Below are 67,586 nucleotides of genomic sequence, written 5' to 3'. Positions count from 1 at the left end.
ATTTACACTCAGATCTACATGTAACAAGAGCTAATTCCATGGAATTATTGAGCGATATTGCAAAGTAGGGAGCCATTTTGCTACATCTTGCATGGTATAGGTGCGGTGGGCCGAAGGGCCTATTTCGTTGAAGCGTTGTAATTCTAGGACTTTATTGATGTGGACAAGGCGTTAGAGGCGTTATCCAATTAGATCCCCCTCCCCTCCACAATTTTCTCCCTCCCATTATCTCCCCTCCGCCCCTTCCCCTCCTCCCCTTTCCCCCTCCCCCCCTTTCCGCCTCCTCACCAACGACTCTTCTCTTCCCCCTCCCCTTTCCCATCCCTTCCTCCCCTTCCCTTCGCCTCCCCCTCTCTCTCCCCTCTTTCCCGAAATCCTCCCACTATTCTTCCAATAGGTGCACTCCAGATTACAACAGCAACATATTTAGTGACTGTGTCTTGTCTTGTTGATTTCCCCAAATCATTTAAATGACAAATCCGGTGACCCGGGTTCGATCCTGACAACGGGTTCTGTCCATGTTGAGTATGCGGGTTCTCCCAGTGTGACCGAGTGGGTTTCCCGCGGATGCTCAGCATCCCCCCCACCCACTCACCCCTTCCCACATCCACATTGTATATGCCCCCCAGTGTATACGGAAGAGGTAGAATCTAGTGGCATTGTTGGCAGTGTGAAGAAAAATAACATTGAATGAATGGAGAAACTCAGCGGGTGAGGCAGCATCTATGGAGCGAAGTAAATAGGTGACGTTTCGGGTCGAGACCCTTCTTCAGACTGATGTGGGGGAGGGGCGGGAAGAAGAAAGGAAGAGGCGGAGACAGTGGGCTGTGGGAGAGCTGGGAAGGGAAGGGGAAAGAGGGTGAAAGCAGGGACTACCTGAAATTGGAGAAGTCAATGTTCATACCGCTGGGGTGTAAACTACCCAACGTGCTGTTCCTCCTATGTAGGAATGTCGCATAGGTTCGTGTATTTGTACTTATTGGTAGGCGCTGCTGACTCAATGGGCCGAAAGGGTTGCTTTCCTGTTTGACTTTTATAGTAAAAGACACAGCTTTTCCCCTTTATACGACCACGATTGGCCTACTTCGTGCATTTCAAAAACACGTTGAAAATCATGAACAATTATATATCTGAATATTGTCACATTAACATGGTATCGTGTAAAGTGACCGCGGAGGAGTTTTCTACGTTATTCCTTCCTTAGTCGTCTCCAAATATTAATTCATCACCTCGCAGAGATTGCAACCTGATTAACGTGTGATAACATCGGGTATAAGCCAGTACCGGCGGGTGGTAGAGATTATGGGCACCAGTATGTGTGGGAGGGAACTGCAGATGCTGCCTTAATCCGACGATAGACACAAAATGCTGGAGTAACTCAGCGGGACAGGTCGCATCTTTGCAGAGAAGGAATGGGTTTAGAAGGGTCTCGGCCCGAAACGTCACCCATTCCTTCTCTCCAAAGATGCTGCCTGTCCCGCTGAGTTACTCTAGCATTTTGTGTCTAATGTACAATAACATCGGATAAGACAGTACCGCCACGTGGAACAGACTATGGGGATCAGTGGTTATTCGCCCTGTGTTTACTTGAATAAAATAATATCGTCGATACTCTGCACTCTATAACTCGTTTTCATCTGGCTAACAGCTAACAATGGCCTGTTTCCTTTATCATCGTTACTTTTTTGCATATCTTTCATTCATTCGTTCTATGTCTCTCCACTTCACGGTCTATATCTCTCGGTTCCCTCTCCCCTGACTCTCAGTTTGAAGAAGGGTCTCAACCCGAAACGTCAACTATTCCCTTTCTCCAGCGATGCTGCCTGTCCCGCTGAGTGACTCCAGGTTTTTGTGCCTATCTTTAGTCTATAATAGATGTTCTCTTAGATCTTTGTAAATAATCTCCTCTTACTAATATAGTTTTCATTCTCCTTTCCCTAATAATCTACTGAAGAAAAATGTACACGGGATAAAATTATTCGGAGCAAGTTTTAATGTTTTTTTTAAAGTAAACGGAGAATAATCACGTTAGATGGACACAAAATAAATCTGGAGTAACAGCGGGTCGGGCAGCATCTATGGAGAAAGTGAATCGGTGACATTTCGGGTCGAGACCCTTCTTCAGACTGGACTTGACCCGAAACATCACCTATTCATTTTCTCCACAGATGCTGCCTAAACAGCTGAGTTACTCCAGCATTTTGTGTCTGCTTTCGGCGTAAACCAGCATCTGCAGTTCCTTCCTAATGAGCAAAACGCAACGCGCTGGTGTGACCCAGCGGGCCAAGCAGCGTTTGTGGCGGGAATGGACAGATGACCTTTCAGGTCGAGACCCTTCGACATAATATTATTTCCCGTCCCCAAAGATACCCGCGTAGGAGAACGAGGGTAGATGCAACAGTTCTCGTTGGGATAGTGTTAAGGGGGGGGGGGGGGGGGGGGGGGGGGGGGGGGGGGGGGGGGGGCATAATTGATAGGTCAATTAGGCCAATCAGCCCATCAAGTCTACTCCGCCATTCAATTATGGCTGATATCTTTCTCCTTCCTAACCCCATTCTCATGCCTTCTCCCCATAACCTATGCATCCAATCAAAGCAACAAGGTCCAGAAATGTATGATAACGTACAGTGTATGTGTAGCGAGGAATTCCAGATGCTGGTTTAACCCGAAGATAGACACACAAAGCTGGAGTAACTCAGCGGGGCAGGCAGCATCTCTGGAGAGAAGGAATAGGTGACGTTTCGGGTCGAGACCCTTCTTCAGACAGAGAGTCAGGGGAAAGGGAAACGAGCGATACAGATGGCGATATAGAAGGATATATAACAAACGAATGAAAGACGACGCTCAAGGAAAGGTGGAGCCCACATTAGTCCATTGTTGGCTGTGGGTTGGGTGTTAACGAGTTACTCAGACGGTAACTAGTACGACGACTAGGGTGGGGGAAGGGAGGGTGAGAGAGGGGATGCAAGTGTTACTTGAAGCTAAAGAGAAATCAAGATTAATACCGCTGGGTTGGTTGTAACGCGGCCAAGCGAAATATGAGGTGCTGTTCCCTCCAGTTTAGAAGTGCCTGGAGACCATGCTCGAGGAAAGGATGTTTAGATGGGATGTGAATTCATTTGAAAGGGATAAAAATACATGTTTAGATTTAGTTCCAAATATAAATCAGTCTTAATTGTGAAAACTTCCAAAAAATAATCTAGTCTATCTAGCCGCCTCACATAAAGTCTGGTACCCTTTCGCTTCGCACTGTCACATTCATAAAATCACTAGTTGAAACCGTTTGAATACCTTTTCAATACATCAGTGTGTACTGGAGCACTAAGTGGATCATTGTATTTTTAAGGTCGGTCCTAAACATTCGTGGGTGGTTTGCGTATTCTGCTCTTTGTAAATTATCCCTGTAGTGTAATAAAATGAAATGACCAGAGATTACAAGTTGAGGCAAAATGAGGATGGGGTTGTTAATGGGAGGCGACTCCACTGTTTACAAAATCTCAGGTGAGGTCGCTGGAAGGTCAACAGCAGACTTGTTATGTCCCATTTCACTTGGATAAAAGCGCAGAAACGCCGCACCAACATATTATACCCGGGAATAGTAGTAAATGTCGGTTCTGCCGCTCCTAACCCCGCTGTCATACTCACCGAAATCACATTGTCTGAGACACTCTGTCTGAAGGGTGTCGACCAGTAACGTCACCTATTCCATCTATATCTGAACTACATAGACTGTCATTGTTATTATTGCACTATTATTGTGTGTGTTTGTATGTTGTGTGTACGTATGTGTGCGCATATAATCTGTATATGTGTGTATGTGTGAGTATGTGTATATATACACACAATGAACTTTTTTCCCGTTTATTATATTGTTTACAGTGTACAAAGTTTACATATTGTGTTGTGCTGCAGCAAGTAAGAATTTCATTGTTCTATCTGGGACACATGACAATAAAACGCTCTTGACTCTTGACTCTTGACTCCTGACTCTTATCCAGAGATGCTGCCTGGCCTGCTGAGTTTCTCCAGTATTTTGTGTGCATCTACGTTATTATTAGGTTCTCTTTGGTTAAAGATGGACATGTGGAGCACGGCATGCAGCAGACAACTAATACACGCACACATATAACTCATTGAGTGTACTCACATATATCTTGGCAAAGCATGTGTGTTTCATTTATTTATATGTGAACACACCGGGAATTCAATCAAACAATACGAACGAACACAGACGAACTCAAAATAAAACATCCGCTCAAACACGCAAGCAAAGTGTACATCCATAATGTACACAACACAAGCACAGTCAGAGTACACAAGCGCGCACATGGTACACGAAATAAAGCACACGCAAACTGCCTCAAATACAGGGGGGTTGCACGGTTGTACACAATTAACACGAATTTCACTGCAGGAGACGAACACATTCCCACACGTAGCACAAAAGTGATGCAACTATTTGCATGAAATGGCGCAAATATACCAGCACAAAGGTGTACACGCAAAGCGGAAGCGTCGCAAAGATCACTCATGCTGAAAGCAGATACTATCACACACTGTATATGGAAGCCCGCGCGTTAGTAACCATAGCGCTATACAACAAGGAAGCAAGTCCTTCGGCCCAACACGTCCATACCGACCAGTGTTCCTAACCGATCTAGTCCCACTGGCTTGTCCTGGGCCATATTAGAGGGAGGATAATCGCATGCATGTAGCCATGCACACATATTCGGGCACAATATGCACCCGCACACGCCGATCTGTGCACACACCCGCACCCAGATCATACATTAGCGCTAATCTGTGTCCGATGATACTATTTGCATCGTGCAGTTTTTTTTAGTGTGCAACAGCGGAACTGAATCGCAGCCAAGTTTTGCACATCAGTAAAAATATCAGAAATATCAAAAAAGAGACTCACATGCCAAATGCACCACCTGTTCGTTTCTGAGGCTCTAGTCCCTAGCTCAGTGTATCAAAAACCGGGGCTTTACATTTAGTAACATGCAAATTTAATTATTTTTATGAAGCTCGGATAAACCACATCCAAAACGTGACCGACCCGTTAAACAGGAACAATGAAATATGAGCCATTCTCAATCGATTGTACAACGTTCGATGGCACACGCGTACAAGGGAGAAGGGACCACGAAATAAATGTGTTGAAACGGTTCAACATTGAGACGAGAACCCGAGAAAGTGGGATCGCTGATGAAAATGAACGAATTAAGGACGAATTATTTCGGTTTAAGGATGGAACGGGTCGGATATGCTATTCTTTTGAAGAAAATAAATTATTTGTTCTAGTGTATTTTGTAAATTCTTAACGCACCTAGGAGAATATCCCCCCCCCCCCCCCCCCCCCCCCTCCCTGAAATCTCTTGCCGACCCAATAGGATATAACTGATCGAGAACAGAGCGCAGCAGCAAAATATTGACTGAAGCCGATTTCTCCATTGATTCCTTGCAGAAGCGACATCGCCTCACTGCGCCATTACAACCACAACAGATCAAAAGCCAATAAGTCAGCAATTTAAATAAAAGATCAATAATATGGTCTCGAAATAACCCCTCTAATCCCTCACAGCAAGGGGATACGAGCACTTTCTGCTATCCCTTTGTCTATGAGAAAAAAGAGGGACCCTCGGTGTATTTTGGTGCGTTTCCTTGCAAGATCGATGATGCTCACCAAAAAAAAAAAACTCGTGTGATATTTATTTCGAATGACTCGATCATCTTTCAAAACAAGGGAAGATGTAATGTTACGAATACGCTGCAATGGTGTATCACAAATACCAACTCGTAAACGTTTTATTTGGAGAGGGTATACCGGCTCTTCCAAACCTAGAACATGCACGCTATAAATTTCAACCATCCAGAGATGCTGCCTGTCCCGCTGAGCTACTCCAGCATTTTGTGTCTACCTTCACTATAAATTACAGTCGCCTTTTGCATACCTGGAGCCGTATAAGACTGGGCAGCAACTGTTCCTATTTCCACTGCTGATTTCCTATTTCGCGCTATCAATTGAAAGCCCTAAATTAAAAGGGATAAGCTATACAAATTAGCCTTGTGACATGCTCCGCCGTAATATCATCAGTTTTTAATTATTACATGGAAAATACTATCTAGAGTTTGTGTGAAGGGCAATGCAAAATCATGCGGTCGTTTTCACTGTAATTTTCCTTTTAAAACAATATATCTTGAACCACTTTGATTTGTAAATGTACCACGTACATTTCGCCGTCCTTTTGTAAACGTGCAATCATTAGAACTATATATCGTCTCGACTAACCCGGGCAACTAACTCACTTTTATTTTCATATTAATTGTCAACGCTATACATTGTGCGTTACTTAAGCTAAATCTATCAAAGCATTGGGACTTAACGCTAAGGATATTCCTGGGATTTCTTCAAATACGGATTGATGATGCAAAGATACTTCGGGGCAATGGATAGAATTAGAGCGAGATGGTTCAGTATAATTCACACGGCATGTCCGTAGCGATGTTAGATTCAGTTTGTGATTAAGATCTCCGAAAATTACGGTACAAAATGCGACCCAACATATTCATGAGCAGGCAGACGCCTTTGTGACGTTCTAACCTTTAGATTATGATACTAACGCGCTATCTAGTCGCCGCTCAAACGAAATTTAACATTGCGACTTTATCGCCAATGTTTAAAGAATTTCCATTTACACCCGACATTTTTCCTATCCGCCACTTATTCGCTGCCTAGAACTGTGCTATCTGAAATAACAAGATATAGTTCAATTATTATTATTTTTTTAATTTGAAACACTCTAACCCTCTCTCATCCCTCTCGTCTTTGTTATACGGTTCCTTTTAAACTAATCGGGACGTTAATAGTTCTTTTTATCGTTCTGGGCAAAAAATGCGCTTTAATTACCTTATTACCAAAAGGTCAAGTATAGAGAAGGGGCTGGCTGCGCTAGTCCATACGCCAGCGTGTTGGTAGCCGATTGTTCGATATGGTTAAAACAAGGCCTTTAAATCTATTCTAGTTTGAACGAGATGCCCGCAGCCCTAATTAGAGAAAATGTAGTATGAAGGGCAATTCGTAATGTTATCAATGGGCAGCTTTATTGAATAAAACACAAAATCGCCATTAAATAAAAACATCAATAGGAAGGAAATCAAATTATTTTCCTATTCATCTTTAACGTGTGATCTTTCTGCAAATTATAATACAAAAAAAAAGTCATTAATAATTGGTTTTAAACGATGCATAATTTTGACCAGGCTGAAAGGAAGTGGTGGGTTGATCATTGTGTTTCTGTGTGGCTTGTGGAGTGTGTAAAGCGGTGAGAATGCCTATAAAATGTTGGATGCCCCGTTTCCTCCCCGGGGTTTTAATGTACTCTGTGCTACCGACTGCTCCCCGCCGCTTAGATAGAAGGATTAGCAATATTTCAAAAGAAGAGGCAGTTAATGCGGGATAGTGTGAACCCTGCAATAGGCTAAAGCGGAATTACAGCTTGTATGACTGGTCTCCCCTCAGTCTCCCGGGAGACTGCGCGACTTGGGTGTTCCAGGGCACACGGGTAACCAGTTAAACACGGAGGGAGAGCGCATCTCTCTCCCCCACTTTACACACTTCTCTGATCACTTCCAAGACTCGGAGACAACAGGGACAGGGATGCGTTATTGACGGGTTTTCTTATTGTTCTGAAAATGAAGTTAGTTACAAAAAATGCAAAGAAGAGAAGAGCTGCCCCAAACAAAATATCGGGCCTTTTTTTCCTTTTCCGTTCACTTTAAGCAACTGATTTTAAGTGGCAGTTTAGAGAAGAAAATGCAGTGAAATATTGTTAACCCGTCTGACACCAATTCTAATGAACTTCTCCAAAAGGGTGATTTAAAAATGAGAATAGACTAAGTTCCAGTGCTCTGGTGTGTGTGTGTGTGTGTGTGTGTGTGTGTGTGTGTGTGTGTGTGTGTGTGTGTGTGTGTGTGTGTGTGTGTGTGTGTGTGTGTGTGTGTGTGTGTGTGTGTGTGTGTGTGTGTGTGTGTGTGTGTGTGTGTGTGTGTGAGTGTGTGTGTGTGAGTGTGTGTGTGTGTGTGTGTGTGTGTGTGTGTGTGTGTGTGTGTGTGTGTGTGTGTGTGTGTGTGTGTGTGTGTGTGTGTGTGTGTGTGTGTGTGTGTGGTGTGTGTGTGTGTGTGTGTGTGTGTGTGTGGTGTGTGGAAAATGTGTGTGTGTTCGTGAGTTCATATATAGTAATGAATTTCCAAAAAGGGTGATTTAAAAATAATGATAAATTAAGTTTCAGTGTTCTGGTGTGTGCGTTTGTTTGCGTGTGAGAGTAAGTGTTGTGTGTGTGAGCTTGTGTGAGTGCGTGTGTTTTGTACATCAGATGAGAGGCGGCGTAATTGCGATGCGGGGTCTCACAGATTGAGTCTCCCCTCAGTCTTGGTCTCTTGCTGAAGTAGCCATCCCTGATTTTCTGCCACTGCTAACGCAAGCGAGAGAGCAAAAAAAAAGTGCTGTCACATTTGCTAATTATATGCAGATAAAGTAACAAGTGCGAAATGTAATTATATTGCCCTGCAGAAGTAAACGGGGCAGACAGAGTCTTATTATAGGCGGTAGTTGTGTCGTGTTAACACGACACACGTCTAAGTGTACAGTCTATAATGTACCAGGTCTGAAACGAAGGCATTTTTGGAGCCGCTTCTGACATTTCAAATCTTTTTGGGAGAATCCCTGTGTAGATTTGGTGTTGTGAGTCGGATAGACATTCACAATGAGGTTTTTTTCCCCCTCTTTCAGCTTGTTTCGCTCTGCGATACAAAAACGCCGCCACTTTATAACCTAATTAAACTCCTCCACCCCCTTTTCCAGGTTCTCGAAATAAAAAAGACAGCCGCTCTTCGCTGAGTCCGTTTTCTGTCCCACTTGGCACCATGGTTAGCAAGTTATGTCTGTACAGAAATTCTCTTTTTACTCCATTGAAGGGTTAAAATAAAAGAAGAAGAAATGACTCTGCTTTTGAAGATACACTCTGTTCTCTTCGTTGGCCGGAGACCTTTCTGTTTTCTCCTTTCGGTTGCTAATTAATGCAATCCCCATCAAAAGGTATTAAGAAGTTCTTAGGTCCTGGGCCGACGAGATCAGGCCGATAAATTCGTGATAACACAATCATACAACACATCAAACCCAATTTACCGTTAAATGTTGCAGTATAAAATCAAGTTTCGCCGCGGCATTTTTACACCATTCGACATATTTCTCCTTCAGAAGGTCGGCGTTTAATTCTATAGTGAATTTAATGCCGAAAATCGATTGACCTTTTGTTCATTATCCGAGATCATCTTACAGTCAAATCCTTACAGAATATTACTATTAAACCCGTGGCGGCGACGAGAAGGGGTTTATTTAATGTGGGGAGGGAAGGGCTGCTTTGAACTTAGATATCAAAAGGCCAGTTGTGCTTAATTCAGCGCTGGAGTGAGTTGACAAAAGGTTATTCGCCGTCAAAGGACGTGAAATGAAGTGCGTGGACATACACTCATTTAATGACAAGTAATTGACAAATCCGAAGACTCGCATTACTAGAGGAATGGAACTTTATTAATTATTTAACAACGATTACCCTTTCCGCGTGTCCTGCACAGAACCGGTCATGTATTGGAAATATGACAAGTTAAATCACACATGGGGTGGCGGGGAGAGCGAGTGGGAAAACGCGGCAGAATGTCTACCCACGGGTCGATAACATCCGCAGATTCTGAAACAAATGATTTTTTTGTGTGACGCAAATCCGCTCTCGTTGGATGGTTATAAATTAAATAGGCAAAAGACGATATATATATATATATATATATATATATATATATATATATATAGAGAGAGAGAGAGAGAGATGGATAGAGAGAGAGAGAGAGAGAGAGAGAGAGAGAGAGATCAGAACTGAGTCTGAAGAAGGGTCTCGACCCGAAACGTCACCCATTCCTTTACTCCAGAGATGCTGCCTGTCCCGATTGAGTTACTCCAGCATTTTGAGTCTATCTTCGATTTAAATCAGCATCTGCAGTTCACATAGAAACATAGAAAATGGGTGCAAGCTGAGACCATTCGGCCCTTCGAGCCAGCACCGCCATTCATTGTGATCATGGGTGATCGTCCCCTATCAATAACCCGTGCCTGCCTTCTCCCCATATCCCTTGATTCCACTAGCCCCTAGAACTCTATCTAACTCTCTCTTAAATCCATCCAGTGACTTGGCCTCCACTGCCCTCTGTGGCAGGGAATTCCATAAATTCACAACTCTCTGGGTGAAAAAGTTTTTTCTCACCTCAGTCTTAAATGACCTCCCCTTTATTCTAAAAAGACTGTGGCCCCTGGTTCTGGACTCGCCCAACATTGGGAACATTTTTCCTACATCTAGCTTGACCAGTCCTTTTATAATTTTATATGTTTCTATAAGATCACCCCTCATCCTTCTAAACTCCAATGGAATGCAAGCCTAGTCTTTTCAATCTTTCCTCATATGACAGTCCCGCCATCCCAGGGATCAATCTCGTGAACCTACGCTGCACTGCCTCAATCACAAGGATATCCTTCCTCAAATTAGGAGACCAAAACTGTACACAATACTCTAGATGTGGTCTCACCACAGTTCTTTCCTACACATAGATAGCTGCCTGACCACTGTTACTCCAGCACTTTACATCTCTCTCTGATATAAAGTAGCAGCTGCAGATCCCTGTTTCTATAGAAAGAGCGAAAGATAGGCAGACTGATAGGAAGCCACCCTCGCAGGGTCCTCGACACGGAGGATGACTTCAATTATCTGGTGCTGAGTTGTGGGGTGAGGTCAACGTGTAACCCACTGATTCTGGGAATGAGGTGACTGAAGGGTCGTGCGGGTAAATATCGCGCTCTTTCCAATGTTTAATCTATATGCTACCGACGAATACGCTCGAATTTCCCAATGCATCCTGAATGTCCCTCCTCCATTCTGACCGGGTTTAAGGATCTGGAATCCCGGGAGTCTTTGAGGGGGATGTTGAGCCTCTCAAGGAGGCTTTAAGAACATCATTGACTTGTTCCCAAAGCCCACTTGGTAATCTAATGCCACGACGGAGCCGTAGAACAGAGTGGTGGCCTTCCAGTGGATCTGCAGAAATGGATATATAGATGACCTGGATGGAGTGGGTATGGCGAGGATGTTTGAACTGGTGGGAGGGTCCAGGAGCAGAGGTCCAAGCCTCAGAATTAAAGGACCGAGGAAGTTATTTTAGGAAGGAGATGTGGTGGAATGTATTCAGCCAGAGGGTGGTGAATCTGTGGAATTCGTTGTCACAGAGGCTGCGTAGTCAATTATATATAGAAACATAGAAACATAGAAATTAGGTGCAGGAGTAGGCCATTCGGCCCTTCGAGCCTGCACCGCCATTCAATATGATCATGGCTGATCATCCAACTCAGTATCCCGTACCTGCCTTCTCTCCATACCCCCTGATCCCCTTAGCCACAAGGGCCACATCTAACTCCCTCTTAAATATAGCCAATGAAGTGGCCTCAACTACCCTCTGTGGCAGAGAGTTCCAGAGATTCACCACTCTCTGCGTGAAAAAAGTTCTTCTCATCTCGGTTTTAAAGGATTTCCCCTTTATCCTTAAGCTGTGACCCCTTGTCCTGGACTTCCCTAACATCGGGAACAATCTTCCTGCATCTAGCCTGTCCAACCCCTTAAGAATTTTGTAAGAATATTTATGGCAAAGATAGATAGATTCTTGATTCGGTGTTATTGGAAAAGGCAGGAGAATGGGGTTAAGAGGGAAAGATAGATCAGCCATGATTGAAAGGCGGAGCTGACTTCATCGGCCGAATGGCCTAATTCTGCTCCTATATTTTATGAAAATGAACTTGTGAGATAACGTGTGTAGATAATGTTGGTGGTACATCTCCAATGTCGCCCTAATCCATTTTCAAGAGAGCAAGGATCACTACTGCCCGGTAGATGATGAGTACCAGGATTGAATTGAAAATAAAACGGCAATATAATTCCAAGAGTAGACCATCCATCTCCTCAGCCTGTTCCATCATATAATGGACCAATGTTTAACCATATCCTAAAGCCATCCGTCCACCTCGGCTCCTAGCCCCTTTATACCTTTGTCTAAGCAATCGCAACCAATCCCCATATGTAACGCAATTAATTGGGCAAGCAAGGACTATGATATTATATTATGTGGTAAAGTTAACCCCACCCCCGTGTCCACTATACTAACCCATTTGATCTGGTCGTGTCGCCTACTCGGAAATCCCCGAAATATTACAATACAACTTGATCCTAAATTTTAGGATTCTTGGCACAACTAATGGTGTGTAACCTTTATCGGGCCTCACACAGGTCATGCGGCGCCACATTACCGACCCGAAACGTCACCTATTTCTTCTCTCCGGAGATGCTGCCTGTCCCGCTAAGTTACTCAAGCATTTGTGTACGTCGTCACGTTGAACTAAATAACCTGTTTCTCTTTTTGCGGAAACAGGCCAATACGTTAGTCAAAGGCAGATTTGCCCGTGTATCGGTTATTTTAGAACCCACTCGCTTTATGATTTTTTCGAGATGTTTATAATGCAGGCATATTTATCATTTATATTCTCCCGGCCCATAAAACATAATTTTATAAAAATGTAAAGTTGACATAGAATCATTTTGTTTTAGGAAAGTGAGGATCTATGGTGTTAATTGCTCTCGTGTTGTTGGCTTGGTTTGATTAAAACTGCCAGAGCTATCGTGTAGGAATCCATCTCCACGCTATCTCTCTCTGGTTTCATCTTTCTCTTTCTTCGCTTAATCCCACTGTGACAATGCGACCCTTCGCACCCGCTGCTCGTTTCGTCGTTTAAGACCCTGCCGACTTGTTGTTTAAATCACTTTAAAATATATACGAATCTAATTGGCATCGGTCAACATGAAATCACTGTTCAAACATCCGGGAGGCTAAATTAGAATAACTTCTCGGATTTTTATGGAAACCAAAAGACTAACAATAATGGGTCATCACAAAATAAATGCGGAGCATCTTAGTGTTTGAGTTATAACAGCGATGGCCGAGTCGTTATCCCAATATGGTGAATTGAAGCATAATGCATAGTAACAGCAGGTTGATTAGGCAACTATGCTGATAAAACACTGTAATAAAACTGTTGTAATTAACCGCAGAGCTGGAAAAGTTAATTTCCTTCCTTGATTTCTTTAAACCATATTTAACCCTGAATAAATAACGGGGATGCAATGGGGATTGGAAACATCCAGGTATTTCAGATTGTCATTTATTATTCTTTCCGCTACGGCTTGATCCTGTAATTTTTCAAAGGGAAGCCGGAAAATATCATACGTCGAAGGGCCACGTTTTTTAAATGTTGGGGGGAAAAGCAGGTGCAGCTGGGTTTTTTTCTGAAGATCACATTGGGGGACAAGTGCGATTTGTTTGTTACGTGGTCTTCTCTTCCTATCGCTCACACATCGACAAACAGGAGCCCTCTTCCCAATCCTTAGTGTACTGTTCTTCCTGAGGTTGCTTTCTGTTTCGCCATTATCTAACTCCGCTTGCCTTATCTGTTTAAAAAAAACGATGCCCGGGCCATTGTTCACAGAGATAAAAAAAAAAACAATCTCAAATTCCCTGAGCGCCACTTATTTAAAACAATGCATTTCGTATAATTAGCCGATGCATCAAAACGTGAATGTCTTGAAAAATCTGTTAGCTGCAATTATCTATACATCCATCCCACTCCTCTTGTTTCTAATAGTTGTGCCCATATATCTCGTTCTAATTGTCTGCAAGTTATATGTGCTTATCTGACCTCCATTAACAGCTACTTGTCTGTCGGACATATTACGCTTTTATTTCTGAATCAATCCGGCCACAATAAGTCTCAGCAGTGACCATCACTCAGTCGAGTAAATCCAATTAAAAGAGGCATCTTTTCGTTATTAAGTTCGTCTCTTCATAGATGTCAATATAAGTATTGTATGTTCTTTTTTTTTTAACTTAAAAGTAACCTGGAACTCGAGTGGCTTCTTGAAGAGAAATGACTCTCCTTTCGAAAATAAGTAGCCTACTTGAGTTACGAGGCTCCAACCCGAATTTAATACTTAGCTACCGTGAAATTGAAAGATTCTCGTTTTAAGCTAAGATGCGAACAGGTTTAGTGAGCGCGCGTTGATTGCTTCGTTCCGTCTGATTTCAATTTGATCGCAATCCCCTCTAATGCAAACCAAAAATACAAAAAAATCTCCTAGGTTAAAGTAGCGAATGTTATTTCCAGTTACAATCTTAATTTAACAAACTAGGCCGATTCTCCCCCTTTCTTTATCGCATCCTACATATAATACTTAACAAAAGCTGTTGGTACAGGTGAGACGCCGGCCATAGCGGGAAAGGTTTAGGATCAGTTTATCTGATATTAAACGGAATATATTTTTTTTATACATTTCCTTTTCAACCTTAAACCCACTGGCGTTTTGCAGATAAACGTACCTGATGCTCATAGATCCAACCGCGCCGGTAGTCCTAACTCATGAGGCTCCGTTCTGACTGTAAAGAAGTCGATGCAATGCAGGATTATTTGAGCACCACACAGCCAGTGTTGACTTTAGCACAAAGCAAAGATTTCACTGCCCGGCGAGGTCCAAAATGATTATTTTACCAAGATATTGATCGGTGTCATAAAATTCCTTTAAACACATCGCACGAAAAATTAGGAAGAATAACGGATACCTGTGGAAACTGATTGCAGTGTGACGTGCAAGAGCAGATAGATTTTTCGTGTTTACTTTTCCCTATTTATTCACCGATCACATGCAATATCTTATTAATAAAGTCAGCATATAGTTTGGAGTATGGACTGAGCGCGGATGAAACAGGTACCAAAACATAGCAAATCTTTAATATCGGGACCCGTGGTGTAAAAAATGGTCTCGCGCTGATCTGGTGAACTAGTGTGTGTGTGTGTGTGTGTGTGTGTGTGTGTGTGTGTGTGTGTGTGTGTGTGTGTGTGTGTGTGTGTGTGTGTGTGTGTGTGTGTGTGTGTGTGTGTGTGTGTGTGTGTGTGTGTGTGTGTGTGCCTGACTGTTTTTGTGCCTGCCTGTTTGTGTGCATCTGTGCGTGTGTATGTGTCTGGCTGGTGAAAATATATATGTATGCGAGTGTGTGCGTTTGTTTTAGCTGGTGACAAACGTGTGCGTGGGTGTGTGTTTTAGCTGGTGAAAATGTGTGTGCGTGAGTTCATATATTGTATGCCGGGGCGCGTTTTATAAACGCATTTGTATTTTAAACGGAACTGCACATACACAGAAGTGTTAACACACACACATATATACATATATGGTTTAAATATATATAACATCTATTCTATGTGTGAATGTGTACGTGTGTGTGTACGTGCAAACATATAAACACATACAAATATATAATTAGTTAACTCTATCGTTAACTATATATATACTCTCTTCTCTCTCTCTCTATATATATATATATATATATATATATATATATATATATATCCATATATATCTACATATATATACAGAGAGAGAGAGAGCGAGAGAGAGATAGTATATTTAGTTTATTAAATTCGCCCACTGTGTAATTATTTTATACACTGTCAGGATTGGATGTAATGCAGCAATTTATCTCGCTGGATCACTGAAGTGAGAGACATTTTTAAGTAGTTTAAAAGCGACCCCCTGACAATGGTCCTGTAATATGGAACATGCAGGTTACAGCATCGCATTCACATGTCTTTGTCGCCGGTCCTGGCTCATTCCTAGCTCCATTCTGTCTCTCCCCGGGAGGCCTTTATGTGATAATGAAACACATTTCATGGTTGGTTCGCGACGTGTGTGTCCTTAGAGCGAGATAGAAGTTGTTCCGCGGCGATTGCAGATGCAACGGTGTGTTGGGACAATGTGGATTTAGAAGAGGACTTAATGTTGTTATTTTTGATCGAACAGAAACACCATCGGCGCGTGGGAAACTATATCCGGAATTGGGAGATGACAACAATCTCATCCAAGACCCTGTTTTATTAATGTCAAAAGTCCTGACTGTTTCGCCTCTCTTAATTCCACTTCTTAAGTTTACACAAGATTCTGAAACCAATTCCGTCCATTGGCAAGTAGTACGTTTACATATTTTGTCTAGATGGTCTTTTGAGGGCGAGAACGCCACTATACATTGCAACAGTGTGTTCCCTTTCATGTCATCCCAATGCCTGCTCGAGAAATGCGTGGCCCGTCAGACAACCCGTTTATCACGGGTCTAAAATCATGTCTTTCATATAACCAAGGCCCCATGTTTTTATTCAGGGCCGTAGGGAAAGTAAGGCTAGTTGAAACAAGAACTGCAAAGCCGAGCATGGCACGATTTCAACTCATATAAAGTTGTCACTATCAACATAGCTTTTTTTGTATAGTGCTGATCTGCGTTTATTAAATTCGACAAGCATATAGGAATAAGCGTAAAATTACAGGGGGGTCTCCTGAAATTAAACAGCGGACCTGGTCCTTGCATCTTTAAACTGAATCCTGACTTACATTGCAATTACATTGAGTGCCTTAGTAGAAACAAAAATGCTTCAGCTTCTCAAAATCGGTATTACACTTTGCCCTCAGCCTTCAGAATCCATGATGCTGTTAACGTCAAAAGCTAGGGGGGGGGGATACTTTATGTAAAACTAAAAGTGAACTATTTTAAGTATGCTACCTAATTGGTAAATGTATTGTAAACTGAAACCAACTGGCATGTTCAAAACTCTATTATATCAATATTCTGAATGTGTCCATAAAACGTGTCATTTTGTGCGGTGGCTGGAATTGCCTAAACCTGATTTTCGTTCCAGCCCCAGTTTTGCCGGTACTGTAATTGAAATCATTATTACTTTAAAAAATGAATGGTGTCTTGCGCTCGTGTTTTTTTTTAATCTTTATGATATTAACACGTCAGCCTAGATAAGGAGAGAACAAGACGCGAGCTAATGAACGTATTATCTTACAAAACAATGATGCCGGCCGGGAGATGGAATGAAACAGATAAGAGGGAGAATCTGTCCCCTAACTCGAACTTCAACCCCAGAATTCTACCAACGACTTCAGAACATGTTGAAGAGCAGCCCGATTTAAGTCAATAAAGCAGAATGATATCGGAACCAATTCATAATATCACGCCATTTTATTTTAAGATGCTTGAAGTGCAAGGAAAGACAATTTTAATAATTCAAATTATTATCGCCACGCCATGCACATTCACAAAACAGGAATACAGTTATATCTCGGAAACGCAGAAACGACAGTGCGAGCAAATTGTGTGCGGTTGCTGGTTTAAACTGAAGATAGACACAAAACGCTGGTTTAACTCAGCAAGCCAGACAGCATCTCTGGAGAAAAATAAAAGGCTAGCAAGTAGGCTGGGAATATTGGTTAAACCGGAAAGTTGTCAAAGCTGTCCCACTTTTCTTGTTCGAAATTAAATTTAAAAAAGTCAGATAGCATAATGACAAAATAATAATCGTATTTCACGACCCCATATCATTAGCATCAGAGTTTTCAATCGCGACCATCCATTGCGAACGTGTCCATCGCGGCTAAGTGGTTGTGTTTAATTAAACAATTATATCTGTCTGATCTCATTGCAGACAATTCATTTAGGGCCAGTCTGTATCTGACCCTCTATCACCTGTATATCAAAGGTTTTCACCTACTGTGCATTGAACGTAACAAAAATAAAAATCTCGAATGAATCTTTCCCAAATGTACGGAACAGCGCCCGTCCGCATATCACGAGAATATTAGTAGGTGCAGCATATATCTGCGTTCAATATCCATTTTAGCTGAAAATTAATAGGGAGCGTAACCGTTCGTCAATCAACGCTAGCTGGGTTCTGTATTGATGCAAGATAAACATTCCTTTAAAATGCCATTCTACTGAAAGAGCAGTAATGCTTTTCTCAACTAGGGAAACCTACACCGTTTAAAAAAAACCAGAAGCAAAGACAAGAGAGGGACAGACTGACTAACCCTTCACCTGGCGCCTATCTACCCAGTTGCTACAGCACCATGACAGGGGGAATATAAACCGGCACAGACTCTCCAGCACTCCCTCCCCCTCACCTGCAACACTATTTAAAAAAAACACACAAAACTCTTACCTGAGTTGCAACACAAGCCTTATTAAAGCAAACCTTCTCGGCTCCCTAAACAACTGCCCCCGTTCATTTAGCACAAGATACGCGGTCACTCCGCATTAGTTCGGCTGGAGACACAAGGTGCTGGGATCTTGGGCAAAAGAACCACAAAGTGCTGGAGGAAGCCAGCGGGCCAGGCAGCATCTGTAGAGGGAACGGGCGGGCGACGTTTGGAGGTTGGAGAAGGGTCCCCATTTAAAACAGCCGACTGCTCCATTCCCTCCCCAGATGCTGCATGACCCGATGAGTCCCTCCATCATTTTGTGTTTGAGTTGAGCTGGAGTCCAGATCTTAACATTACTTGCGAAAGAAAAAAATAAGCAATTGGGAAACATCTAATTCTTTCACCTGAGTCGTATCACAAGCCAAACGTTCTCGGCACACTGTCTATAGGACTGTCCCCGTTCATTCAGTTACTTCAGCATTTTGTGAATTATGTTAACATCCAAATGTAGGTGTGCAAAGTAAATTATTTTCAGCGCATTGGTATTGAACCTTGCGACAATTAACCCTGCTGATCAGGAAGTCCCTTTCTATAAAGGTATTTTCAATCGCCTGATGAGATGGATTTAGTCAAAAGGAACACAATGCGATCAGATCATTAAAAAAAAGAATCACAGGTTGTTAAATCGGAGGAAAATATGTTCGTTTATTTTTTGTGTGTGTGTTATTACACTTGTCTTTTTATAAATTGTTAACATTTCAACGCGAAAGAGAAAGAGAGAGAGAGGGGAAAAAAAGTTTAAATTTCTTACAACGGAAAGCAAAAAGAATGAAAAGTTACAGGGTGCATTCTAAACTGTACACAGAAATATAATGGATACGTTGCCTTATTCTGAACCCCTCTGTAGTTTAACAAAAGAAAAACCCATTTAAAACGGTGCTCGCAGCACAATACCATCTAGCCTGCCCCCCTTCCATCCCATACCCACCCCACCCCCTCTAAAACGAAATCGCTAAAAACAACCTGACAATTAACAGTTTGAAAACATCAAAAATATTTTTTTCCAATACTTGGCCACAAACAACAATTTTTTTTTCAATTATTATTACAAAATGTACACAGTTGCAAAGTCTTTATGTGCGTGGAAAGTTTTGTTTTTTAAGAGGAGTTCATGATGGGTCTGGAATACACACCTTGGTAGTAGGACGGGTCGCCCGCAATGGCTGTCGACTCTAAGACCGTTTTGGGGTTCATTGGGAGATTGGTAGACATTGGGGAGTTGTAATTGGAATAGTGCATCACCTGTTCGTAGGCCTTCAAGTCCATTTTGTGGTGCTGTTGCTCGGAAGACATTAAGTTGTTGATTGAGAACGGGTGGTTGAATGAGTAATGGTGGTCTGGTTTAAGGTGACCCTGGGCTTCCGCGGGGATGTGAGACAGGACCGAGTGGTGCTGGTGGTGCATCAAGTGTTGCTGGGCTTGAGACACCACGTTGACGGCGTGAGTGTGCTCCGGGCTGAGACCAGAGGTGGGCTTCAGGTCCACCATGGACCTCTTCTGCTCGCTTCCCGGGGAGCCGCTGGAATGCGGGGACTCGTTCCCGGCGCTGCTCTCTGAGCTGCTGTTACCGCTGCCGGCGGAGCCCGCCTCCGAGCCTTTCCTATTCGGGTCCTGAGACCCTTTTACCGCTAGCTTCTTGTCGCACTTGAAGCGCTTCTGCCTCCGGAGGTAGCAGCCGTTCTCGAACATGTTGCCAGAGTCGGGGTGCAGGGTCCAGAACGAGCCTTTCCCCGGCTTGTCCGGAGACCTGGGCACTTTGAGGAAGCAATCGTTGAAGGACAGAGAGTGGCGGATGGAGTTCTGCCAGCGCTGCTGGTTCTGGCGGTAGAAAGGAAAGAGGTCCATGATCCATTGGTAGATTTCGCTCAGGGTTAACATCTTGCTCGGAGATTGCTGGATGGCCATGGTTATGAGGGAGATGTAAGAGTAAGGAGGCTTCGCGTGGGTGTAACTGCGGCGGTAGGTCTTGGGATCCCTTGATCTGTTGAGGTTGGACTGGCCGTACATCGGGCTCATGCTCATGTTGGTGTAGGAGGTCAGAGCGTTCATAGATCCGGCCTGAGCGTTCATGGGGCTCATGCTGGGGCTAAGGGCCGTCATCCCGGCTCCCATGCCGTTCATTGCTCCTGCACCGGGAGACATGCCGGTCATGGCCGGGCTCATACCGGTGCCCACGTAAGACATGTTCATGGAACCCGCCGTCATGTTGGCCGTGGTACCCATAGCAGACATACTCATGTAAGTGTTCATGCCATTCATTCCAATCCCCGGGTTCATGTTGCTCACGGAGGGGTAACCCTTGAAAATAATAAAATAAAAACACGGTCAATGATACAAAATTCACCCAATGATTTGAACGTCCACTGTTCTCCGCACCAATGTGTTTTATATTATTTTAAATATCTGAAGAGACCCGAAACGTCACCCATTCCTTCTATCCGGAGATGCTGAGTTACTCCAGCATTTCGTCTCTATCTACTGTGCTTTATTTTGAAACGGCTGCAAATTGTCCTTTTCTGTGTTAGCAAGGCTAATTGATCATTTTACAATTATATATGTATATATATAAAATTGTAAAATGATCAATTGGCCTTTTTCTATATATAATTGTAAAATGATCAATATATATATATATATATATATGTTTACAATTCTCATTTACAATGAGATATGTTCTTATTTTATAGGAATAAAAAATTGCACTAATTAATGAAGCAATCGCCCAAGTAGGTATCTCAGAACAAACCCACTTCTTATTGTTCAAATTATTTTCATTTCTACCTTAGGGTCCCCAATGAACAGAATGGTTGGTTTTAAATGGAAAGAAACGACGCATATACTATACTATTAATTTAACATGAACGACATCAGCAAAAAAAGTGTGTACATCTCAAAGCCCAGAGGCATATAAAGAAAAATTAAACAAGAAAAAAAACAATAGCCGACGGATTGTGAATACACTTTCATTAATATATATCCGAGCACCGCCTGGACGAAACTTAACATCTGTTTTTTTGCGTAAATAATGTGAGATATAATCGCCGAGTAAAGAAAAGTTGAATAAGTTATGTCTCCAGCGCATCGAAGTATTTAAATGCACAGCGGAAACTTTATTTTAGCCAAATAGAACTTTGTTTAAAGACTATTGCGTGCAAACCGAGGAGGAATTGGAGGCGCCGCAAGTCAATATTTGATCACAAAGTTAATATTATCTTAAGGCTAATATTATCTTGTACATAAAGAGGATTGCATTTTGTGCTGAAGCCTACCTCGGGCTCTGCATAGTAGGAGCTCCAGTCCGTGTGTTCGTGTCCTTCCATTTTCACTGCGCCTAGCATGCTGGAGGTAGAATGCATGCGAACAATCGGGAGGCAGAGAGACAGAGAGAAAAGTTCCTGCTGAGAGAGAGAAAAAAAAGATCCCGGGCGCCGGATCACCCCCCTGTGTCGGATTGCGAAATAGGGTTATTTGAAAAGCGCTGGCTGCTGTAAACTGCCGCCAGAAGCGATCCGAAGCGGCTTGTGATGACAGTGGCTTGAAGTGACGTGGATGGCTGGCGGTGAACTGTGATATAGCTGTGTGCGCGCCACACCAACCTCCAATCCAAATTTCCTCGCAGCCCATTTGAATAATCATCTCACACCTAGTCGTGAGTGCGTTTCGATTCTCCCCCTCCATTGTACACCTGCCAACAGCATCAAAAAGGCAACGTTTGCATAGATTCATTAAACCTTAATCGGATTTTGTTCCATTTAATAGTGGAGTTAACACAGAAACAGCTTCGAAGTTGCATCTTTCACAAGGCTGATTTATTTTTTCAAAGTGTGGCGTGATAATTGGTTATACTATCCAACATATGGCGGGATATTATTTATTAACTAATAGATTCAAATACATAGGCGGATGTGGAGGCCAAGTCAATTTATATATTTATGGTGGAGATTGGCAAATTCTTGACCAGTAAGGATATCAGGGGTTGTGGGGAGACGGCAGATGAATGGGGTTGAGAGGGAAAGATTGAATGGCGGAGTAGACCTGATGGGCTGAATGGCCCAATTATGCTCCTAGAATGTGTGAACTTATGAACTATTAACTTACAGATCGAATTGATATTTTTTCTGGGTGTCATATCTAGTTGAGCGAGGCATCAGAAACGAAAAAATAATTGTTCGTTAACAAAATCGATCGGAACATACTTATTTTCCTACTCTGGCCCACGACATTCAGAGGTCACAGACTAACTGGCTTGGGCGGTGAATTGCTGCTCAGAGGAGCCCCTTGGAAGGTTACATCTCGAGGAAATGTGGACAGAAAAACAAAGAAAGCATATTTTTCGGGAATAGATAAGGAAATTCGATAGAGAATTAAAGTACACTCATGTACTCTCTCGATAGTTACAAAATTCCGGAGTAACTCAGCGGGACAGGCAGCATCTCTGGAGAGAAGACGGGTCTCGACCCGAAACGTCACCAATTCCTTTTCCTATCCAGAGATGCTGCCTGTCCCCGCGGAGTTACTCCAGCATTGTGTGTCTATCTTCGGCGTAAACCAGTATCTGCAGTTCCTTCCTGCACGGAGTTCAGGGTTGGCTTAGTCTGTCCGTGGAAGAAATTAAAATTGGGGGGGGGGGGGGGGGGGGGTAATACAAAACAAAACTTTTGCGAATCGGTAACTTTATTAATGCCGACTGATATTTTGAAGAAATTAAAATTGGCCTATGAGATGCTGGTGAAATTGCGAATCGGTAAATATTATTTGTATTTTTAAACATTTAGCTACCTACCTACCCCGGTACAATGACAAACATATTATATATATATATATACAGACAATTATCATATTTCACATTATTATTATCAAGTATAATTCTGTTCAACCTTGGTATTATTTGATTATTTGAATTACATTCAAGTAACTTTTGTACATATAATTACAGTCCACGTGCCCGTGTTTATCAACAGTTGTTTAATGGATTCACCAACTTTAATACATTAAGAGTCTTCAGAAATATGCCTTCACTGGACACAGGGTGAGCTGGTGGCTTCTGTGAACGCACCATCTACGGGTACTCTGCGGGAACCTACACCACCGTGTGGTTTTAACAGCAATTAATAAACAAAATAGCACTCAGTTTATTGACCGTTTCGTTTACAGTTCAGTCAATTTTAATTGGCGGCGGGACAGGCTGAGGGTGGTTGGGGGGCGGTGGGGGAGGGAAAACTAGACAAAAAACATGCCTTTACCTTCCTTGTTGCTATCCCAACAAGTCCTGCACTATATCTAAGGCCGTTGTGGCACAGTGCTGCTGTTTGGAGCGGTATTGTCGAGAGAAATATATTCGGCGTTTCAGATTGAGGACAACTTTCAGGTGGATTTTTTTTGTCGAGTGAAGAGCCCATACGAAAAATAAGAGTAGTACAAGTTAGACCGAAAATGTTGGAGTAACTCGGCGGGACAAGCAGCATCTCTGGATAGAAATAATGGGTGATTTTTTGGGTCGAGACCCTTCTTCAGACTGCAGTCCCAGCCAGAACAAATAAATTCTTACTTGCAGCAGCACAACAGAATATGTAAAGATAGTACATAGTGGGGAATAATGTTCAGTGCAAAATAAAGTCCAGTAAATCTCAGATTAAATATAGCCCAAGTGGCTCCAATGAGTTAGATGGGAGGTCAGGACCACTCTCTACTTGGTAATAATCTGTGGAGTTTGGTGCGAGACTGACTCCAACTGAAAGTGGTATCTATATTCCAAGTGTTACCCTTGTCCCCGCTCTCCCAAGATGCTGCCTGACTCGCTGAGTTACTCCAGCACATTGGAGTTTTTAAAAACTCCATTTGAAAGTTGTACTCAATCTGAAACGTCGATTATATTTCTCTCTCCACAAACTGCCTGACCTGCTGGTTACTTCCAGCATTTTAATTTCAGAATTCCAGCATCTGCCGATTTTTATTTGCTCTTTGATATTAGGAGAACGATAACATTTTCAAAGGTGTTTAATTGCCGTATGCACCGAAAACTGAACAATGGAATTCTTATTTGCAGCTGCATAACAAGTCTGTACACACAATTCTCACAGGTTACATAATACATCAAACAAGTTTAATACATTATTTTTAAAATCACATTTGAAAACAATTAAAAATCTTTTTGTTTTAAGATTTATGGTAGAGTTGCTGCCCTACAGCGCCAGAGGCCCGGGTTCGAACCTGACCACGGGTGCTGTCTGTACGAAGTTTCTCACTGTGACCGTGTGTGTTTTCTCCGGGTGCTCCGGTTTCATCCCACAGTCCAAAGACGTAAGGTTAATTGGCTTCAGTAAATTTGTAAATTGTCCCAAGTATCCCTAGTCTCTAGCACTACTAGGATAGTGTTAGTGATCGCTAGTCGGCGCGGGCTCGGCGGGCCGAAGGGCCTGTTTCCGCGCTATATCTGTAAAGCCTAAAGTTGTCTGAATTCTAGCTTAACGTCATCTGAGCTTCATTGCGCACTAGTATGATATTCCACGGGATACCCAGCAAAATGGTGTTGATAGAGATTCCTCCCATCCATTAGCTCTGATTTGCCCCCAACGCATCTCGTTGGTATCAACGCAAATTACACGTTAGCCAGGATCACATCGAATGGCGGACACACAGAAGCGACCAAGTAACCCGCCCCTGCTCCAAACCAGCTCGGATGAAACCGGCATAGATACCACAAAACGGTCGCGACCCCCCAAACGTCGCCTATCCATGTCTTCCAGAGATGCTTAGGAAGGAACTGCAGATGCTGATTTAAATCGAAAATGTACACAACATGCTGGAGTAACTCAGCGGGACAGGCAGCATCTTTGAAGAGGAGAAATGGGTGACGTTTCGGGTCTTTCTCTCCAGAGATGCTGCCTGTCAGGCTGAGTTACTCCAGCATTTTGTGTCTCTCCTCCAGAGATGCTGCCTGGACCGTCCTTTGAGTTACTCCGTCACATTGTGCCTTCGTTTGTAAACCAGCATCTGCAGTTCCTCGTGTCTACATTATACCCACGGCTTCTTTGGAGGGGGGATAAAAAAAGCATTAGAGGGTTATTGAAATGACAATTAAACCACCGCGCTCAGTCATGACTCTCGCGAGCCTCGCTAGAATCTATTTTTATGGTTGAAAATAAATGTGAACATTCACCGTGGATGGGAAAGGATTAGAGGCATGTGGGATAAACGCGGGCAAATGGGTGCTGGAGGAACCGCAGATGCTGGAATCTTGAACAAAACACAAAAGTGCTGGAGGATTGTGAGAGAAATATACAGAGTAAACGCACATAGCCATCGCACACAGTAGCGGAATCGAGGACCAGAGGAGTTAGGTTTAAGGTGAGAGGGGAAACGAGTTAATAGGAAGCTGAGGGGTGACTTTTTACACAAAGGGTGGTGGGCGTATGGAACGAACTGACAGAGGAGGTAGCTGAGGCAGTTACTATCGCAACGTTTAAGAAACATTTAGACAGGTACATGGATATACACGGGCCAAACGCAGGCAGGAATTAGACCAGGTGGGATATGTTGGTCTGTGTGGGCAAGATGGGCCGAAGAGCCTGTTTCCATGCAGTATGGTTCTATAACAAACTCAGTGGGCCAGGCAGCATTTGTGGACAGAAATGGTCAGACCAAGTTTAGGGTTTGGACCTTTCTTCCGATCTAGTTTGGATAGATCATCTTGCTGTGTATGGATGTGTTGGGCCGATCGGCCCATTCCGTGCTGTAGGACTATATTGCTCTAATAACTTGGGCCGACTATTGTCCTCTCTGCGGTGTGGATGCCATCCCGGGTGGAAGTGGGGTAGCAGGGTGAGGAATGGTTGGAAATTCCCCCCCCCCCCCCCCCCCCCCCCCCCACAACCTAATCACATCTAAGATAGACACAAAAAGCTGGAGTAACTCAGCGGGTTAGGCAGCATCTCTGGAGAAAAAGAATAGGTGATGTTTCGAATCGAGACCCTTTCTTCAGACTGAGGAAGTCTGAAGAAAGGGTCTCGACCCCGAAACACCACCTTTCCTCTAGAGATGCTGCCTGTCCCACTGAGTTACTCCAGCATGTTGTGTCTATCTTCGGTTTTAAGCATGACCCGTGGTTCCTTCCTACACATCTAATCACATCTAACAGGTCGGTTCAGTCAATCCGATCGCGCATATTTCGCTGTCGCTGTTAGATAGAGCTCTAGGGGCTGGTGGAGTCAATGGATATCGGGAGAAGACGGGCACGGGTTATTGATAGGGGAGATCAGCCATGATCACAATGAATGGTGGTGCTGGCTCGAAGGGCCGAATGGCCTCCTCCTACACCTATTTTCTATGTTTCTATGTTAGCCGGCAAGACCTATTAACGGTCGCGGCCAGGGACGAGGGGGAGCGGAGAAGTGTCCACATTGTTTAGTGAACAGCGCAGTTACACTGCAAGGTGAACGTTTACTGTGAAGCACCTCGTCTAGCCGCGCAGCAGCGAGGCCGCAGTGCCCTCTCCGTGTATACTATTTGAAATCTGAAAGGCTCTGGTTCTGATTGTTATGTTCCCTTTCAGCTTTCCTTTAACTCAATCGGCTTTCCCAACTTCAAATGCAACTTAAAATGAACGTTAAGAGGTGTCGCGATCCTTTTACAAGAATGATCCCAGGAATGAGTGGGTTAACCTATGATGAGCGTTTGTCGGCACCGGGCCTGTACTGGCTGGAGTTGAGAAGGATGAGGGGGATTGAGGGGGGAACCTCATTGAAACATAAAGAACAGTGAAAGGCTTGGGTAGAGTGAATGTGGAGGGGTTGTTTCCACTAGTGGGAGAGTCTAGGACTAGAGGTCATAGCCTCAGAATTAAAGGAGGTTCTTTTGGGAAGGAGATGAGGTGAAATGTATTTAGTCAGAGGGTGGTGAGTCGGTGGAATTCTTTGGCACAGAAGGCTGTGGAGGCAAAGTCAGTGGATATTTTTCACGAACAGATAGATAGATTATTGATTAGTACGGGTATCAGGGGTTATGGGGAGAAGGCAGAAGAATTGGGTTGGGAAGGGGAGATAGATCAGCCGCGATTGAAAGGCGGAGCAGACTTGATGGGCCGAATGGCCTAATTCTGCTCCTGTCACTTATGACCCGAATCAACGCCTGTCCGTTCCCTCCATAAAATGTTACCTGGCCCGCTGAGTTACTGCAGCACTTCGTGTTTCACTCGGGATTCCAGCATCTGCAGTCGCCTGTATCTCCGTTAAAGTATTCACCCGCGTTTCATTGGCAGCTTTCTCTCTCACTTTCCCCAAGAGATGAAGGCTAATTTCATTTTCTGCCATTAGAAAGGCGAATTAAAAGAAAGAGGATCGGTTTACTGTCAAACATTTCAGTGATAAACCCCCGGTATGGAATGTTTTCATATAGTGCTGCAATTAATCGCAATCACAAAGTGTACATGAATAAAGTTGGCCGAGGGCTCCCCCTGATGGCCTTCTGCTGCTAATTCAACCACCCGAGCCGCTGAGAATATTCTTCAATTGACACAAAACGCTGGAGTAACTCAGCGGGACAGGCAGCATCTGTGGAGAGAAGGAATGGGCGACGTTTCGGGTCGAGACTTTTCTTCAGACTTTCCTTCAACAGCTCAGAACTGTGAAACAGCACCTCACAATTAAGGAGTATCAATGTAGCACCCAGGGTAGTAATAGTGGGTTCAAACTCCATGGCTACTCCTGCACCTAGTTTCAATGTTTCTATGTTTCAAACACCTATACATGACAATTAGCAGTTCATGGGGCTTATTCATAGTTACAGTGAAATTGAGTCCCACAGCAATAAAACAGGCCCTCCGGCCCAACTTGCCCACATCGGCCAATACGTCCCATCTGTACTAGTCCCACCTGCCTGTATACCTGCCTACAGACATGTCCAACATGGCCATTGCCCACCAGTCCCATCGGCCATCATGTCCAACATGTCCCTTGTCCACTAATCCAACCTGCCCGCGTTTGGCTCATACCCCTCTAAACCTGTCCTATCCATATAGCTGTCTAAATGTTTCTTAAATGTTGCGATAGTCCCTGCCTCAACTACCTCCTCTGGCAGCTCGTTCTCTACACCCACTACCCTTTGTGTGAAAAGGTTACCTCTCAGGTTCTCTGGAACTCTCTGCCACAGAGGGTAGTCTAGGCCAGTTCATTGGCTATATTTAAGAGGGAGTTAGATGTGGCCCTTGTGGCTAAGGGGATAAGGGTATGGAGAGAAGGCAGGTACGGGATACTGAGTTGGCTGATCAGCCATGATCATATTGAATGGCGGTGCAGGCTCGAAGGGCCGAATGACCTACTCCTGCACCTAATTTCTATGTTTCTATGTTTCTATGTTCTGATTAAATCTTTGGCAGTGCTGGCTCGAAGGGCCAAATGGCCTACTCCTGCATCTAATGTCTATTGTCTTTCCCCCCTCACCTTAAACCTTTGCCCTCTGGTTCTTGATTCCCCTATTTTGGGCACGAGCTTCGGTGCATCTATCCGATCTATTCCCCTCATGATTTTGTGCTGCTCTGTAAGATCACCCCTCATTCTCCTGTGATCCAAGGAATAGAGTCCCAACCTGCATAACTTCTCCCTATAGCTCAGTCCCTCAAGTCCGGGCAACATCCTTGTGCTCTGGAAGTATGAGTCTTTTTTCATAAACCATTATCTGCATTTCTTTGTTTCTACTCTTTTTTAATTGTCAAATGTACCAGGACCAGAATGCTGCAGCTTTGCAGGTACATTAACACAACAACACAACAACATAGTGAGTGAATGATCAGATTATACCAGGTAACCAGATCATAATAGTGATCTTCTGACTGAAGAAGAATCTTGACCCAAAACATCACCCATTCCTTCTCTCCAGAGATGCTGCCTGCCCCGTTGAGTTACTCCAGCATTTTGTGTCTATCTTTGGTGTAAGCCAGCATCTGCTGTGCCTTCCTACTCACTTTAAATGTGGGCCTCCTCTGCTGTGTCTGTGACCCTGTGCCTCAGGTCAACTGCAACAATATTGTTTCAAATATTTAATATGTAAAAGAATATGTGTGTGTTCATGATTGTGGTTATAGTTTGTTTGGTTGTTTGTCTGTTGTCTTTTTGCAAAAAGTCCGCGAGCATTGCCACTTTCAATTTCACTGCACATCTCGTATGTGTATGTGACGAATAAACTTGACTTGACTTGACTTCTCAACTGAAAGCCTTTCTATTGTTGAAGGGTATTAAAAATGTACCACTAAGATCCACTTGGCTCTTAACGAGATAGGTGCTCTGCTAAAACCTTGTTTGTTTAATACTGTAACCAAAGCAAATGTCTCATGATTAAAGGAAATTTTAAAAAACAAAATATTGTTTTTATTTTAATCCGGAGAGGATTAAGATGCCAACCAGAAATGTCAACTGCCCAGGTTCTCCAAAGATGTTTGAGTTTAGTTTATTGTCATGTGTATCGAGGAAGAGTGAAAAGCGTGCTATCCAGTCAGCCATCCAGAAAGAGGATACAATTATTACAATCGAGCAATCCACAGTGCACTGGTACAGGATAAAGGGAATAATGTTTAGTGCAAGATAAAGTGCAGTAAAGTCCAATCAAAGATAGTCCGAGGGTCTCCAATGAGGTAGATAGTAGCTCAGGGCTGCTCCCTAGCTGTTGGTAGGATGGTGCAGTTGCTGATAACTGAAGATGTTCACAAAAAGCTGGAGTAACTCAGCGGGACAGGCAGCATCTCTGGAGAGAAGGAATGGGTGACGTTTCGGGTCGAGACCCTTCTTCAGGCTGGTGTTAACTGAAGATGTTGATAGTCGAAGATAGTTGAAGTTGCCTGATACGCTGAGTTACTCCAACTGCATGTTCAGCGCACAGCGAAGATGTGCATTCATAAACCACCTTCTCGATATCAGCATTGCCCCAAAGGGTTTGCAGTGAGTGCATTTTTTTAAAATGTTGCTTTGATGAAATCTATGGCTATCGGAAAAGTGTGAATATAAAATGATGAGCAGAACCTATTCCAAAACAACTTGCTTTGATTTCGAATCCTGATATTTGGAGTTTTGTTTGGGTTTATTGTCAGGTGTACTGAAGCACAGTGGAAAGCTTTTTTGGTACATGCTCTCCAGTCAGCGGAAATACTATACATGATTACATTCAAGCCATCCACAGTGTACAGATACAGGATAAAGGGAATGACATTTAGTGCAAGGTAAAGTCCAGTAGAGTCTGATTAAAGATAGTCCGAGTGTCTCCAATGTGGTAGATGGTAGCTCAGGACCACTGTCTGGTTGGAGAATGGATGGTGCAGTTGCCTGCTGACAGCTTGGAAGAAACTGTCCCTCAATCTGGAGGTGTGCATTTTCACACTTCTATACCTCATGCCAGATGGGAGAGGGGAGAAGAGAGAGTGACCGGGGTGAGGCTCAACACTTTCCTACCGGCCTTCCTCTATGTATGTGGCAAATATGTACCAATGCCTTTTGAACAATGAATGCATGTTTTACTCATTTACTTTCAAATGAACTGACTTCAGTAAGAAGTTTGGGGTTGTTACAGTAACACAGCAGAAGAGTTGCTGCCTTACAGCGCCAGGGACCCGTGTTGAATCCTGACTGCGGGTGCTGTCTGTACAGAGTATATGGGTTCTCCCTGTGACCGTGTGAGTTCTCTCCAGGATCTCCGGTTTCCTCCCACATTCCAAAGATATACAGGTTTGTAGGTTAATTGGCTTAAAAATTGTATAATTGTTCCTAGTGCATAGCTTAATCTTAGTGTAGAGGGTGATGACTGGGCAGCATGGACTCGGTGGGTCGAAGGGCTTGGTTGTGTGTTACATCCTTAAAGTCTAAAAATTGGAAGTCTAATATTGACAAATATTTGCTCAGAACAGCAAATTCTGCTTTGGCACTCAATATCCCACATCTCCTTAACTTCCCAGTTTAACTTTGAAGAAATAAACATGTAGAAATTGACACATGGAATGATGGAAGCCACTCGATGATCTCAGGTTGGAATTACAATCCACATTCTGGAATTTGCATTCCATTGCTAAATTATTTAAATCAGACCCATTGTCTTTCCAGAGGAATAGGCTGGGATGTCTGCATGCCTCCACATAGTGTGGGAATGCAGGACACAGTAAGAATGAAATCAGGAAATTAGAGGCACATGCAACAAGGATAATAAAACATTCATGGGAAACGTTAACTCTCCTCAAGGTATGCCTACTTTGAAGAAGTTCTCCTCCTCTCTCCGACAAGAGTTCTGCAATAGTCTTTTGCTGCACCCAGTCTGTGCCGAAGTAGTCTTTATGCTGCAGGACATGGGGGCAGGGTGTGGTGGGGACTCCCCTCCAAAATAAGGGAAGGGACCCACACCAATGGGACACATGAGTGGCAAGGGTGGGGGAGAAATGTGTGAAAGTTGTGTGTAACAATATTATATGTCTGTATAGCCTCCAAAAATGTCGGATGAATTTTTTGCACAGTTCATGTATTATATATATTTATTATTTGAATAAAGTCTATTTAAAATAAAGAAAGCACCGTCTATATCTCTCATTCCTCTTTCCCCAGCATCTCTGGATAGAAGGAATGGGTGATGTTTTGGGTTGAGACCCTTCTTCAGTCTGAAGAAGAGATCAGACTGAAGAAGGGTCTCGACCTGAAACGTCACCCATTTCTTCTATTCAGAGATGCTGCCTGTCCCGTTGAGCTACTCCAGCATTTTGTGTCTATCAAGGGCTGAAAACACATGGATAAAGACGCTACCTGATCCTTCTCTCCAGAAATGCTGCCTGCCCGCTGAGTTACTCCAGCATTTTAAGTCAATCATTGCTGGAGTAACTCAACGGGTCATGCAGTATCTCTGGAGTGAATAGGCAGGTGATATTTTTGGTTTGATCAGCCCCTACCCTATTTCAGATCAAGAAGATGTTAGTGGTGAAAAGTACAATGTATTAATATATAATTCCTCTTATTTTGATGCTGATATTAACCCGTGCATGTTAAAGTCTTAAAATAACAGGCATACCAGTGTAAAGAAATGTATTCACTAATATCATCAATAATGACTTACAAGTTATTGTACAAGGTATAAAATCATGAGAGGAATAGATCGAGTAGGCGCATAGAATCTAGGGAGGTAAAACTAACAAGGACCAGAGGCCATAGGTTTAAATTGAAGGGGAAAAGATAGGAATGTGAGGGGTAACTTTTTCACACAAGGGCAGTGGGTGTATTGAACAAGCTGCCAGATGAGGTAGTTGAGGCAGGGACTATCGCAACATTTAAGAAACAATTAGACAGGTACATGGATAGGACAGGTTTGGAGGGATATGGGCCAAACACACACAGGTGGGACTAGTGTAGCTGGGGCATGTTGGCCGGTGTGGGCAAGTTGGGGCGAAGGGATACTGTTTCTACACTTGTCTCACTCTCTACCTCGATGTTAAGTTTATTTCTCAAAACAAAATGCAATTTACTTTCAAATTAAAGTTTAAATCTGTCGGCTGCTCTCCCATTCCTCGCTGTGATGGTTTCCAGTTAGAAATTAGTAACTCAATTCTATTTTGACCATGTTATCAAATCAGATTAAATTAAATTGGGCAGCATGGTGGCGTAGTGGTAGAGTTACTGCCTTACAGCGCCAGTGAACCCGGTTCGTTCCTGATTACGATTGCAGTCTGTATGGAGTTTGAACGTTCTCCCTGTGACCTGCGTGGGTTTTCTCCGAGATCTTCGGTTTCCTCATACACTCCAAATATGTACAGTTTTGTAGGTTAATCGGCTTGGTAGAAATATAAAATTGCCCCCAGTGTGTGCAGGGTTGTGTTAATGTGCGAGGATCACTCGGTCGGTGCAGGCTCGATGGGCCGAATGGCCTGTTTCCGCATTGTACCTCTATACTAAACAATCAGAAAGATCTAACAGTTGCTAATCTTCCCCACTTGGTGATGGCTTACACCAATTAGTACCTTCCCCGAGACGTGTATTGAATAATCAAATTCCAAGCGGTCTGAAAGGATTTAAAAATTGTTTATTTCTGTTGCTGATTTCCTTCCTTCCCATTGTGACTCTGATGTGCATGGACACACAGTTTATCCATTTATGCTGTTAGCGTCTGACAAAGTGGAAATGGATCTAACCTAAGCAGCCGTCGTTAACTGAGTGCAATGTAAGCCAAGACTAATATGCCCAAGCAACAGGCCTCTGCCCTTTTGACATTTTGAAGTAAGCATTCCCTGGTGGAAGCCTTTTAGATCACCCTCCTTGTATGGTGTGGATTGCACCTTTGTTAAGTGTTGACCACTTTTTTTTGGCTCAGTTACTGCACTGCAACTGAGAAGGGCACTGATATTAAACAGATTAACACCTCGTTGGCTCCCCGCTGACGTTCTCTAAACTTGACTTTCTTCAGCTAGGAAGTCGCATACTGCTCGTGACACAGAGCCCCTGGAGGGGGTTACAGACGCTTCCTGGCAATGCAATAGCACAGCTGTCCATCCGCCTTCTCCTCCACACAGGTTTTAACTTTAACAATGTGGATCTTGCAAATTCATCACCGCGGTTATGGATAGATTAGGTGATACAATGAAGGGCAGATGTTGTTGGCTTACACAACAATTATGGGGGTTGGGGGAGTGGGGAGAGAAAGCTGGAGAAGGTGAATAGTGGGACAAGGGACTCGACCCAAAACGTCACCCATTCCTTCTCTCCAAAGATGCTGCCTGTCCCGCTGTGTTACTCCAGCTTTTTGTGTCTAACTTGGGTTTAAACCAGCATCTGCAGTTCCTTCTTACACAAAACATCACCCATTCCTTCTCTCCAAAGATGCTGCCTGCCCTGTTGAGTTACTCCAACATTTTGTGTCTATGTTTGAGTGATAGATGGATACAGACGAGGGAGGGGGGGGGGGGGGGGGGTGTGGAGGGGGGCTTGCAGTTCTTCTATCCTTATTTCACACCTTTTGTTGTTTCATCTCTGGCTTCTGTCCAACCATCTCCCATCAACACCCCGCCCCCCTCGCTTGTATGACTCATCAGGCTTTGACCTACCCCACCTCTCTTCCAGCTTTCTCTCCCCCCTGCCCCACCACAACCAGTCTGGCCTCTCCAGGCTTTTCTATGCTGGCAGTGATTGGTATCTCCCTGATCTGATCTCTCTGAGCTGATGAATTCTGATATAATTCAATAACAAATGAAGTCCCCTCTTGAAGATGTTAGTACAGTCTGCACTGATAATATCCCACTTTGATGTCTCATGCTAGAGGATCTTGAATTGCAATCAGTGTAGTAGTCTGTTCCAGTAGCCGGCGATGTCAACTTCAGTTCTGAAGTGGATCACTGGTGATTAACTATCAAGAAGCAATGTGGTTCTCCAGAATGCTCCCCCTACTCTTCATTCCCACTGCTTATCCATTCAGAATGATAAAGAGCTAATGGCTTTCTCAACTGAACTACTGGCCAGTTGTTCTGAAGAAGGGTCTTGACTAGAAACGTCACCCATTCCTGCTCCCCAGGGATGTCTGCCTGCCCCGCTGAGTTACTCCAGCATTTTGTGTCTATCTCCGATGTAAACCAGCACCTGCAGTTCCTTTCGACTCAAAGTGTCACTTTCCATGTTTGGCCAGACCAACAGCCCTCACCAACGTCTGCAGATGTGCTTTAGAAAGCATTTTATCAGGATGCATCAAAGCAAGATCATGGGAGCAGCTCCATGCAAGATCCAGAAGAAATTGCAGAGAGTTGTGCACGAGGCCCAGACCATCAGACAAACCAACCTTCCTTCCATTGATTCTACCTACACTTCATGATGCCTCGGTAAAGCCACCACCATGATCAGTCTCACTCCCTATTCTCCCCTCTCCCATCAGACAAGAGTTACAAACGTTTGAAAACGCACACCTCCAGATTCAGGGACAGTTTCTTCCCAACTGTTATCAGGCAACTGAACCATTCTATCATCAGCTCGAGCCTGCACCGCCTTTCAATATGATCATGGCTGATCATCCAACTCAGTATCCCATACCTGCCTTCTCTCCATACCCCCTGATTCCTTTAGCCACAAGGGCCACATCTAACTCCCTCTTAAATATAGCCAATGAACTGGCCTCAACTACCTTCTGTGGCAGAGAATGCCAGAGATTCACCACTCTCTGTGTAAAAAATGATTTTCTCATCTCGGTCCTAAAAGACTTCCCTCTTATCCTTAAACTGTGACCCCTTGTCCTGGACTTCCCCAACATCGGGAATAATCTTCCTGCATCTAGCCTGTCCAACCCCTTAAGAATTTTGTAAGTTTCTATAAGGCCTTAAGAATTTTGTATGTTTCTATAAGATTCTATAAGATATATTCATTGTTTAAGAAGGAACTGCAGATGCTGGAAAATCGAAGATAGACAAAAATGCTGGAGAAACTCAGCGGGTGAGGCAGCATCTATGGAGTGAAGGAAATAGGCAACATTTAGGATTGAAACCCTTCTTAAGTCTGAAGAAGGGTTTCGACCCTAAACGTTGCCTATTTCCTTCGCTCCGTAGAAGCTGCCTCACCTGTTTCTCCAGCATTTGTGTCTAACTGGGATTCATTCTCACTTTTATCGGGATGCATCACAGCATAGTTTGGGACCAGCTCCATCCAAACTACACCCAGAGCCCATGCAAACAGTGGAAGAAGCACCATCTCCCAAATGACCCACCTCACCAGGCACCTCCTGAACCACCATTGACAAAGTCTTTGGCCCAATGACATTAACTATTTAGTTTGGAGATACAGAGTGGAAACAGGCTCTTCGTCCCACCGAATCCACGCCGACCAGCGATCCCTGCACACTAACCCTATCCTACACACACAAGGGACAATTTACAACCATACCAAGCCAATTAGCCTACAAAGCTGTACATCTTTGGTGTGTGGGAGGAAACTAAAGCTTCCCGTTCAAAACCCACGAAGATCACGGAGAGAACGTACAAACTCTGTATAGTCATGCACCCATAGTCTGGATCTCTGGCACTGTGAGGCAGCGACTCTAACACTGCAACACCATACCGCACTCATTATATATAACTATATTCTGCACTCTGTATCTTCCCCTTTGCTCTACCTAATGTACCTCAGTTTGACGTGATTGTATTTATGTATATCTTTGTCTGATCTGATAAGATGACATGCAAAACAAAGTTATTCACTGTTACCTCGGTACACGTGTCGATAATAAGATCATAAGACGAATCAGCAGAATTAGGCCATTTGGCCCATCAAGTCTACTCTGCCATTCAATCATGGCTCATCTATTTTACCCTCTCAAACCCATTCTCCTGCCTTTTCCACATGACCTTTGACGTCCTTATTAATCAAGAATCTATCTATCTCTGTTTTAAAAATATCCAATGTTTTGCCCTCCAAAGCTCTCTGTGGCAATGAATTCCACAGATTCTCCATCCTCTGATGAAATAAATGTCTCCCCCTCCTCAGTAATAAGCCTCAAAGTAAACCATAAACCAATGGGGTCCCACATTTGGCAAGTTCGAGCCCCGAGATCGGGTGTGGAAAGAACTCTGGGTCAATCCCATGGTGAATATGTGGAATTCTATGCCACAGAAGGCTGTGGAAACCAAGTCACTGGAGATTTGTAAGGCAGGGATTGATAGCTTCTTGTTTAGTCAGGGTGTCAGGGGTTTTGGGGAGAAGGCAGGTGAATGGGGTTGAGAGGAATAGATAGATCAGCCATGATCGAATAGTACAGAATAGACTTGATGGGCTGAATGGCCTAAATCTTCTCCTACCACTTCTGAACGCATGAACATCTAAAGAAAATAAATAGATAATTAGAAATTAACCTTTTAAAAACAATTGTACAAAGGAATACCATGATTAAGGCATATCTCACATTCGATCACTCCATCCCCCACACACACACACACACACACACAGATTGGATGATAATATTTGTTTGCTAGCTGATAGCTGGCAAAATGGAGGAGGGAGGGGGAGGAGGGCAGTGGAGAGTTCAGCTGAGCAAATGTGACCTTTAGTTATAGGGGCTGGCCTTGAGAAAGGGGGCCGTCCAGCTCCGACCACAGCGGCTAACTACAAATTATTTGACCCACCTCACAATCACCTGTGAATCTCCGCTACAAAGTAAGGGAAGTTAAATTTGCTTGAAAAATTGTTCAAAATATTCATCGGTATGTCAAACATTTGTGAGTTTGCTTGCTCGTATGTACGGGTGCGGACAAGTCGGATGTTTGTAATCAGTGGAGGGACTTGTACGGTTTTGAAGTGCAATAATATGTCAGGAAAATTGTAGTGCAATGCAGCATTTGCAAGACAGGTCTTTCACCCAGAGAGCTGTGAATCTGCAGAATTCTCTACCAAAGGAGGCAATGGAGGCCAATTCACTGGATGTTTTCAAGAGAGAGTTAGATTTAGCTTTTAGAGCTAAAGGAATCAACGGATATGGGGGTAAAAGCAGGAACGGGGTACTGATTTTAGATGATCATATTGAATGGCGGTGCTGGCTCGAAGGGCTGAATGGCCTATTCCTGCACCTATTTGTGTTTCTATGTTCTATGAATGTAAAGAGACAGAAGTCCACTTCATCAAAGGGGAAGATATATTTTATTGTCCTTTTGCATGTGTTGATATTAGTGCTGAGGGTTGATACTAGAGTTGGTTATCTGTTCAGATGGAAAACAAATAAATGGGGTGGCACGGTGTTGTAGGGGTAGAGTTGCTGCCTTATAGCAGCAGAGACCCGGGTTCGATCCTGACGACGGGTGTTGCCTGTATGGAGTTTGTATGTTCTTTCTGTGACTGCGTGGGTTTTCCCCAGGTGTTCCGGTTTCCTCTCACACTCCAAAGATGTAAAGGGTTGTAGGTTAATTGGCTTTGGTAAAAATTGTAAATTGTCCCCAGTGATATTGTACGAGGTGATTACTGGTCAGCACTGACTCGCTGGGCTGAAAGGCCTGTTTCCTCTCTGTTTCTCTAAACTAAACTGAATTTCAAGCATGAAGTTAAACGCCTAGATAGAGTGGATGTGGAGAGGATGTTTCCACAGGTGGGAGAGTCTAGGACCAGAGGCCATGGCCTCAAAATGAAAGGACGTCCCTCTAGGAAGATGAGGAGGAATTTATTTCGTCAGAGGGTGATAAACCTGTGGAATTCTTTGCCACTGAATGTTGTGGAGGCAGAGATAGTTAGATTCTTGATTAGTACGGTTGTCAGGGCGTATGGGGAGAAGGGAGGAGAATGGATTAAGAGGGAAAGATAGATCAACCATGATTGAATGGCAGAATAGACTTAATGGGCCAAATGGCCTAATTCTGCACTTATCATGTCAACATATGAAAGACATAATTTAAGAAGACTCACATAATCCTTTCTTGCCTCTGACCCATGTTAATTGATAGTTTGAGTTTTTGTTTTAGATTTAGAGAAACAGGTCCTTAGGCCCACTGAGTCCACGCCGAATGCAATCCACTAGTCCACTAGCACTATACTACACACCAGGGATAATTTACAATTTTTAACAAAACCACATTTACCTACAAACCTGTACGTCTTTGGAGTGTGGGAGGAAACTGGATCACCCAGGAAAAACCCACACTCTCACGGGGAAAAAGTACAAACTCCATACAGACAGCACCCGTAGTCAGGATTGAACCCGGGTCCCTCTACCGCTGCGCCACCGTGCCGCCCATAGGTTTTAGTTTAGGTTTAGATATTGGTGTGATCACTCGATAGCTGGAGCAGAATTTTAAATTCATTATTTAATCTTCTGCAAAAAAACTTTAAATCTAAGATCTAACAGGCCATGAAATTCACTGAGTGATATTAGGTCAAATGCATAACGTATTCATACCAGATTCCCTGCGCTGTTAGTTTAATGGAAGTGTCAACCAATTAAAGAAATTGAGCTCAACCTCACTGTTAAAATAACTAACAGCGGAATCTCCCACAAGTATGTTAAATGTTCAGAGGCTAATCATAGAAACATAGAAAATAGGTGCAGGAGTGGGCCATTCGGCCCTTTGAGCCAGTACCACCATTCAATATGATCATGGCTGATCATCCAAAATCAGTACCCCATTCCTGCTTTCTCCCCATCCGCATACTATTAAAAGTCTCGACTTGTTTGTCTGTCTGTGATCTCAGGAGCTACACCAAAACATAATAACGCAAAAAGTTTGGCAGAATCTTACTCAGCTTTTTCCCGTGGTTGTCCATATCAAGTTTCTTCACATTTGGTGTTATATTTCACATTATTGATATTTCAAAGTTTAAAAAAGCAAACTTTTACAAGATTTATACTGTTAAAATCCTTCCTGCCAGCTTCTAACAAGCTTTGATACAAAGTTGCAATACAGGAACACTCTGTGCTTCCATCACCGAAGAAATTGCAGCGAATTGTGAAGGCAGCCTAGACCATCACACAGTCCCATCCTCCCTTCTATTGAGTCCATTTGTACCACATGCTGCCTCGGCAAGGCCAACAGCATAATCAAGGACAAGTCACAACCCTGACCATTCCCACTTATCCCCTCTCCCATAAGGCAAAATATATAGAAGTGTGAAAACACGTACCACCAGATTCAAGGATAGTTTCTTCCCAGCTGTTATCTGGCAATTGAATCATCCTACCAAAACCAAAGAGCCGTGCAGAACTACTATCTACTACTTTGCTGACCCATGGACCATCCCCAATTGGACTTTGCTGCCTTTACCTTGCACTATTATAGGTTATTCCCTTCTCATGTATCGATACACTGTTAATGGCTCGATTGCAATCAGAGAAACATAGAAGCATAGGAAATAGGTGCAGGAATAGGCCATTTGGCCCTTCAGGCCTGTACCGCCATTCATCGTGATCATGGCTGCTCATCCACAATCAGTAACTCGTGCCTGCCTTCTCCCCATATCCCTTCATTCCGTTAGCCCCTAGAGCTCTATCTATCTCTCTTTTCAATTCGTCCAGTGAATTGGCCTCTACTGCCTTTCGTGGCAGGGAATTCCACAAATTCACAACTCTCTGGGTGAAAAAGTTTTGTCTCATCTCAGTTTTAAATGTCCTCCCCTTTATTCTTAAACTGTGGCCCTGGTTCTGGACTCCCCCATCATTGGGAATATTTTTCCTGCATCTAGCTTGTCCAGTCCTTTTATAATTGTATATGTTTCTATAAGATCCCTTCTCATCCTTCTAAATTCCAGTAAACATAAGCCCACTCTTTCCAATCTTTCCATGTGACAGTCCCGCCATCCCGGGGATTAACCTCGTGAACCTACGCTGCACTAGCTCAATAGCAAGGATGTCCTTCCTCAAATTATGAGACCAAAACTACACGCAATACTCCAGATGTGGTCTCACCAGGGCCTTGTACAACTGCAGAAGGACCTCTTTACTCCTATACTCAAATCAAATGACAATAAACAATAGACTATAGGTGCAGGAGTAGGCCATTCGGCCCTTCGAGCCAGCACGCCCATTCAATGTGATCATGGCTGACCATCCCCAATCAGTACCCCGTTCCTTCTCCCCATATCCCCTGACTCCGCTATTTTTAAGAGCCCTATCTAGCTCTCTCTTGAAAGCATCCAGAGGCAGAGAATTCCACAGACTTCCTCTCGTTATGAAGAGCAGCATGACATTAGCTTTCTTCACTGCCTGTTGTACCTGCATGTTTACTTTCAGTGACTGGTGTACAAGGACACCCAGGTCTCGTTGCACTTCCCTTTTTCCTAATCTGACACCATTGAGATAATAATCTGCCTCCTTGTTCTTGCCACCAAAGTGGATAACCTCACATTTGTCTACATTATACTGCATCTGCCATGCATCTGCCCACTCACTCAACCTGTCCAAGTCACCCAGCAACCATGCTTCGTCATTCCGCTGACTGGATCGCACGCAGCAAAAAGCTTTTCACTGTACCTCGGGTACACGTGACAATAAACTCAGCTGGAACTGGGTGCACCAAGCTGCAGTGTATCCCTCAGCACGCACTCCTGCAGTCTGGAGTAGGCCAGTCTGTCGACCGCATGGGCCTCTGGTGCACCTGGGTCAACGTACGACAGGGAATAATGTTTCCAAGTGACTTCCATGGCTAAGCAGAGGGCCACAGCTGTGTGTCCAGATGAGAATGGAACAGCTTTACTAAAAAGGGCAAGCTCGGAATCGAATGCTTTCAAGGATCAATGAATATTTATAAATGCTGCCGGGTGCAAATACGCTGTTTACAACAGTTGTAAGCAAAGGGTTTACATTTCACGTACAAATAGAATAAATCCGCCATGCAATTTCATTTTCAGAACCCCTTCACTTATTCTGCTGAGATGAATATTATTACTTATATTTAATTCAACATTTGGAAGGCCTTTCAGCTCTCTCCAATTAAATCCACACACAATAAAGAACCATACCTGGTCCATTAATTTGATTTTCTTTCTTTGACTTCAGACTTTAGACTTTAGGGATGCGGTGCCGAAAGAGGCCCTTCGGCCCAGGTTGAACAGTTTATCCACAGTTACTGCTGACTACTTGTATTCGCAGCTGGAGATGTTTGTGATGTTATCTCACCTGTAAAATAACTCACTTCATCAATGTATTCCAGAAAATTATTTCCACGGTGCAGATATGCTTCAGAGTTTATAAATTCATAAGTTCATAGATGATAGGAGCAGATTTAGGCCATTCGGCCCATCAAGTCTATTCCGCCACTCAATCATGGCAGATCTGTCTTTCCCTCTCAACCCCATTCTCCTGCCTTCACCCCATAACCACCGATACCCATACAAATCAAGAATCCATCCATCTCTGCCTTAAAAATATCCACTGACTTGACCTCCACAGCCTTCTCTGGCAATGAATTCCACAGATTGTGATTGAGAGTGCAGCGTAGGTTCACGAGATTGATCCCTGGGCTGCCGGGACTGTCATACGAGGAAAGGTTGAAAAGACTAAACTTGTATTCGCTGGAGTTTAGAAGGATGAGGGGGGATCTTATAGAAACATATAACATTATAAAAGGACTGGACAAGATAGATGCAGGAAAAATGTTCCCAATGTTGGGCGAGTCCAGAACCAGGGGCCACAGTCTTAGAATAAAGGGGAGGTCATTTAAGACTGAGGTGAGAAAAAACTTTTTCACCCAGAGAGTTGTGAATTTATGGAATTTCCTGCCACAGAGGGCAGTGGAGGCCAAGTCACTGGATGGATTTAAGAGAGAGTTAGATAGAGCTCTAGGGGCTAGTGGAGTCAAGGGATATGGGGAGAAGGCAGGCACGGGTTATTGATAGAGGACGATCAGCCATGATCACAATGAATGGCGGTGCTAGCTCGAAGGGCCGAATGGCCTCCTGCACCCATTTTCTATGTTTCTATGTTGCTATTCAAGACCCTCGGACTAAAGAAATTCCTCCTCATCTTCCTAAAAGAAATTCCTTTTATTCTGAGGCTATGACCTCTGGTCTTGGACTCTCCCACTCAAGAAAACATCCTCTCCACATCCACTCTACCCAAGCCTTTTGCTATTCGGTAAGTTTCAATGAGGTCCCCCCTCAGTCTTCTAAACTCCAGCGAGTGGAGGCCCAGCGCCATCAAATACTCATGATATGTTGACCCGCTCTTCCTGGGATCATTCTCGTAAACCTCCTCTGGACCCTCTCTGCGAAATGTAATACATTTAATGCTATTTTTTTTTAAATGAACATATCTAGCTCTCTCTGTCTGATCCCAGTGAGAAGGGGTTGGAAACCCACTTGCTAAGCTTTCTCAGTGTTGGGGAGAGATTGATTGCTGTGGTTAGTCAACAACTCCGATATAGTTTTATCATGCATGTGGCAGGATAGTAAAGGACAAACTCAATGGACCTTGGTCTCTCTTTGTCCTGCAATGACATTGGCATCTCATTAGCACTCAGAACCCCAGAGCCAGACCGATATAAATCAAAGCATTCTCAATCAGGTTACATTGACAACAACTGCAATTGCTCTCCTTCGCCAGGCTATTCAGGTACTGCACAGACATCACCAGAGTATTAAAATAATTGCAGACATGGTATTTCAAAAAAAAAAAAGATTGTTACTCTAACATTAAAAGTCTGAATAAAACATCTTAAGTCATTTAAATTTCACTCCCCTTTGCCTTCTGCACATAATATTGGTTAACTTGCAAAAAGAAAGTGCCTTTGTATGCCTGTCCATTGTGACTGAGAATTCATTGTAATTTAAAAAAAGGGTTTAATGTACATATGTAGGAAGAAACTGCAGATGGTGGTATGAGCTGAAGATAGGCACAAAAAGCTGGAGTAACTCAATGGTTCAAACAGCCACTCTGGAGAAAAGGAATAGGTGACGTTTCGGGTCGAGACACTTCGTCATATTATATATATATACAGTATATACAGTATATACATATATACATATATATATATATGCATTAAAGTTTTCCTCTTGTTATATTTGAGCTGGATATTTGCACTGGATATTTGAGATATATATATATAGACAGGCAGCATCTCTGGAGAGAAGGAATGACATATTTGCATATAATCTAAATTTCAAAAACAGTTCAAAATTAGTTTTCTTTGTGTCTCTCTATGTTAACCCAGCATCTGCAGTTCCTTGTCAACACTTAAACGTAGATGTTCTACTAACTTGTCCGTGAAGTGCATTGCAAAGTTTTTCTTGTATCAGGTTACTTTTCACATGACAGCTCTTATTGATGAATTACCAATGGCTTTCTTCTTTGCAAGACGAGGTCAGGGTAGAATTCTAGGAGAGGATACAAAGTGTGCACTGTATTGCAATATTTAACGGAGATCTACATACTGATATTTATGGTGAACTCATCTTGATTAAGTTTCTGATATTTTTGATTCTGATCCACAACTACCCAAGACTGATTATTCTGCAACAAGCTCTCCCGTCTCTGTCTCTCTCTCTGTCTCTCTCTCTCTCTCTCTCTCTCTCTCTCTCTCTCTCTCTCTCTCTCTCTCTCTCTCTCTCTCTCTCTCTCTCTCTCTCTCTCTCTCTCTCTCTCTCTCTCTCTTTCTCTCTCTCTCTCTCTATTTATATCTCTCATTCTATCTTTCCATCTCATTCTCTCTCTCTCTCTCTCTATCCCTCTTTCTCTCTCTATCGCTCTCTCTTCTGCATGTATCTAAGTGCATTTTCACATCTGCGTATTATTTGTGCAGATGAGTGTGTGTGTGTGTGTGTGTGCATGTATATTTTGGTGTATTCATAGGAAAATGAAGGAGCAGATCACTGTCATGGGTGGCACGGTGGCGCAGCAGGAGAGTTACTGCCTTACAGCGCCAGAGACCCAACTTCAATCCTGACTACGGGTGCTGCCTGTACGGAATTTGTAAATTCCCCCGGTGATCGTGTGGGTTTTCTCCGGGTGCTCAGGTTTCCTCCCACACTCCAAAGACGTGGAGGTTTAGAGGTTAATTGGCTTCTGTAAATTGTCCCTGGTCTGCTAGTGTAGGGGTGATTTATGACTTGGGCAGACTCTGTGCACCATAGGGCCTGTTTCCATGTTGTATCACTATATTAAACTAAATAAAAGTAAACTAAACAAAACAAAATTAAACTAAACTAAACTCAATAAGCGTAACTAAATAACCTATACTAAACTAAAATGAAAGGTAAAGGAACTCTGGCTAAAATGTGCACAATCTTTCAATTCACTGGAAATAATTTAATCATATAACATACAGCAGCAAATCAAAATGTTTCACCTTAAACCTATTGATTAGAATAGAATAAATGCATTTAATGGGTGATAATAATAATATTGTAATTCTTAGTGTTAGCGGTTGGGCCCTTTCTGCCACCACACTTGCAAACAGCAACTGGGACTTGGTGAAAATATATCGTCTGCAATCTATGTAGTTGACTTCGGAAAGATAATTATTTTGGAATAAGAAAATTTTGTATATGTGCGTACAGTTTATGTCATTTTGTCTCCAATCAAGAAACTAGGAAGTGCATGGCAACGGTGGAACTGCTGACTTATGAATTCCCCATCCCTCTAGACTAATAAGATAACGGCAATTAATAAAAGGTGCGGAGATTGATTACCTTTGTGTTTGTGTCATTGTATTTGACCAGCCTCTTGGAACATTCATCAGCAGGCTGAGAAAGAGCAAACATGTCCCAGCGTGAGTTTGGAGGCCATTGTGTAGGAAATTGCAAGGTAACAGCTTCTTCTTTTACGTGAATATCTCGACTGATGGTGTAGGCAAGTGAGTGTTATTATTGCAGGGTTCAGCGAAAAGTTAAAACCCAATTGCTTTCGATTAGATTAAAAAATAATTAAAAATAGATTTTCTTTGATCAATTTAAGTTTCTTCAAAAGTACATAGCTTTCAAACAGAGAGTAGGAAGGAACTAGTTTATACCCAACCTGACCCTGGGTTAGACCCGAAACATCACCTTCCTTTTCTCCACATTCCCCCCCTCCCTCCCCTTCCCCGACTCTTAGTCTGAAGAAGGGTCTCGACCTGAAACGTCACCTGCTCCTGTTCACTGGAGATGCTGCCCGACCCGCTTGGTTCTTGGTTTCTTGGTCCTCCAAAATATTCCAAATGGAATTGAAACTGACTTACTCCAGCATTTGGTGTCCAGCTTTCAAAAAGAGATTGCTCTTTATTTAGGAAATGCAAGGAACTGCAGGTACTGGATTAGAAAAAAAAAGGATACAAAGTGCTGGAGTAACTCAGCGGGTCAGGCAGTGTGTCTGGAGAACATGGCAAGAGGGCATTTTGGGTTGGAACACTTGGCTGAAGAAGGGTCCTGAACTGAAATGTCACCTAACTATGTTCTCCAGAGATGATGCTTGTCCTGCTGAGTTACTTTCTGATTCAAATCTGAGAATATGTCAGAACCATCTGACACTAGTTAGATTTCCCCTCCCCTCTTTCTATCAGCTTTCTCCACAGTACTTCATCAGTCTGAAGAAGGGTCCTGACCTGAAACGTTGACTGACCATTTCCCACCTGAATCTTGCCTGACCCACTGAGTTCCATTAGCAGTTTGTCCTTTCACTGTCAGAAACGATACTTGAAAAGAAAATGCTCAGAAGAAAACCAACAGGCGTTACCCAGTTATTAATCACCTTCCCTCCATGGAGGTGGTGGGGCAAGGGTCAAAGGTCAGGTTGGGTGTGTGTTATTAAGGTAGAAAAAGTTTCAGGTGGGAATGCCAGAAGCTGCATTTCATCACACAGACTTTAGAGATACAGCGTGGAAACAGGCTCTTCAGCCCACAAAGTCCGTGGCGACCCGCAATCACCACCCCCCCTCCCTCCCCCGTACACTAGCACAATCCCACACACTTGGGGCAATTTGCAATTTACAGAAGACAATTAACCTACAAACCTGTTCATCTTTGGAGTGTGGGGGTGGGGGGGGGGGGGGGAAACAGAGCACCTGGAGAAAACCCACGCAGACACTGGGAAAACGTGGAGGTGAGAAAAGACCAGGACAAACCAGGGTGCATGCAATATTCTTTCTTCACGCAGTTACACAGAACAGTGCAGAACGGGAATAAGTTCTTCATCACACAAGGTCCATGCTGAACATGATGCCAAGTTAAACTAAATTGTTCATAGAGTTACATTGCAAAAATGGGATCCATATTATCCAGGGAAATAAAATCTCCAAGCAGTGGTTAGGAAGCTGTTTGGCTAATTAGATTAGATTAGATTAGATTCCTTTATTGTCATTCAGACCTTTCGGTCTGAATGAAATTATGTTGCCTGCAGTCATACACAGTACCAATAAAAACAAAACATACAATAAACACAAATTAAACATCCACCACAGTGAGTTCACCAAGCACATCCTCACTGTGATGGAGGCAAAGTCTTAGTCTCCGTCTCTTCCCTCCTTGTTCTCCCTCTGCGCTGAGGCGATCGATCCAGGCCGGAGATGCCGCCCTCCAGTCCAGCGGACCTCCGTGGTGATGTCGCCGCCGCCGAAAGCCGGAACGCCGTCTCCGCTCCGAGACGGCCCGCCACAGCATCAGCTCCGGGCAGCCGCCCCAGCTCCAGGCCGCCGCCCCAGCTCCGGGTCCCGCAGTCTCCGCTCTGGGCCGCTGCCCCAGCTCCAGGCCGCTGCCCCAGCTCTGGGTCCCGCAGTCTCAGCTCTGAGCCCCGCTGCATCAGCTCCAGGCCGCCGCCGAAAGCCAGAACGCCGCACCAGCAAGTCGGGCCACCGCTGCCTCAGCCCCGAAGACGGCCAGCCTCTCGTTGGTGAGTCCTGGCTGGCTCTGCCTCCGGAGCCTCGGGGTCAGTCGCAGGCTGGAGGCCGCCAGCTCCGCCATTAGGCCTCAGCGCAGACGGAGGCAGAGAAGGGGGATACGACACAAAAAAGTTGCATTCCCCCAAAGGAAGAGACAGAGAACATGTTTCACCCCCCCTCTAACACAACCCAACAAACTAAAACTTAACCAAAACAAGACAAAAAAACAACAGAAAAAAGTAAAGACAGACGGACTGCAGGCGAGCCGCAGCTGTTAACAGCGCCGCCACTTCCGATGCTGATGGACTACTTGTTGGCTCATCAACGAGGAACCCTTTCTATATTTCCCTGAGTCGTGTTTACAACTGGACCACTACAACAGCTCGGTTTAGTTTAGTTTAAAGTTCAGTTTAGTTTAGAGATACAGCGCAGAAATAAGCCCTTCAGACTAACAAGTCCACGCTGACCAGCGATGACCCTGCGCACTAGCCCACACTATGGATCATTTACCATTTTACCTCAGCCATATTTACTTTTTTCACCTAACCCTGTAGAATTCTCTGCCACACTCGACTTTAGAGGCCAAGTCATTAAGTATATTCAAGAAAAAGTGAGATTAGTTCTTATGGCTTAAAAGTCCAAGGGATATCGAGTGAAAGTATGATCAGGGTATGAAATTTGTTGTTTTGTTTTGTTTTTTTGTTTTGGTTGGTAGTCCCTTTTCTGCGGAGTTTAATGTTATAATAGAGCGATTGTTTCTCCTTTCTTTTTCCTTCTTTTCTAGGGTCTACTTTCTTTCTTTACTTCCTTCTCTAACTTCTTTTCTAAGGGACTTTCTTTTCTCAACACTCTCCTGCACCTTCACGACTCTTGCACACTTTCTTTACTTTCTCTACTATCTTTTTCTTAAAGCTCAAAAAATGAAGCGGTACAAAAAATGTATTAAGACACATGTGATGTGTAGTATTGTAACTTATCGTACTTCTAATAAAAATAAAATAAAAAAAGAAAAAAAGAAAAAGGGTATGAAATTTGAATAAACAGCCATAACCATATTAAGGTCATAAGGTCATAAGGTCATAAGCGATAGGAGTAGAATTAGGCTATTCGGCCCATCAAGTCTACTCTGCCATTCAATCATGGCTGATCTATCTCTCCCTCCTAACCCCATTCTGCTCTCTCCCCATAACATCCGACACCTGTACTAATCAAGAATCTATCTATCTCTACCTTAAAATATCCACTGACGATCTCCACAGCCTTCTGTAGCAAAGAATTCCACAGATTCACCACCCTCTGACTAAAGACATTTCTCCTCATCTCCATCCAAAAAGAACATCCTTTAATTCTGAGACTATGGCCTCTAGTCAATCCAAGCCTTTCACTATTCTGTATATTGATTGGCAGAACAGCTCAAAAGGGCCGAATGGCTGACTTCTACCAATACTTGTGATGTTTGTCTGACTGAGCTTAGGGCTGATGAACAATGTATGTTTGCAAACTCGTTTGGACCTCACTTTTAGTTTTGTGGTTCTACCCTGGAAAGATGATGAGCGTTTGTCGGCACTAGGCCTGTGCTCGCTGGAATTTAGAAGAAAGAGGGAGGGGGGACCTCATTGAAACATACAGAATAGTGAATGGCATGGATAGAGTGGAAGTGGAGAGGATGTTTCCACTAGTGGGAGAGTCTAGGATTAATGGTCATAGCCTCAGAATTAAAGGACGTTCTTTTAGGAAGGAGCTGAGGAGAAATTTATTTAGACAGAGGGTGGTGAATCTGTAGAATTCTTTGCCACAGAAGGCTGTGGGAGGCCATCAGTTGATATATTTAAGGCACAGATAGATAGATTCTTGATTAGTACGGGTGTCAGAGGTTATGGGGAGAAGGCAGGAGAATGGGGTTAGGAGGGAGAGATAGATCAGCCAGGATTGGAGGGAAGAGTGGACTTGATGGCCTAATTCTGCTCCTATCACATGGTATTATGATCTTATGAATGGTTAAATTTGAAAGTGCATCTATTTTTTTCAAATAAATGCTAAACCATGGGGCAGGGCATGACCAATATGAGATAGGCTTTTGGCTTATTAACACTTGCTATATGTGTGTTCTATAAAGACAACATGACTGTGTGCAACAGGCAGTGGAGGACTGGGTCTAAAAATATTGGTTGCCAGGAGACAAAGGGGGGCCACCCACAACTACAATGCTATCATTTAACAGGGGCCCACTTGCCATCACTTGCTATCACTTCATCACTTGCCATCACTTCATCAGGGGCCCACTTGCCATCGGGCAAGCTGACACCCTGGCCAGTCCGCCACTGGCAACAGGATGCCTGCCACTTTACAATTCACATGTAATTTTCTCCGCCATTTCCTCAGTAATGCATCAAGAATCACTTTACTAAGTTATTACTTTAGGCACGGTGACGCAGCGATAGAGTTGCTACCTTGTAATGCCAGGGATCTGGGTTCTCTGGCGCTGTCAGGCAGTATCTCTACCGCATCTGCAGTTCCTTCCTACACATCAAGAATCATACCTCCAGCAACAAGGGCCTTTGTTTTCAGTGAGACTGGTGGCTTGTAATTACTCCCCGCAGCCTGCAGTGAGAACAAACATGGCCATAAAGCGCAGGACATTCAGGGTAATATCACTAGCCACAGCTGTGACAACTGAAGTGAAAGAATGAGGCTTGTTGCTCGTCCACTGTTTGTTTGCCCGCAGTTGAATCTGAAAGACGTCAGGACCGGGAGCAGTTACAATAAAGGGCTCAATAAAATGTATCCAAGTGTGGGATCCCGTCAGGACCTCTCCAAGAGCTTCAGTCACATTGATAATGTGTAAATCACGTCTTCACCGAGTAAGAATTTCCTCAAATAAATTCCTTTTGATATTGAAGGATTCACCCTAAAGATATATCATCCGGTGTGTACAGAGAGCAAACAGGACCACCATCCAGGGAGTTTCTCCTGCGATTTGCATCAGCCTGTTTTGTGAATTTGGAATTTCTGACCTACTAGTTTTCCCTCAGAGACTTTCTCATGCTAATGGCCCTGCCTTTGCTTCCAGCACCTGCATTGCTATGAGATGGGCATTTGAAGGAGAGACTTAGCTTTCTGCCACAAGTGGCCCAGCGAGAATCGGTTGGTTCAGCAGCCAGGATGTGAGATTCCAAACGTAATCCTTATTTTCTTAATATTTGTTTAAAAAATATTTTTGCTGGTTATATATTTGCTGGAGTCGCTGCCTCAAAAAGGCAGCCAGCATCATCAGAGACCCACATCACCCTGACCACCCTCTCATTTCACTCCTGCCATAGGAAAGAAGGTACAGGAGCCTGAAAACTGTAATGTCCAGATTCACAAACAGCTTCTTCCCGACAGTCATTCGGCTATTAAAAACTACAGCCCCCAATAACCTCTGAACAACATAGACTTTTATTGTTATTATTAATAATAATAATAATAACACATTTTATTTATGGGCGCCTTTCAAGAGTCTCAAGGACACCTTACAAAGATTTAGCAGGTAGAGGAAAAACATGTAAGGGAATGAAATAAATAGTAGAGACATGACTAGTACACAAAGTAAAGACAGAATTCAATTCAAAACACAATATGAGGCAATTCAATGCACAGATGAAAAGGGAGGGGGACGTGGGGCTAAGGATAGGCAGAGGTGAAGAGATGGGTCTTGAGGCGGGACTGGAAGATGGTGAGGGACACGGAATTGCGGATCAGTTGGGGGAGGGAGTTCCAGAGCCTGGGAGCTGCCCTGGAGAAGGCTCTGTCCCCAAAAACTGCGGAGGTTGGACTTGTGGATGGAGAGGAGACCGGCTGATGTGGATCTGAGGGACCGTGAGGGTTGGTAGGGGGATAGGAGGTCAGTGAGATATGGGGAGGGGCCAGATGGTGGAGGGCTTTGTAGGTGAGGATCAGGATTTTGTAGGTGATCCGGTGGGAGATGGGAAGCCAGTGAAGTTGTTTGAGGACTGGAGTGATGTGATGCCAGGATTTGGTGTGGGTGATGAGTCAGGCGGCTGCGTTCTGGACCAGTTGGAGTCGGTTATTGCACTATTATTGTTTGGTTTTTGTATGTACGTATGCATGCATGTATATGTGTGTGAATATGTATATATATATATATATAGTGGCGCCACCTGGTGGTTAGGCCACTTACTGAGCGAACCCTCGGCACTTAGGCTGGCAGGGTCACGTGACTGTGTTTGGCGGTAAAGAGTCGTCACGTGGTTAAGGGGTTTGCCTTGGTATATATAGAGAACCCTGGGAGAACCATCCCCAGTCCCGTGTGTGCTGTTCTGTCTCTTACCTTAATAAAGATCACTTTAATTCACAATGCATGGCTCGCTATAATATAATGTACATTTGTGAGTATGTGTATATGTACACACACACTGAACTTTTTTTCCCCCTCTTGTTTACTGTATTGTTTACAGTGTACTAAGTTTACATATTCTGTTGTGCTGCTGCAAGTAAGAATTTAATTGTTCTATCTGGGACACATGGCAATAAAACACTCCTGACTTTTGACTCTTGACCCCCTCCGCTTCTCATTTAACATGCAAAAAAATAAATCAATTAATTAATTAATTGAATGTATAGGAAGGAAGTGCAGATGCTGATTTATATCGAAAGATAGACACAAAGTGGTGGAGTAACTCAACGGGTCCGGCAGCACACCTGGAGAAAAATAATGGGCGACATTTCAGCTCAGGACCCTTCTTCAGACTCCTGAAGAATTCCATATTTTTCCATCCCTGCATATTCATGAGCTTATCTGAAAGTTTCTTAAATGCCTCTATCATATATGCCTCCACCATCACCAAAAACATCACCTACCCATGTCCTTTTTCTCGAGAGATGCTGCTTGACCCGCTGAGTTACTCCAGCACTTTGTGTCTAAATGAACTGAATGTTGTGAAGTTACATTTCTCCAAAAAATTATTCCCGTCAACCCATCAATGATTTTGCATACATTTTCATTTTATAATACAATGCCTTTGTTGGAACAATGTACAAAATAACTTTGCATAAATGTGTTAAGTAAATAGTCAGTGAAAACTTTTACTCTATCTTTACTGTTCCAAATCATTGTTGCATAACTTGAATGTAATAATGATTTGGAGACACTCGGAACTGTAGATTTTCTGGAGCCTTGATTAGAACACAAAATGTGCAGTAACTCAGGCACCATTTCAGATCTGATGATTTAGAAACAAGGAATTGCAGATGGTTTACACAAAATGCTACAAAGTGCCAGAGTAACTCAGCCGGCCGGGCAGTATCTCTGGAGAACATGGATACATGACATGTTGGGTCGGTCCTGACCCAAAACATCACCTATCCACGTTCTCCAGAGATGCTGCAAGACCTGCTCAGTTCCTCCAGCACATTGTAGCGTTTTGATTTGATGATTTGCTGTATTGTACAATTTTAGGATAAGGTTTTGTTTAACTTTGGTTGCTTAAGCTTTTCCTTGTTTGCGACTGTTTTTAAATACTACATTTCTAATTCCCTTAATCCTCCAAGGAGCACAGTATGGTACAAGGAATTATAACGCAAAATACTGCTTATGCAGGGATGGGGGGGATATATGGATCACGTGCAGCAGAGGAGATCAGTTTAACATGGCATATGTTTAGTGAGGACATTATGGGCTGAAGGGCCTGTTCCTGTGCTATCCGACTGGCACTGACGATGGCTCCCTGCTGTTTTGTATGTGTTTGATCGTTTGTGTTATCTGTAAAAACCCCATCGTTCGCATGTTTAAACTATAATGTTTTATTATTAATGTTTTATGTGTCATTCTTATTTGTTACTTGCGAGCAGAGCAACAAGGCACATTCCTTGTATGTGTACATACTTGGCCAATAAACTTATTCCAATAACGGCAGATGCTGGTTTACAGTTCTACTCCTGTTCTACATAATGTTCTTATGGATATTATTGCAACTTTGATGCTTTTGCACATCAGCATCCCTTGATCCATAAGTAATTCCCTGGGAGAACAAGCCGGAGAGTTGAAGACCTGAGATGCTCAATTAGCCCAGTAGTTTGGTAAATGACTGGAGGTCATAGCCTCAGAATTAAAGGACGTTCTTTTGGGAAGGAGATGAAGAAGAATTTCTTTCATCAGAGGGTGGTGAATCTGTGGAATTCTTTGCCACAGATGGCTGTGGCGGCCAAGTCAATGGATATTTTTTAAGGCAGAGATAGATAGAGTATTGATTAGTACAGGTGTTGGAGGTTATGGAGAGAAGGCAGGAGAATGGGGTTAGGAGGGAGAGAGATATCAGCCATGATTGAAAATGGCGGAGTAGACTTGATGGGCCGAATGGTCTGATTCTGCTCCTATCACTTATGATCTTATGATTTAATTTGAAACTCTGCTCTATTAGTCGTCTGACTTCCATTATTTTGCAAGGGCTTATGATTCATAGGTCCATAGGTCATTTGGAGCAGAATTAGGCCATTCAGCCCACCGAGTCTACTCTGCCATTCAATAATGGCTGATATATCTCTCTCCCTCACAACCCCATTCTCCTACCTCCAACCCATAACATTTGACACCCTTACCTATCATGAAATTGTCAATCTCCGCCTTAAAAACACTTAATGACTTGGCTTCCACAGCTGTCGTAAGTGGCAATGAATTCCACAAATTTCCCACCCTCTGAATAAAGAAATTCCTCCTCTTCTCCTTTCTAAAGGTGCTTCCTTTTATTCTGAGGCTATGGATTCTGGTCCAAGTCTCTCCCACTAGTGGAAACATCCTCTCCACATCCACACTATCCAGGCCTTTCTCTATTTGATAAGTTTTAATGAGGTGTCCTCTCAGCCTTCTAAATTCCAGCGAGTACATAGAAACATAGAAACGTAGAAAATAGGTGCAGGAGTAGGCCATTCGGCCCTTCGAGCCTGCACCGTAATTCAATATGATCATGGCTGATCATCCAACTCAGTATCCTGTACCTGCCTTCTCTCCATACCCCCTGATCCCTTTAGCCACAAGGGCCACATCTAACTCTGTCTTAAATATAGCCAATGAACTGGCCTCAACTACCTTCTGCGGCAGAGAATTCCAGAGATTCACCACTCTCTGTGTGAAAAATGTTTTCCTCATCTCGGTCCTAAAAGATTTCCCCCTTATCCTTAAACTGTGACCCCTTGTTCTGGACTTCCCCAACATCGAGAAAATCTTCCTGCAGCTAGCCTGTCCACCCCCTTAAGAATTTTGTAAGTTTCTATAAGATCCCCCCTCAATCTTCTAAATTCTAGCGAGTACAAACCGAGTCTATCCAGTCTTTCTTCATATGAAAGTCCTGACATCCCAGGAATCAGTCTGGTGAACCTTCTCTGTACTCCCTCTATTGCAAGAATGTCTTTCCTCAGATTAGGAGACCAAAACTGTACACAATACTCCAGGTGTGGTCTCACCAAGACCCTGTACAACTGCAGTAGAACCTCCCTGCTCCTATACTCAAATCCTTTTTGCTATGAATGCTAACATACCATTCGCCTTCTTCACTGCCTGCTGCACCTGCATGCCTACATTTAATGACTGGTGTACCATGACCCCCAGGTCTCATTGCATCTCCCCTTTCCTATTCGGACACCATTCAGATAATAGTCTACTTTCCTTTTTTTGCCACCAAAGTGGATAACCTCACATTTATCCACATTATACTGTATCTGCATGCATTTGCCCACTCACCCAGCCTATCCAAGCTACCTTGCAGCCTCCTAGCATCCACCTCACAGCTAACACTGCCCCCCAGCTTCGTGTCATCCGCAAACTTGGAGTGGTTGCATTCAATTCCCTCGTCCAAATCATTAATATATATCGTAAATAGCTGGGGTCCCAGCACTGAGTCTTGCGGTACCCCACTAGTCACTGCCTGCCATTGTGAAAAGGACCCGTTTACTCCTACTCTTTGCTTCCTGTCTGCCAACCAATTCTCTATCCACATCAATACTGAACCCCCAATACCGTGTGCTTTAAGTTTGTATACTAATCTCTTATGTGGGACCTTGTCGAAAGCCTTCTGAAAGTCCTTAAGATTCGTCAGACATGATTTACCCTTCATAAATCCATGCTGACTTTGTCCAATGATTTCACCACTTTCCAAATGTGCTGCTATCCCATCTTTAATAACTGATTCTAGCAGTTTCCCCCACTACCAACGTTAGACTAACTGGTCTGTAATTCCCCGTTTTCTCTCCCCCTCCCTTTTTAAAAAGTGGTGTTACATTAGCTACCCTCCAATCCTCAGGAACTACTCCAGAATCTAAAGAGTTTTGAAAAATTATCACTAATGCATCCACTATTTCTGGGGCTACTTACTACGTACTAAGTACTCTGGGATGCAGCCTGTCTGGCCCTGGGGATTTATCCGCCTTTAATCCATTCAATTTACCTAACATCACTTCCCAGCTAACCTGGATTTCACTCAGTTCCTCCATCTCATTTGACCCCCGGTCCCCTGCTATTTCCGGAAGATTTTTTATGTCTTCCTTAGTGAAGACAGAACCAAAGTAGTTATTCAATTGGTCTGCCATGTTCTTGTTCCCCATGATCAATTCACCCGTTTCTGACTGCAAGGGACCTACATTTGTTTTAACTAATCTTTTTACATGCCCAGTGCCATCAAACGCTCATCGAACGTTAACTCATGGATTTATGATACATTTTATTTAGGCATGGTATGAGTCTCTGGTATTATTTGATTGATTATTTCTTGCAGATTACAGCCATTAATTTGGTATTAGAGTCATGGAGTCACACAGAGTGGAAACAGGCCCTTCGGCCCAACTTGCCCACACTGACCATGTCCCATCTACACTAGTCCCACTTGCATTCATTTGGCCCATACCCTCTAAACCTATCCTATCCATGTACCTGTCTAATTGTTTCTTAAATGCTTCTTTAATTATTTTAAATAATTCAAATATTAATTATTTCTTGAAATAACACTTACTGATTCTCCCTCATTTGGCCCAATAGTCAGAAAACCATATATATATATATATATTTCTAATTAGCTGCCCAAGGTCAGTATTTGTTTTAGGCACACGATCCTTGCTTTATAACTCTCTAACCTGGGCTGTCACATTAGTACAAAGCAATGCTATCTTTCTGGTCTGAAGGCGGGTCTCGACCCAAAACGTCACCTTTTCTCCGAGAGATGGTGTCTGACCCACGGACTTACTCTAGCTTTTTGCGGCTATCTTTCAAAAGGTCATTTCGGCTGTTTGTTTAAAACCTGCCTTCTCTAAGCTTCTGTTGGCAAAGTTTAGCCTTCAGTGAATGTCACATCAAAGAAAGTAGATTGAACTTTCAGATTCATGTACTGTCAGCATCCCAAGGCAACATTCAAAGCAAAGCCGGTCAGATCATCCTGATGTCTCGTCTCACAGTTAGACCCTCAGCAAAGCATAATACAGTAGGAGCAGTCAATACTCATATTGTTGGGGTATATGCTGCCCAGGCGAAAAATGGTCCCATGACCAGCTTACACTCCAGCGGTATGAATATTGACTTCTCTAACTTCAAGTAACTTCTCAAACTTCTCCAACTTCCATCCCTCCCCCTTCCCAGTTATCCAACCAGTCTCACTGTCTCCGATTACATTTTATCATTACATATTTGTTGTTACCTTCTCCCAGATAACCATAATCTATTCCACATTTTCATTGATCTCCACCCCCTTTGTCCTGTTTTCACACCTTACACCTCCTTATTTCTGTACCTTTCTCTCACCTGACCCTCAGTCTGAAGAAGGATCTCGACCTGAAACATCACCCATTCCTTCTCTCCAGAGATGTTGCCTGTTCCGCTGAGTTACTCCAGCATTTTGTGTCTGTTTTCGGCTTAAACCGGCATCTGCAGTTCCTTCCTGCACATAATACAGTAAGATCTTGATCAGCGCTTTAGCCACAGAATGCATTTTATTGGGATGCATGACAGCCTGGTTTGGGAACAGCTCCATTCAAGACTGCAAAAAGTTGCGGGCTTAGCTCAGACCATCACCAAAACCAGCCTCCCTTCCATTGACTCCATCTACATTTCACGCTGCCTTGGCAAAAGCACACTGGATAGCCACCAAGTGGTCACAGGAGTGGAAGGCAACCTCATCTCCATTACACAGCTACATCTCTTCACCAGATAAAAGCTGTCCAGGGTCTGACCTCCCCAGAGGAGCGTGGATGGGTGAAGCTCAACAACACTGGACTTGGTACTGGAGCTGGGAATCGAAGGTTCAAAAAATGCCAGCGTGTGGAGAGGCAACGGGGCCGAAACCCTTCTTCCTGATCGCCAGAGGTGGGTGGGGGACAAGAAAGTGAAAATGCGGAGCAGAACAACAGGGGGGACAGCCAACCATGTCATCTGGGAGGGTGCCCGCCCCCTACTCCCCCACGGAATATGAGGTGCTGGAGCTCAGGGCCTGGCAGACATTGACGCCAACAGAGAGACAGGGGGACCTGAAGTGCTGCTCCACACAGCCGGCTTGAGATCTCGGCGAAAAATCGCCCTATTCCTTTGGTTTATGATCTTTCATCTAGAGCGCAAGTAGAAGAAACTGCCTTGGCAAGGTCACCTTGCATAATCAAGGAGCAGTGTTGCATCTCTTGCCCAGCCACTTCCTCTACTCCCTTGGACCCATCAAGCAAGAGGGAGAGAAGTTTGAAAATGCACACCTCCAGATTATGGGAAAGTTTCTTCCCAGCTATTATCATGCAACTGAATGGCCATAGAGTCATAGAATGATACAGTGTGGAAACAGGCCCGTCGGCCCAACTCACCCACACCGGCCAATAATGTCCCAGCTGCCCTCGTCCCACTTGCCTGCGCTTGGTCCATAACCCTCTAAACCTGTCCTATCCTTGCACCTGCCCAACTATTTCTTAAATAATGGGATAGTCCCAGCCTCAACTTGCTCCTCTCACAGCTTGTTCCATACACCCACCACCCTTTGTGTGAAAAAGTTACCCCTCGGATTCCAATTAAATCGTTTCCCCTTCATCTTGAACCTATGTCCTCTGGTCCTCGATTCCCCTACTCTGGGTAAAAGACTCTGTGCATCAACCCGATCTATTCCTCTCATGATTTTGTATACCTCTACAAGATTTCCCCTCATCCTCCTACGCTCCATGGAATAGAGACCCAGCCTACTCAACCTTTCCCGATAGCTCACACCCTCTACTCCTGGCAACATCCTCATAAATCCTTTCTGAACCCTTTCAAGCTTGACAATATCTTTCCTATAACATGGTGCCCAGAACTGAACACAATATTCTAAATGTGGTCTCACTAGCGTCTTATACAACTGCAACATGACCTCCCAACTTCTATATTCAATACCCTCATCAGCTAGAGTGCGGTCCTGACCTCTCGTCTACATGGTTAGAAACCTTTAATCAGAATTTATTGTATTTCAATGTTATATTTTGCTGTGTGCAAAATATATGTATATTGTACATCAGTGCAACTGATGTTGATCCCGTTATCCTTTATCTGTGCACTGTGGACAGATAAAATGCATAAGTAACTGTGAAAGAAAAATAAATAAGATGGTGCACTGAAATACTGATAAAAAGCTGATTGAATGTGAGAAGACTTACGTCATGTGTCAACTTTAGTCCAGATATCTGCAGTATATTCTATATAATGTGGCACAGCGGTAGAGTTGCTGCCTTCCAGCACCAGAGACGTGGGTTCCATTCCGACTACGGGTGCTGAGTTTGCACGTTCTCTCTGTGAACGCGTCCATTTTCTCCAGATTCTCCAATTTCCTCCCACACATAAAAACATAGAAAAGTAGAAAATAGGTGCAGGAGTAGGCCATCCGGCCCTTCGAGCCAGCAACGCCATTCAATATGATCATGGCTGATCATCCAAAATCAATACCCTGTTCCTACTTTCTCCCCATATCTCTTGATTCCATTAGCCCTAAGAGCTAAATGTAACTCTCTCTTGAAAACGTCCAATGAATTGGCCTCCACGGCCTTCTGAATTCCACAGATTCACAACTCTCTGAGTGAAAAAGTGTTTCCTCATCTCAGTCCTAAATGGCCTACCCCTTATACTTAAACTGTGACCCCTGGTTCTGGACTCCCCCAACATCGAGAACATTTTTCCTGCATCTAGCCTGTCCAATCCCTTACGAATTTGATATGTTTCTGTAAGATATAACATTGCAAAGATGTGCAGGTTTGTAGGTTAATTGGCAAGGCAAAATTGTAAATTGTCCCCAGAATTTTTAAGGATAGAGTTGCTGTGCGGGGATCGTTGGTCAGCATGGACTCGATGGGTCCAAGGGCCTCTTTAGGCTCTGTATCTAAACTAAACTAAACTACTTAAGGAATGCAAGGGACCTTTCACACCCTTCCTTGCTAAACACCAGGGGCAAGTAGTGGGCAAGAACAATGGGAAATATAGTAGGTAGATAAAAACGCTGGAGAAACTCAGCGGGTGAGGTAGCATCGGTGGAGCGAAGGAAAAGGTGAGACCCTTCTTCAGACTGATGTGGGGTAGTGGAGGCGGGAAGGAGAAAGGAAGAGGCAGAGACAGCAGGCTGTGGGAGAGCGGGAAGGGGAGGGGAAAGAGGGAGAAAGCAAGGACTACCTGAAAATATAATGGAAAATATAGTAATCACTATTACAAGTCCAATGTTTTATACAGGGTATCAGGGAGGTGGCTTCATTTATTTTTACTGGCTGTGCAGAAAATAATTTATTTTTCCCTTTGTGGATCAAGAACGAAAATCAAAATTTCTTTCCAATTGTAGTATCAAGTTTTGATAATTATTTTCCAGAAAAAAACTAAGTCCAACGCCCATCTAAGATGCACTTTAACAGCTGTTAAGACCCTGTAATAATTCTCTAACCCCCTCAATTATTAAAATGGTTTTGGTGCATATTAAAATTTAGGACATTTATTTTAAATTTGAACTGATAAGCAAATGCAAAGTTCATCAAAACATGTTATATATGATATGAAAACAAGTGTTTATTTAACCTTATCTCGTCTGAAATTTATATTTAATAACCAGATGCTTTTATAGGTTAATCCTTGTTGCCTGTTTATGTCCCTCATTCTCTTTGCAACCTCTTCCAGCCCTAAAGCCCTCTGCTATCCCGGCCCCCCTCAGGTCTAGTCTGCTACACAACACTGATTTGAAGCACTTCACCATTACGTAAATACAGGTTCATAAGTGATCAGAGCAGAATTGGGCCATTCAGCCCATCAATGCTACTCTGCCATTATCATGGCTGATCTAACTTTCCCAAGTCCATGCCGAACACATTTTTTTTCCCCTTACTCCATTCTCCAGCCTTCACCCCATAACCCTCAACACCCGTACTAATGAAGAACCTCAATTTCCAATTTTAAAAACATCCATGTATACATGTCATACACACAGTCGCCTTGAACCAAAACTCTGAAATTCCCTCATTAGACCATATGCCTCTATTTGTTCTCATTTGAACTGTTCTTAAAGCCTTCCTAGAGGCATAGAGTCATAGAGTGATACGGTGTGGAAACAGCCCTTCGGCCCAACTTGCCCACACTGGCCAACATGTCCCAGCTACACTAGTCCCACCTGTCTGTGCTTGGTCCATATCTCTCCAAACTTGTCCTATCCCTGTACCTGTCTAACTGTTTCTTAAACGTTGAGGTAGTCCCAGCCTCAACTACCTCCTCTGGCAGCTTGTTCCATATACACACCAACCTTTGTGTGAAAAAGCTACCCCTCGGATTCCTATTAAATCTTTTCCCCTTCACCTTAAACCTCTGTCCTGGAGTCTCTCGCCGAGATCGCCAGTTGTGGAGCTCCATCCAGCTTCGGAAGCCGCGGCCTCCCGTAAGGAAGCGGTCGCTCCAGGCATCCCGAGCCGTTGAGAGGGTTCTCCCGATGCCAGAGCACCATCACCTGGCAAAGAAGGGCCTGTAACATCGGCCCCCGCAGCGGCGACTGCGGAGGCCTCAATAGGCCCGACTATAGGTGGACAAGGGGATGGGGACTGGACTTTGTGCCTTCCCTCACAGTGGGAACCATTGTGGGGGGATGTTTTTTATGTTTATTGCTAAATTCCTTAATGTTGTGTCTTATCTTTATCTGTGTACTGCATGGCAAGACAAATTTCACTGCACCAATTGGTGTATGTGACAATAAATGTCCTTTGTCCTTTGTCCTTTTTCCTCTGAAGCTTCTGATGTGTTTTGGTGTCAAAATTGATGCGACAATGCTCTTATGAAATGTTTTGGTATATTGCAACATGGTCAAAACATCCCCACAAATAGCAATGATTATTAATTTATAATATAACTAGAAATTCTTTCCACAGATTGCTTCAGTTTTAAGTCTGTCCATTCCCTCCACAGATGCTGCCTGACCTTTTGAGTTCCTCCAGTACTTTGTGATTTGCTCAAAAATCCAGCATGTCACAGTTTCTTGTGTCTCCGCAGATTGCTTGTCTGTTGAACTCGATAACTCGATGGACTATCTTCCCGAAAATGTTTTTAAAACTTGTTTGTAAAATTCCATGCATAATCCAGCTACATTTGGAAGGGGCAGAAAGGTGGGGACTTATTCCAGTGCAATACTGAAGGAATGCTGTATTGTCAGCAGCTCTTCCAAATAAGATGTTTTACCAGATGGCGACTAATGAAGCTATTCAATGGTGAACTGTAAATTGCCCAATTATCATCCCTCATTTACTGCATTGACTTTAACTAAAGATAGACTGAAAATGCTGGAGTAACTCAGGGGGTCAGGCAGCATCTCTGGAGAAAAGGAATAGGTGGCGTTTCGGGTTGAAACTGTTCTTCAATCTTGAAAAAGGTTTCGACCCAATACATCACAATAGACAATAGACAATAGGTGCAGGAGTAGGCCATTTGCCCCCTCGAGCCAGCACCACCATTCAATACGATCATGGCTGATCATCCGCAGTCACCTATTCCTTTTCTCCAGTGATGCTGCCTGATCCACTGAGTTACTCCAGTTTTTGTGTTTATCGAGGTTTGTAGGTTAATTGGCTTCAGTAACATTATAAATTGTCCCTAGTATGTAGGACAGTGCTGGTGTACGGGGGTGATCGCTGGTCGGTGCGGACTTGGTGGATCGAACGGCCTGTTTCGGTGCTGTATCTCTAAAGTCTAAAGTCTCAAAAGGCTGCATCCTGCTTCTAGTGTCTCCCTGTCCTCTGACTCTCAGTCTGAAGAAGGGCCTCGACCCGTAACGTCACCCGTTCCTTCCATCCAGAGATGCTGCCAGTCCCGCTGAGTTACTCCAGCATTTTGTGTCTATCCGGTGTAAAACCAGCATCTGCAGTTCCTTGTTACACTGCCCGAGCATGACCCAGTGGATTGTGCAGTGCACCTTTTCCAATGTCAATATGTTCTTTCCAATTTTACAAAGGCTTTGCAGGATCTGCATCAGTGTCTGCATCTTCAGTGTAAACAAGCATCTGCAGTTCCTTCCTACGGGTCAATAGTCTCTATGATCTTATGGTTATGATTTGCACCCAGTTACTTGCTACGCTGAGAAGCAGATGTGACAAACTTGGCCTCCTACCGACCTGGGTTCCTGGGATCAGAGCCACAGTCAGTAGGAAATGACACACTTCTTGTGATGCAGGGAAAACCCCACAGGAACTTCCTGGCTTGGTTTGGTAGCTTCTGTTTGCTTTCTCCCATCTCCATAACGAGGAGCTCCAGTCTGCAGAGGGTCCCTTCTTGCAGGTGAGAAAATAACATTGCTCTCATGGACTAGTGGCTGCATTGAACAAAAGCTCCCCGACTTAGCACCAGGAAGCGTTGGTGGCCAACATCTTTCCTATGCCAATGTGTAAATGCAAATGACTCAGGACAGCTGGAAAGGATTAAAGAGAAATCTGCATCCTGGCTGGCTTCATTTCCAAATTCAGGCCAGTCAATCTGTTCAGAGAAGGGAGTGGCGGCAGGATTAGATTCCAACCGACCAAAGTAAACTCACCAATAAGTGTTGCATCCAGGGCAGGTTGCAGTTGTTTAGTTCAGTTTTAGTTCAGAGACACAGCGCGGAAACAGGCCCTTCGGCCCACCGAGTCGGTGCCGACCAGCGACCCCCGCACATTAATGCCCCTGTCCCACTTAGAAAACCTGAACGGAAACCTCTGGAGACTTTGCGCCCCACCCAAGGTTTCTTTCTGTGCGGTTCACCGGCCTTTACCACCTCAGGCATTGAGGTTGCAGGTGGTTTTGCTGCGACAAGAAGGTTGCAGAGAGGTAGCACTATGGAAGCAGGAACTATACAACAGGGGAGACTGACAAAACCCCTTCCACCCTTGCAACGGGAACCTGCTACACAGGCAAACGCCTTGGCAGGGGGCAGGTTGAGAAGTCTCCAGGGGTTCTCACCGTTCTACAGGTTTTTTTCCTATAGTGGGATTGTGTTTATAATTTGTTTTGGTTGTTTTGGGTCTTTTGCACAAAAATCCGCGAGCATTGCCACTTTCATTTCACTGCACATCTCGTAGTATGTGACAAATAAACTTGACTTGACTTTACTTTTATACCCCAGGTTTCCATGCGGCTCCCGGAGGTTCAGGTGTTGCCGGAGGTTGCAGGTATGGAAGCAGTGTGGGAGACTGACACAAAACCTCCGGGAAGATCCGGGGAACCGCACGGAAACCTTGGAGGGGGCACAAAGTCTCCAGAGGTTTCCGTTCAGGTTTCCTAAGTGGGACAGGGGCATAACACTATCCTGCACACACTAGGGGCAATTTACATTTATACCAAGCCATACCTCTGTGTCTTTGGAGTGTGGGAGAAAACCGAAGATCTCGGGGAAAAACCCACATGGTCACGGGGAGAACACACAAACTCCGTTAAAGACAAGCGCCCGTAGTCGGGATCGATTCCGTGTCTCCAGTGCTGTAAGCGCTGTAAGCGCTATAGGGCAGTAACTCGACCACTGTGCCACCGTGCCGCAAGATTTATGCATTTATTGTTGCACGTGCAACGATACGGTGAAATGTTCTACATGCTATCCAGTCAAATCACACTATACACGTGTAGAATATGTATAGGACGTATAGCATATTTGTATAGGAATAAGATATATGTTTAGGATCAGAGGCCATATCCTCAAGGGTCAAAGGGTCCTGGATAGAGTAGATATGGAAAGGATATTTCCACTAGTGGGAGAGTCTAGGACCAGAGGATGTAGTCTCAGAATAAGAGGACGTTCCTTTAGAAAAGAGATGAGGAGGAATTTCTTTAATCAGAGGGTGGTATTCATTGGCACAAATGGCCGTGGCTATGAATAACCCCTAACCCACCTACTAATCAAGAATCGGCCAATCTCTGCCTTAAAAACAGCCTTCTGTGGCAATGAGTTCTGCAGATTTACCACCCTCTGACTAAAGAAATTCTTCCTCATCGCCTTCCTGAAGGTACGTCCAGATCACCAGAGGTCAAAGGCCTTCCTTCCTGAGATTGTGTTCTGATGAGGTGAGGGCATGTTCTCGCGTTCAACGCTCGGTTGGGAGATGATCAGAGGTCTGGCTTCGACTTCATTCACCATCGATATCCACCTTATGGTGGTGGGAGTAAGGGGCCTTTTTGCCGGCACCCATCATAGTCGCAGCAGGTTGCCGAAAAACTTTAACGTCGAGAATTCAACGGCGACCAGAAAAAGCTAGGAGTCTTTGGGCGACTACTCAACACCAAACAAGCGTCACCCCGCATATGTGTGGTAATGGACGATACAATACGATATGATATGATAAGAATCAATATGATAGAACTTTATTTAACCCAGGTGCAAAATAGATCTGCCAACCATCCTAAAAACACAAAATACATGAAACATAGAAACATAGGTGCAGGAGGAGGCCATTTGGCCCTTCGAGCCATGATCAATACGATCATGACTGATCATCCAGAATCAATACCCCGCTCCTGCTTTCTCCCCATAACCCTTGATTCCATTAATCCATCACATGAAATTAAAAGTCATGAGTGGATAGGATTGGGGATGTGCAAAGATTGGGGTGGGAGGAGGAGTCAATCTTAGTCTATCTACCCCATGACAGAAGGGGGGGGCGTATTTGTACAGTTTGATAGCCTATAGAAGAAGGATCTCCTGTGGCATTCTGTGCTGCATCTTGAAGGAGGGAGGGAGAGCCACGGTGTTGGAGGAGCAGAAGATTGAGGGTACTAAATGGATGGGTGACGGTGTCCGGTTTCCTCCCACACTCCAAAGACATCCAGGTTTAAAGGTTTAATTGGCTTTTGCAAATTGCAAGTTGTCCCTAGTGTGTAGAATAGAGCTAGTGTACAGGTGATCGCTGGTTGGTGTGGACTCGGTCGGCCGAAGGGCCTGTCTCCACACTGTATCTCTAAAGTTCTCTAATGGTACAGAAGGCACATTGCATACTAGCCTTCATTAGTTGAGGCATTGAGTATAAGAGTCAAGAAGTCATGTTGTGGCTTTTTATAGAAATCTTCTTATAGAAACGTACAAAATTCTTAAGGGGTTGGAACAGGCTAGATGCAGGAAGATTGTTCCTGATGTTGGGGAAGTCGAGAACAAGGGGTCACAGTTTGAGGATAAAGGGGAAATCTTTTAGGACTGAGACGAGAAAAACATTTTTTACACAGAGAGTGGTGAACCTCTGGAATTCTCTACCACAGAATGTAGTTGAGGCCAGTTCATTGGCTATATTTAAGAGGGAGTTAGATGTGGCCCTTGTGGCTAAAGGGATCAGGGGGTATGGAGAGAAGGCAGGTAAAGGATACTGAGTTGGATGATCAGCCATGATCATATTGAATGGCAGTGCAGGCTCGAGGGGCCGAATGGCCTACTCCTGCACCTATTTTCTATGTTTCTATGTTTCTAGGTTTTTCAAATTTTGGTTTGGTTACATTTGGAATATTGAAGAAGGGTCTGAAGAAGGGTCTCGACCTGAAACGTCATCTGTTCCTTCTCTCCAGAGATGCCGCCTGTCCAGCTTTTTGTGCCTATCTTTGGAATATTGTGTGCAGTTCTGGTAGGTAATTAGAGGAAGGATGTGGACTGGGGCACAAGACGATTGCAAGAATGTTGCCTGGTTTAAAGGGTATTAGAAGAAAGGAACAGTTGGTCAAATTTGGATTGTTTTCTCTGGAGCTTTGGAGCTCGAAAGTCAACCTAATATAAGTATATATAATGATGAGAGGCATAGATAGGGTAGACAGTCAGAACCTTTATCCCAGGGTGGAAATGTGAATGACTTAGAGAGCATCGCTTTAAGGTCAGAGGGAGAAAGTTTAAAGGAGATGTGCGGGGCAAGTTTTCTTAACGCAGAAAGTGGTGGGTGCCTAGAATGCACTGCCAAAGATGGTGGTGAAAGCAGACACAAAGGTGGCATTAAAGAGGCTTTCTGATAGGCGTAAGGATATGCAGGGAATAGACGGCTGTAGAAGCCAAGTCAATGGATATTTTTAAGGCAGAGAGAGATAGATTCTAGATTAGTACGGGTGTCATATGTTATGGGGGAGAAGGCAGGAGAATGGGGTTTGGAGGAAGAGATAGATCTGCCATGATTGAATGGCGGAGTAAACCTGATGGGCCGAATGGCCTAATTCTGCTCCGATCACTTATGGCATAACCTTATGAAATGGATCCAGAGGAGAGTAACTTGGCCACAGACATTGTGGGCCAAAAAGGCCTATTGTACTCTGCCCTATAGATGCTTTTAGGTCCAGCTTTGGAACAGCGTATTGCGTTTAGCCGAATATCTTAATAGGTGATGGGGCTTTGTGAATCATATCCTTATGAAGCACGTTCAATGGGATAATGTCTGTAACACCATTCACAATGAAGTAGTTGTTACCTTTGTAATACAGGAGACATGATATAGTCAGTTTGAATTGAGTAAGCTCCCAGAAATAACCACGTGACAATGGGCATATAATCTCATTTAGCAATGTTGATGTTGATTGAAGAATATATTTTGGCTAGGGCATTGGGACTAAATAGCTAACTCTTTTTCTACATTAGTGTGATAGAATCTGATAGACAGATAGGTCCTGTCTAATTTGCAGTCTAAAAGTTCACAAG

At 43.7% G+C, this 67,586-nt stretch overlaps 1 protein-coding gene and 1 long non-coding RNA gene across 2 annotated transcripts; one reads left to right on the top strand and one right to left on the bottom strand.

The window, feature by feature from the left end:
• The first annotated feature begins 14,870 nt into the window (after positions 1-14,870).
• Positions 14,871-17,195, top strand: LOC129699309 (uncharacterized). The gene is made up of 3 exons (XR_008723821.1): positions 14,871-14,909; positions 15,999-16,165; positions 16,990-17,195. It is a non-coding gene; the product is annotated as an uncharacterized LOC129699309 (long non-coding RNA).
• Positions 17,196-19,005: 1,810 nt separating this feature from the next.
• Positions 19,006-21,939, bottom strand: foxa2 (forkhead box A2). The gene is made up of 2 exons (XM_055638970.1): positions 21,500-21,939; positions 19,006-20,528 (listed from the first exon to the last, which is right to left on the bottom strand). Exons 1-2 carry the CDS (start codon positions 21,584-21,586, stop codon positions 19,329-19,331), a joined length of 1,287 nt encoding a protein of 428 aa, XP_055494945.1. The 5' UTR covers positions 21,587-21,939; the 3' UTR covers positions 19,006-19,328.
• Between the last annotated feature and the right edge of the window lie 45,647 nt (positions 21,940-67,586).

The sequence above is a fragment of the Leucoraja erinacea genome, chromosome 8 (assembly GCF_028641065.1).
Source record: "Leucoraja erinacea ecotype New England chromosome 8, Leri_hhj_1, whole genome shotgun sequence".
NCBI lineage: Eukaryota > Metazoa > Chordata > Chondrichthyes > Rajiformes > Rajidae > Leucoraja > Leucoraja erinaceus.
The sequence above is the reverse complement of the archived record's forward strand: the minus strand, read 5'-3'. Positions and strand labels throughout refer to the sequence as shown.

Bases quoted from the DNA above. Each gene is read 5' to 3' on its own strand.
- foxa2 (XM_055638970.1), bottom strand. From the start codon at position 21,586: ATGCATTCTACCTCCAGCATGCTAGGCGCAGTGAAAATGGAAGGACAC. The intron at 20,529-21,499 runs GTAGGCTTCAGC...ATTATTTTCAAG, and splicing joins CCTACTATGCAGAGCCCGAG to GGTTACCCCTCCGTGAGCAA.